Source organism: Lytechinus pictus, chromosome 7 (genome assembly GCF_037042905.1).
Source record: "Lytechinus pictus isolate F3 Inbred chromosome 7, Lp3.0, whole genome shotgun sequence".
Taxonomy (NCBI): domain Eukaryota; kingdom Metazoa; phylum Echinodermata; class Echinoidea; order Temnopleuroida; family Toxopneustidae; genus Lytechinus; species Lytechinus pictus.
Window position 1 is genome coordinate 653,105 of NC_087251.1, and position 57,818 is coordinate 710,922.

The following is a 57,818-nucleotide window of genomic DNA, read 5'->3' on the forward strand; positions in this document are numbered from 1 at the left end:
GATTTTGTGCCTACACCAAGGTTAAATGGGTCAAATAATACATTGGGATAAGTTGCAAGGACGATGGGTGGTCAAGTATGTCCAAAAGTCCACGGTGGCTTTAAAAAATAGTATAAATTAGCCGCGCTGGTATTTACAAAATGGACAAAGTTCATGTAATATCCGTCAAGGGCATATGATTTTGATGACTAATCCATTGTTTTAAAGTCAGAAAATTAGTTACAATGACAGTCAGTTGACTAGTATGTCAAAAATCCTAGATGGCTTCCAAAAATCGGAATTTTAAAATCACCGCTTCTACTTTAAATTGACATACCGGTACTTCATTTAAAATCCACCAAGGAAATATAATTTCGGTGTCCACACTATGGTTTCATGGTTAAAATAATACGTTTGGACTGGTTGCATTGATATGCAGTTGTCCAATTTGCCTAAATATCCAAGAGGGTTTTCAAAAAAGGCATCTGAAACGACTCATATCACTCAATAGTGGTAAGAGTTCTACAATATCTACATGTATCCAGGGCTCCACACTAACCCATTTTTTCTACTGGTCCAACCTATTCATGTCGGACCAGTAGATACCCAGTTTTTCAAATTTTTACTGGTCCGAACCTAAAATCTACTGGTCCCAAAATATAATGAAAACATTAAAAAAGGCGCAATTTTATTTTTCTAGCGTTTTGTTACCCCCCCCCAAAAAAAAAAAAAATGAAGGAATGAAGGACAAAAAGAAAGCAAGACAGAAACGAAGAAAGAAAGGAAAGAAAGAATAAAAGAAAGGAAGGAAGGAAGAAAAAAAAAGAAAAGGTAAAGAAAGGATAGATGTGAAGGAAGGGAAAAAAAGAAAGAACTAAAGAAGGAAAGGAAGGAAGGAGTAAAGAAGGAACAAAAATAAGAAAGAAAGAAAAGAAAAAAGAAATGAAGCAAGCAATACAGAAAGTAGTAAAGGAAAGAAAGAAGCAATAAAAAAGAAAGGGTAAAAGGAGAGATGGAAAGAAGGACAAAAGAAAGAAAGAGAGGAAGGAAGGAATTAAGGAAGAAATAAAGGAAAGGTAAAATGATAGACAGAAGGAAAGAAATAAAGGAAGGAAGGGAAGGAAATAAGCAAGCAATATAAAACAAGAAAAGATGAAAGGGAGAAAAAAGAAGGACTGAGAGACAAAGAAAGGAAGGAATGAAAGAATAAAGGAGAGAAAGGAAGCAAGCAGTCAAAAAAAAAGGAAAGGTAAAAGGATAGATTTAACAAAGGGAAAAAGGAAAGAACAAGACAGATAGACAAAAGGAAGGAATGAATTTAAGAGAGAGAGAGGGCTGAAAGAAGGAAGAAATAAAAAAATAAAAAACAAGAAAGGGTAAATAAATGATGGATGGATGGAAGGAAGAAAGAAAGAAACAAAGAATGAAGGAAAGAAAAGGGTAAAAAGAAGGAAGGAAAGAAAGGAAGAAGAGAAGAGATGAATATAGGATGGATGGACTCAAGAATTAAAGAAAGGAAAATATCACACACACACACACACAAAAAAAGAGAGAGAGAAAAAAGAAATAGAGAAAAAAATGACAGAGTTACTCCAAATTTTAGGAAATATGGACATTATAAGAGCCTTTCATGAGTATGAATCGTGAATTTTGACAGTTCTGTGAGAGATTTCTGCCAGAGTTTAGCCAAGCTTCGTTCGCGCAGCCAGTAGAGAATTTACCACGTGGGTTGTGTGGCTGGCTACATGTACACTGTATGCTACTTTAGTAACACTTGCGTGCGATTCATTCTGTGTGTATTCTGTGTGTGAATGACAGAATTTAACGGGGGGAAATGGTTTGCAGTGAATTTGACCATTTCTAGAAAAGTTATTGGCTCAACAATGGTTTTTATTACTGGTCATGTCGGACCCTTAAATCTTGCTATTTTTGGAAAAATTACTGTCCCGACAATGATATTTTTTACTGGTCATGTCGGACCAGTAAATCTTCCTATTTCTGAAAATCTACTGGCCCGACAGCGATTTTTACCGGTCTGGGACCGTCGGACCGGCGCTAGTGTCGAGCCCTGATGTATCTGTAAGAAATAATGTTGGTGTCTAAATTGTGGTAGGAAAGGTCAAATAATACATTCGAACAAGTAACAATGATGGTTACTATTCCATTTTGTCAAAAAATCCATGATGGATTCTAAAATTTTATCAGAATGGGTGCTGTTACCAACTCATGAAACAATATGATAACTTATCCCTATGTATTTAAGTGTAGGCACCAATATTATTTCTCACGAGTGGATATTGTAGGAACTAATATGTCCATTTTTAAGTAACGGCAGTCACTTTAGAACCCATTTTTTAAAGCTAACTTGGATTTCAAGGCAAAATGGATAACTGCATATCATGGTTACCAGTCCCAAAGTATTCTTTGACCCTTGAAACCCTAGTGTAGAACAAAAATAATATCCCCAAGGTGTATTTGTAATGTTCTATATCCACTTTTGAGTAACAACAGTCATTTAAGACCCCAATTTTTAAAGCCATCTTCGATTTTTGGACATACCTGACACATGACTGTCCTTTCAACTTAACCAAAATGTATTACTTAACCCTTTAAACTCTAGTGTAGACAGCAAAATCATACCTCCAAGATGTATTTCTAATAAACTATTAGGGACAGTGATTTTCCGTTTCAAAAAATTGCCTTTTCCGTTTCAGAAAATCTCAAATTCCGTTTCAGCATGTCAGAAAACGGAAATTCCGTTTCCCCATAGACTTTGTACACACGGAAAAAACTGACAATTCCGTTTACACATTAAATAGCAAAATCACAACACGCACACTCGCACTGGTCAAAATTAGTATCTGCTACTGTACCAACAACACAGTAAAATCCGTTCTAATCGGATCTATGCGGGTGCATAAAATATTTTTACACACCCATTTTGCATGTATACATCCTCACCTTTCATATTATTAGCATAAATAATAAATAGCATTTCACGGTGAAATGATATTTCATCGATAATTTTGGGGTTTTTTGGACATCGTTATCATCAACCAACGGCTTTTGCCAATCCCCCATCTTGGATTCTAAGACCACGATATCGTGCTGTTACATCTTCAAACGTAGAGGGCAGCAACACACGACCGTGTACATGTAGTTGAACGATATGTGTGCATGTGAAGCCCAACCCGGGCGGCCGGGTACGGTGCGGGGTACAATCGAGTGTGCTGATGTCGAGTGCAGTCACGATGGTGAATTGTCATGATAGTAGCGAAGTGAGATCGTGTTTTCTGGGGTTTTTTTGGCCATTTAATATTCTCATTTTCTTGTGATTTTTGAGTAATTTCTGTTGCTATTCTGTGTATTTTGAGGGAAAATACGTTTTTTGTGATTTTCCGTTTGAAATGCCACTTTCCGTTTCAAAAGGCCCTTTCCGTGAATTCCGTCCGTTTTCCGCGATCGCGGAAAATCACTGTCCCTAAACTATGTATACTTTTAAGTAACAACAGTCAATTTACACCCCATTTTTTGAAAAGTCATCTTAGATTTTTTAACATACACACATTCGACTGGTCTTGTAACTTACCCTAGTGTATTACCTGACCCTTTATACCAAGGTTTAGATATCAAATTCGTATTCCCCAGACAGATATTGAACAAACCATGTCCTTTTATAAGTAACATCAGACATTTTTTACTCCGTTTTTTGACGCCATCTTGTAATTTTTTAACATACACACATTTGACTGGTCTTGTAACTTACCCTAGTGTATTACCTGACCCTTTATACCAAGGTTTAGATATCAAATTTGTATTCCCCAGACAGATATTAAACAAACTATGTCCTTTGATAAGTAACATCAGACATTTTTTACTCCATTTTTGGACGCCATCTTGTAATTGTGAACATACTAGACCACTGACTGTCATTGTAACTTGACCTACAGTATCGCTCGAAATAAAGTTGACAGATAACGCACGTGAAACGCGCTAACCGATGTGGGTCTGACTATCGCAATATTCACGCGCGTGAACGTCAGGCCAGTCTGTGGCAGATATCGCCGTGTTCTTGCCGGTGATTCGGCGCACGGCCACGGCCGCGAACTACTGTCTCGAGCTGCGATAATTATCGCGATAGGACTCCAATCAGCGAACCTTTTCTATATCATTCGCAAAGATTATGGGCATAGATTATTTCTTTGAATTACATTTTCGATAACTGATTGGCTTGGAAAACAACTCACATGTAGCGATCAGTGGAATCGCTCTGCTTTAGAATAAGAATCTAGAATCTACTCGGCCGCGCATCACATGCCTGGCCAGGCCAGCAAACAATCTTGGTTCCTGGCCTCAGTTCTCCGCCGTACGCGCGCGCGTGCGAAATGAAATGGGTTGATAGACGCTGACTACGAGTTTGTGTGCCAGCGCAGCTGTCCCAAGCAAAGTACTTAAATTGTTAACGTTGAAATAAATTACTCACAATCGTCCCTCAGACCATGGACCTATTACATGCTCAGACCCAACCAATAATTATCCATTTTGTTTCTTCCTTCTCCAGCTCTAGCTAGGGTCCGAGTATCTGCCTGATGTTGACTCTTTGCTGGCTGAGCCAAATCTCAAGGCCCGTATTTAGAGTCACATAGCTTTTTGCATCATTATTATTACTACTACTACTATTATTTCTATTATCATTATTATCATAATCATCGATGTTATCATTAATTCGACCACTATACCGGGTTTTTTTTTCTAATGAGACCCGAGCCCTATAATGGATTGATTTAACTTGCGTGCAATTACACGAATGTAAGCTAAGAATTACCAAAATATGGACCTCTTAAGTGTTAAAAAATAGATTTAGTGATTTTGTTTCAAGCATGATAATTGTTTTGAGGGAATATCACATAATTTACCTCCCTATAATTCTCTCTTTTCTTCCTATTTCTCCACCCGTTATGATAATTTTGTGTTCATTCATTAATAGAGAGTATACTGAAAGAAAGAATAGAAAAACACAATTACAATTATTATTTGCAGCTCATCAGTACGATGCAGCATTAACTTAAGTTTACGTTTGAAACAATAATTGAGTGAATAATTCGTCGAATTAGGCAGTCTTTAAATCAGTTTTCTGAGTATCTTACGTGATGACAGTGATGGTTATTATGATCGTGATGACAGTGATGGGTATTATGATCGTGATGATGATATCGAAAAGAAAGGTAATGACGGTGATCATGATGGTGATGATTGTGATTGTAATCCTAACGATGATGGCAATGACAAGAATGGTGATGATGATAATTATAATGTTGAGATTATGATGATGGTAATAATGATCTTAATAATTGATCATTAGAATTATGAAATAATCCCGAGAATAGCAATAATAGTGATGATCATGGGCGGCGGATCAGAAGATAATATTTTGCGATGGGGGACAAATATTGATGCACCCTATGAACATAGGATATATCCCCTGCTTCGGCCCCCTCGGTGATGATTAATTAATGTTTTATGATGTTGACGGTGATAATGATAGTGATGAAGGTGCCGAGAATAATTATGATAATAATCCTAAAAGTTTGATGATTACAATAATTATATGTCAATGATGATTATGGCGATGGTGATGACATGGCAGTGGGGAGGGGGCATGTATGCATTTTTTTTTTTTTGAGATTCCATTTGAAAATTAAAGGTAAGTCCTATACTGAACAGTTTCACCGCGTGTTTCTCACCAAGGCGAACTTCTACTTCAAGCTATCGGTAATTACAGAGCTGCAACTCTCCAGTTGGTTCGGGATTCCACCCATGAACCTCAAACAGTGAACGAATGAACAATAACCAGGTAACATAATGGCATACGATGTCAATGGACAAAATTGTCTCCTTATGTCTATTTCTCGTAAGGTTTCCATTACAGTGAGGCAAACATTATTTTGATTACATGGTGACTTCTTAAAAGTTGCCTAAGACTAAGTGTGGGATTTTTAAGGGGAAGGAAACACGCTGCATGGATTTTCTCCAAGAAACGTGATTTTTGAAACTTGTAAGAATGATGGTTTTTGGTAGGACTACATTTTTCAAAATTTTAAAGAAAAATTGAATTTTAGGCTTGAAGAAAGGTTAAAAAGAAGAGGATTTGTTTTCACAATTAGGTAATTGGCTGATCTACTTTTCCACTCCTGTCCTTCCGAGCTAGCATGTACACCCTTTACATGATGTCCTGATCCTTACTCTTAACCTAACAATAGATATCGATTGACCTATATATCTTTATAAACCACATCCGGTATAACGTATGCTTCCACACATTTGCTAAGAATTTGATGTCCGACTTTGTACTCGACCCCCCCCCCCCCCCCCCCCATAAACATAAAATTCCGCGATTTACCCCCAAGTTTAATCCTGGCCAGGCATTACTTTTTAGTACCAGAAAGTACTAATTAGTTCAAATGCCCGTAAAAGAATAACAATAAAATAAGCAGAGAACGAAATAAACGAAAATCCCTACTCCACAACCTGAGCCTATATAGAAATAGAAAGGCTCTGCCAAAGATCAGGCAAAAGCAGAACTTGTTCTTGTACTTTGTAGTTGTACAAGTGACTAGACCCTTTCACTCCAGTCGAGACGACGGTGGATCTACCGGTACCGGTAGGCGGTACATTACAGTCAACGGGCTCAACGCGTGTGCAGCCGTCCGGACTTGGAAGTTGTGTTAAACAATTCCACGGCACGCACAAAATTTACAATTTGAAGCCAGCCCTAGGAGAAATATACCAAAATCGCAAACAAATGCATATTTCTAATACCGGAGTATAAATAAAACTTCAATGCATGACCGATTGCGGCCCTTTATGTGATAGTCGCTTCTCTCCAAGACAGTAGTTGGATCTAATTTTAACAGATAGACAGACACGAGTCTTAATATGGTATCTGCAAAATGCAAATAAAAAATCAATGCAGTCGAGCCATAATTTGAAAATTACGAGGAAATTAATTACGAGCAATTAAGTCAAATATATTAGCGTTCAGAAAATTTTGAATACCTTCAGAGCCCGGGGGGGGGGGTGTTCTCACGAAATAAGGCATACGGGGATGTGCCGCTGGAATGGGTCGCTTTTTTTTGTTGAAGAAATCCCTAAACGTGGGGTTTGGTTTTATGCTGGAAATTCCCTAAACATGGCCCTAATTTTTAGATACTGGCCTTAAACATGGGTCCATATTCTCCATTTTTTTTTTTTTTTTGGGGGGGAGGGGTTCAAATTTTAATAAATCCCTAATAATGGGTACCTTTTAGCCGTGGGTATTGGTTTTGAACCTTCAGCCGCACACCCCCGTCCCCCGATGTAGAGGCAGAGGAAACGTTGAAACGAATAGAAAGGAAGAGAGTAGTTGGAGCCGAGGTTGGGCACAACGAATGGTGAAAATAAAATAAAATAGAATATAATAAAAGCCATTTTGTCAGGATTAAAACATGTTCTACGCAACCTTATAATAATAATAAATGTGGACAGTGCATGGGGCCTCAGATCAGCTTGCATAATAGGTTATACCCCCTGGTTATTTTTCCCGTATTTTATATCCCGCCCGGGGAAGGGGGTCTGATCAGGCCAATATAAATTGTTATTACCCAACTGTTGGACCAGCTAGATTTGCACCACGGGGGGGGGGGGGGGGGGGGGGCTTTAATTAACCAATTTGTCTATACTATAATTTTTTATTATTTATGTTTAATTAATAAATCATCACATACCAATCCTTTACATCAAAGTGTTCACAATAAATTTAATGATAAATCATAATTACGAAAGATTGAAGTGATCAGGAAAATAAAGAGGGGAAAAAAGAGATAGAAGGCAGAGTACATACATATCATTTCATTTAAACAAAATTATACTATTACTGTAGTCACTTGCATCGCATGTAGGCCTTTTTTTTTTATTATAACGTGATTTTTTAAATAAAATTTTGAATAAATAAACTTGAACTTGCTTTTGATACAGTGACCTAAATGTTTTTATAATTGGTTATTTGGCCAACCTCTCCTTCCGCCCCCCCCCCCCCCCCCCCCGTTCTGTTTATGTTTCTTTCATTTTTTTAAAAAATATTCTTTAACAGATCCTTACCTTCCTCTTGCTCTTTCTCCCCTCCATCTCCGACTTCTTCTCTGAGTAATCACTTTCTTCATTTCCGCTGACAATGGGGAAGGGGTGCAGCTCCTTTGTCTCCTTACAAGAGGAGTTGCACCCTGATAGGGCAAAATGTTTTCCTTTTAAGGGAGACCACCCTGATGTGCAAGTTTAATGAAGTGCATACTTTCAAAGTAATGACATTTCAGAAACTTTTTAAATTTTGCTGAGATTTGATATAAACGAGACGACACTCAAAACTTCTTTTTCTGAAATCTTGTACCATTATTTGAGAACTCAGATGGCGTATTATCAATAAATCATGTCATCGACCTTGGCACTCTTCATCAATACAGCAAATCAGATGATCGATTGATACACGCTTGTAAAAAGTAAAACACATACATTAATTATTTAATTGATTTATCCTTTTTTTCTCATAACTGTCTTGAAGATAAAATAGGCGTAATGTTTTTTTATCATGAAGACCATTCAGGGTTAATTCACATTCAAACCGCTACGTTTGAGATCTGAGTATAACTTCAATTGAAACGGATTCTTCCTATTGTTGGCTGCTTTGTGATTTTCACACCTTCGTCCATTGTTCTCAAAACGTGCTAGACGGCGTAATTGACGAATATTGATCCCAGTCAGGTTCAACAGGTCGTAGTAGCTATATAGGGTCATTAACTTCAACCATACACCAACGCTTCTATAACACAGTATACGTGCAGGCACATTATGGCCCACTCTAGACCGTTGCATGAAATCCCCCGAAATCACTCATTATGCAGTGACTATATTTCTTAGTTCTAAAGGATCAAGGTATATGAAATATATTTTAATTCCTTTATTAGCACCTCAAAACAATTTTGAAACATGTCCTGATCATTCGTTCATTAATCTGAGATGTTTGTGACTTCTCTTTTATTTTATTTCCTTTTCGCCGTTGACGGAATATGATTGCTTCTTCTATATTTCTTAGAGAATTTATAACGAAAGGTATATACAATATATTTTAACTCTTAAGCACCTCTCGGCTAAAATAAAAGAGAAGTCACAAACATCTCAGATTAAGGAACGAATGATCAGGACATGTTTCAAAATTGATTTGAGGTGCAAGGAGTTAAAATATATCTTATATATCTTTTGTTATATAAACTCTCTAAGAAATATAAAGAAACATTCCGACAACGGCAAAAGGAAATAAAATAGAAGTCACAAACATCTCAGATTAAGGAACGAATGATCAGGACATGTTTCAAAATTGATTTGTGGTGCAAGGAGTTAAAATATATTTTATATACCTTTCTTTATGAGCCCTCTATTGGGGTGTTGCAAGAAACTTGCGATCAATTGCAAGTCTATTCTTGGTCCCTAAATCAATCATAAGTCTTGTAATTAATTGCAAATGAGTGATTGATTGTTAATCTGCTCCTTGAAACAAGAAGTTTAATCTGATTTGCTACAGCTAACGTTGTAAAAATCAGTTGTGAAATTGCAACAGAATATTTGCAATTGAATTGCAAATATTTTCTTGCAACACCCCCTAAGAAATATATATATAAATATGAAACATTATTCCGAAAACGGCAAAAGGAAATTAAATAGAAGTCACAAACATCTCAGATTAATGAACGAATGATCAGGACATGTTTCAAAATTGTTTTGAGATGCTAAGGAGTTAAAATATATATTATATACCTTTCGATGTGAACTCTCTAAGAAAGATAAATGAAGCACTATTCCGAGAACGGCAAATAAGAAACAAAATAAAAGAGAATTCACAAACATCTCAGATTAATGAACGAATGACCAGGATATGTTTCAAAATTGTTTTGAGGTGCTAAGGAGTAAAAATGTATTTTATATACCTTTTGTTATAAACTCTCTAAGAAATATAAAGAAACATTCCGACAACGGCAAAAGGAAATAAAATAGAAGTCACAAACATCTCAGATTTAATGAACGAATGATCAGGACATGTTTCAAAATTGTTTTGAGATGCTATAAGGAGTTAACATATATTTTATATACCTTTTGTTATGAACTCTCTAAGAAATATAAAAGAAGCATTATTCTGACAATGGCGAAAAGGAAATGAAATAAAAGAGAAGTCACCATGATGTTCCCCCTCTTTTTGTGTTCAAATATCACGCATTGAGCTAATAATGCCCGAGCACAATTATAAAAAAAATCCTGTTCGTGTTACCATGATATGACCGAGATTTTTTTTGCTCTTGCCCCCCCCCCCCCCCCCCGGCCACCGACCCTGGCTGTACGCTGATACGCCCCTGATGGGTAGATCTAGACTATCAGAAATAAAACTATTAGAATTTAACCAATTGTTTTTTTTTTTCAATACAAGTGGCCTAACGTTTGAGCGAAATTGACATTTTTCCCCCAAAAAATAAATCATAGAGGTTTCCGTTCTTCGCGTGCATAGGAAAGGAAAATGCTTTATTTTGTAGCTTACATCTTGCCTTTCACACTTTGAGCTCTTCTTCGAAATTTCAGAGCATCTATGTCATTTGCGGGTAGTATTTACTTCTCCCTTGCTGCATAGCATACTTGTCTTCTACTCCGGGCTTCTACTCTGTTTTTAGTGCTGCTGAATATTTTTCTATCAAATCATGTGATTATACTAAAGTAGGCATTTGTTATCATTTTTCATAATACAATTAAGCATCCGCGCTTAGTATACTACACCATCAAAGGGATCTTGAAGACTTGACAGAAACAGGGGCGGGATCCAGCTTCCGCAAATAAGGGGGGGGGGTTTAACCAGTTCCCTGAACTGCAGGTAAAAGCTGATTTTGGTGGTTTCTTTAAACAGTTGAAGATGTAGCCGTGATAGTTACTTTAATTGCTTTACTCTTACATGTAACAAGTTCATGGTTGATACTCACAACACAGGGGTACAACACCCGCGTATTATCTTGTATCCACTGGCGGATCCAGACGGCCCTTGCCCCCCCCCCCCCCCCCCACTTTCGAGAAGCACCATGAATATTTGTAAATGTAAAAATGCTGTGAAAACAAAAGTGTGGCCTCTTTTGAAAGTGAAGACATTTATTTTATTTTCTAAAAATTTATTTCTGCTTGTCAACAACTTTCTTAGACGAAATGTCATAATTTTGGGTTGAAAAACTTTTTTTTTTTGCTCATGGACGAAATGTCTTTATTTAAGTTGAAACTTTTTTTTTCCTGTCATTTTTTTCCTCGGGGGAAATGTGCCCCCCCCCCCTGAAAAATCCTGGATCCTACCTCAAATGATGTTCATGCAGGCTCCACTTCACTACCGCTACACTACGCTCCACCTACCCGACTACTATAGATGGAACGTCGTGTAGCGGTAGTGAAGTGGAGTGGAGCCTGCACGAACATCACTTGAGGTAGGATCCGCCCCTGCTTGTATCCGTGGGTTGGTCTCGCTTGCACAAACTACACGCATTTAAAGAGAGTGAAACAAGATAAGAAAATTGAGAATTCTTAAAAAGTGACACTAGTTAAAACGAGTATATTAATGAATCATGGGGAAAACAACTGAACTCCAAATCAGAACGGATCGAGCTTCATGATGGCACGAGACGAGTGTTCTGGCATCTCCGAGGTCTGGCCAAACCAAGTCACCTCCTCGGAGACGGCTTGAGTTTGTTGACTTGTCAACTAGCGCACCGTTAATCAACCCAAATCGACACCCTTGGATTTCCTGGATTTCGATCTCCGTGAGGGTAGTAAATTTCAAGATATTTACACGAGGTTTTAGTAAAACATCGGCGCGCCGATTCATCTTATTATGACAATCTTCCTGTTTATTGCGCTATTATCGCGTTCATTATCGCGATAATAATGCGACGTACGTCTACGAGGTACTTTTTTTTTTGTTTTTGTTTGATATCCTTCCGCGCTGGCAATAACGCGCGTGAACGTTAATGAAAAAATAAACGCAGTACGGGCCGGTGCGGCGTTACGTCCGTTAATGGTGTCAACTTTATTTTGAGCGATACTGTAGATTATAATTTGACCCTTATAACCATAGTTTAGACACCGAAATCATATATCACAGGCGGATATAAAATGAGCTATGCCACTTTTAAGTATCAGCAGCCATTTTAGAATCAATTTTTGGAAGCCATATTTGATTTTTGGTCATACCAGGCCACCGACTGTCCTTGTAACTTGCCCAAATATATTAATTGATCCTTGAAACCAGTGGTTTAGACACGGAAATCACATCTCCCAGGCCGATATGAAATGAGCTATGTCCGCTTTAAGTATTAGCAGCCATTTCAGAATCAATTTTTGGAATCCATCGGAGATTTTTGCACATACCAGACCACTGACTTTCCTTGTAACTTGTCTCAATGTAATATTTGACCACTTTAACCATGGTATACTATAGATACAAAAATCATATTTCTGGATATTGAGTAATTTATGTCGGTTTTTTTAAGTAGCAACAGCCATTCTAAACTCCCTTTTTGGAAGCCATCTTGGATTTTTGGACACACCAGACCACTGGCTGTCCTTGTAACTTGTTCCATTGTACTACTTCACCCATAAAACCATTGAATAAAAACCAAAATTAAAGCCACTTAGATGAATTGTGGATTTTCAGTCTACGGCATCCATTTTGGGCGCCATCTTGGATTTTGCAGGTACACTGGAGGGCATAAATTCACTCTAGCCTGTATCAACAATTTTTGTACCCCCTAGACCATGAAATATGGACCGAAATAGGATCTAGGGTGGATAAAGTTTCAGTTGTATCCATATTTAGTGATGGCGGCCATCTTGGACGCCATCTTGAAAATAACCACTTTCCCGGATGCGGATTTTGGTAGATTTTTAATATGTTGTTCCTGAGGTAAAATAGTACAAAACACCGTTGAAAAATCATTTGTTGCAATTTGTTCCGGGTAAGGGTATTTTTGGTCGTATATTGACCCGTCTATAATGTCCTGAAACTCGTGAAGCATTTACATGTACAGGCAAAGACATAATTTGCATTTTTAGCATTTTTTTTTAAAACTACTCATGAAATTCCAATGTATCAAGACTGCATTTTAAGTGATTCTTTTGTGTTTTTCTGTCATTCACTTCATGTTACCAGCCTCCTGCTTATCTTTCTTGGTAGTAACATTTTCAATTATTTGATAAAATTCATGGCATTTTAGAGATGATTATTATATCATGCTCAATTTATACACACTCATTTCTTATTTTGTTATTGTTTCTTTTATTGCTTGCAGCTGAATAAGGTATAGTCTGTCTCTCCTTATTTTTTGTTGTTTTTCTTCCTGTTCATTAATGATTTTTCTTGGAGTGGTGTTGATATTTTCACTGTTGTTAAAAGTTTTTTATATATATGTTTGGATTTAGGTGTTTTGTTTAGCTTATATTAATTTTTTACCTTTTCACATCCCATTCCCCTGTTTTACATGTTCATGTATGTGTATTTTTAAATCCTTAAACCTATTTATTGCCAGTTTATACTGTTCTAGTATCATGGTCCATTTTCATTTTATTATTACATTGTATAATGCTAGTGAGTGATGACATTATATTAATAATGATAATTGGATATAGCACCTTTTCCAGAGGATACTAAGTGCTGCTTGAGGCATAAAGGCAAGTTAAGATTTTTGACAATCTACAAAGATGAGTAACTTACATTGTACATCATGCACTTGAATTAACCATATTGCAGGGCTCCACACTAACCCATTTTTTCTACTGGTCCAACCTATTCATGTCGGACCAGTAGATACCCAGTTTTTTCAAATTTTTACTGGTCCGAACCTAAAATCTACTGGTCCCCAAAAAATAAAGAAAACATTAAAAAAAGGCGCAAGTTTATTTTTCTAGCCTTTCGTTCCCCCCCCCCCCCCCAACTAAAATGAAGGAATGAAGGACAAAAAGAAAGCAAGACATAAACGAAGAAAGAAAGAAGAAAGAAAGAAAGAAAAGAAAAAGAAAGGAAGGAAGAAAAAAAGAAATGGTAAAGAAAGGATAGATGTGAAGGAAGGAAATAAAGAAAGAACTAAAGAATGAAAGGAAGGAAGGAATAAAGAAGGAACAAAAATAAAGAAAAAAAGAAATGAAGGAAAGAAATGAAGCAATACAGAAAGAAAGAACAAATCTAGTAAGTAGTAAAGGGAAGAAAGAAGAAGCAATAAAAAAGAAAGGACAAAAGGAGAGATGGAAAGGACAAAAGAAAGAAAGAGAGGAAGGAAGGATTGAAAGAAGGAAGAAAGGAATTAAGGAAGGAATAAAGGAAAGGTAAAATGATAGATAGAAGGAAATAAATAAAGGAAGGGAAGGAAAGAAAGAAGCAAGCAATATAAAAAAAGAAAAGGTTAAAGAATAGATGAAAGGAAGAAAAAAAGAAAGACTGAGAGACAAAAAAGGAAGGAATGAAAGAATAAAGGAGAGAAAGGAAGCAAGCAGTCAAAAAAAGGAAAGGTAAAAGGATAAATTTAACAAACGGAAAAAGGAAAGAACAAGACAGATAGAAGAAAGGAAGGAATGAATGTAAGAAAGAGAGAAAGGGCTGGAAGAAGGAAGAAATAAAAAAAAGGGTAAATAAATGATGGATGGAAGGAAGAAAGAAACAAAGAAAGTAACAAAGAATGAAGGAAAGAAAAGGGTAAAAAGAAGGAAGGAAAGAGAGAAGAGATGAATATAGGATGGATGGACTCAAGAATTAAAGAAAGAAAAAATATCAAAAAGAAAGAAAGGAAGGAAGGAAGGAAGAAAGAAAGAACGAAAGAGAAAGGAAGGGAGGGGGGAGGAAGGAAGGAAGGAAAGAAAGAGAAAAAAGAAATAGAGAAAAAAATTAAAAAAAGAAAGACAGTAACAAAAAAATGAAAGAGAGGGAAGAAACAAAGAAAGATTGAAAAGAAAGAAGGAAAGAAAGCTAGGAAGAAAACAGAGGAAGAGAGCTAAAACTATCATCAAAATAATTTATCAGTTTCTTTTTGGCTCAATTAAAATAGCTACGAAAGAAAGTCAGAAACCAAGTGTATCAACACACACATAAATGCATATGTGGGGCTATTATGTATTCAGACGCTATCACCCGAAACCCGATCTGTTTGAACCAAAACAGAAGTGAAAATTTCTCCTTTTACTGCTTACAAATGACAGAGTTACTCCAATTTTTAGGAAATATGGACATTATAAGAGCCTTTCATGAGTATGAACCGTGAATTTTGACAGTTCTGTGAGAGATTTCTGCCAGAGTTTAGCCAAGCTTCGTTCGCGCAGCCAGTAGAAAATTTACCACGTGGGTTGTGTAGCTGGCTACATGTACACTGTATGCTACTCTAGTGTGTGTATTCTGTGTGTGAATGACAGAATTTAACGGGGGGAAATGGTTTGCAGTGAAATTTGACCATTTCTGGAAAAGTTATTGGCCCAACAATGGATTTTATTACTGGTCATGTCGGACCCTTAAATCTTGCTATTTTTGGAAAAATCACTGGCCCGACAATGATATTTCTTACTGGTCATGTCGGACCAGTAAATCTTCCTATTTCTGAAAATCTACTGGTCCGACAGCGATTTTTACCGGTCTGGGACCGTCGGACCGCCGCTAGTGTCGAGCCCTGCATATTGTAAGGGCAATGAAAAATATGAGAATATGTATTATGCTGAAGGTGATTGAATATGAAATGGTAGTAGGTTCATTGTACATACATGTACGCTTGTAATAATTCATGTGTGTATAATCAGACTTCTAAATAAAACAATATAATTAATAACAAAGCCAACTCAGTGATATAAACAAAAATTGAGAAGTGTTGTCATGAATTTGATGTCATCTCTCGTAAAGTTCTTTTTGTCTTGCCCACCGGAGGTGAAGGCAAGATTAAGGGATCCAAATGCTGTCCATCATCCGTCTGTCACAAACTTTATGACAGACAACTTTGCAACTGTAGGTGGAGCATGGGAAGGTGAAAGGGAGTAGCATTTCATGGAAAAGCTCTTCTCAAATTTTATTTGGTATTAATGTAAACATCTATACCAGATATTTCAAAATAAGGTTTGGATACAATTCTCTTACGTGACAAAGAAGATTGTGATATTTCTAGTTATTTTCACAATATTGCCATTGCCTTGTTTATTCTAATTGCATGCCTTTAATTATTCTGGCTTAACTTCTTGAAATACAAACAAAATCTGTCTGTGAGTCGATATATGAGCATGTTTTCATTTGTTTATGCCTTGATATGTGTATATTAGCCTTTTCTCCTCAAGGTTATGGTGTTTATGTTCATTGTACATGTACATGCTTTTAAAATGTCCTCAAGTTTAATGAATTTTCATTTTCACATTAGTATTACTACATATTCCAAACCTTTTCCCTTATCAACTCCTTAAGCATACATGTATTTTTATCATTTTCAAGTAGAATTCCCTAGCATTTTTAGCAAGTACATTATTGACTGGTCAAAAGATGAAAGTGGATACTAAAGTGTGGAAATAATTAATTGTAAACTTAAGTCATAACATTTTCCAAAACTTGTTGAATATTCAAATTTCTAGGGACAGTGATTTTCCGCGATCGCGGAAAACGGACGGAATTCACGGAAAGGGTGTTTTGAAACGGAAAGTGTCATTTCAAACGGAAAATCACGGAAAACGTATTTTCCCGCAAAATACACAGAATAGCAACAGAAATTACTCCAAAATCACAACAAAATGAGAATATTAAATGGCCACAAAACCCCAGAAAACACGATCTCACTTCGCTACTTTCATGACAATTCACACATCGTGACTGCACTCGACATCAGCACACTTGATTGTACCCCGCACTGTACCCGTACCCTGCCGGCGCCGGGTCGGTTGGGCTTCACATGCACACACATATCGTTCACTGCACGGTCGTGTGTTGCTGCCCTCTACGTTTGAAGATGTAACAGCACGATATCGTGGTCTTAAAATCCAAGATGGCGGATTGGCAAAAGCCGTTGACTGATGATAACGATGTCCAAAAAACCCCAAAATTATCGATGAAATATCATTTCACCGTGAAATAATGGTAATAATGTGAAAGGTGAGGATGTATGCATGCTAAATGGGGTTGGAAAAATATTTTTTGCACCCGCATAGATCCGATTAGAACGGATTCTATTGTGTTGTTGGTACAGTAGCAGATACAAATTTTGACCAGTGCGAGTGTACGGTATTCAATGTGTAAACGGAATTGTCACTTTTCCGTGTGTACAAAGTCTATGGGGAAACGGAATTTCCGTTTTCTGACATGCTGAAACGGAATTTGAGATTTTCTGAAACGGAAAAGGCAATTTTTTGAAACGGAAAATCACTGTCCCTAAATTTCACATATGAATTGCCTGTCGAGTATTTTTTATTTGGTATTGATCTACCAGGAAAGCGAAGATTATTCCTTGTAATTTCTGGAAATTAATTTTAAAAGTACCTCATCAGATTCAAAATAGATCTGATTGCATAAACTGTAAGTTTAGAAAGGAGACCCAAATCATAAATCCATATATACTCTATAAGTCCATAAATCCATATACATGGACATATAACTCGATGATTCTATAACATGTTAATTGGATATTCAGTTGGCTGGCATTCGATACATTTGTATGCCTGTAAGAATGACAAATTTTCTTGGCTTCACCAGAATTTAATCATGCAGACAACATGTATACATATAGTAATAGTAGTTTAACATCAGAAATTGATCTTCCAGAGTCAAGGTGGGAGGGAATTTTCTTAATTTTCTTGGTATTTTCCAACTTATTTAAATATAATTCCATTGACAATATATGGGCATTTCATGGATATGAATTTCTTTTCGCCACACGGTCAAATGGTTAAAGTAACAAAACAGTACCGATAATATGCTTTAAGCAGGCACTTGAATGGCATTTTAACATTTTGATTCAGCCCTAATTTGAATATATATATATATAGGCCTCTACAAAAGAAAAAATTGTCACTTGCCCTGTCGGGCAAGTGATGAAAAAATTTGCTTGCCCGATAGAAAAAACTGCCCTATTTGTTTTATAATTTTTTTTTCATTATGATGGCACTACCCTTATTTTGAAAGGTCATACAAAATAACAACAATTGAGAATCATGTACAGTATAAAAGAACACACATTTAAAAGTTTATTTTCGGCAACGTAGGACTGAGTCATCACGTTTATTTTGAATTTTTTTTTCACTATTTATAAATGGGGCTTAATTTAAGGTTAAAAAAAAAACCTTCACCAAAAGTTGCTAAAATTTCATATTTTGCATCTTTAAATCCACGAAATGGTTATCTGTTTGCCATATTTCCTTAGAATTGTTTTGATTTAGTTGGAAACTATAAAGAAAGCCAGTGAAAATTATTCAGCTCTTTATTGACTCTGAAAAAGATCGTTTTATGATGTTTGAAAAAAAAAATGAAAAGTGGAGTGGCTAAAATTTCACATTTTGCATCTTTAAATCCATGAAATGGTCATTTATTTTCCATATTTCCTTGAATTTCTTTTTTAGATTAGTTGGAAAACTATCAAGAAAATTAAGAATATTCACCTCTCTCTTGACTTTTCTTCATCATTTTATGATGTTACACTCGGTCAATATTTTTTTTATTGTAGTCCAGCATGTAGACTTTCATGGGTTTTTTTTTCATGGTGTTGCAGCATTGATCATTGATCGTATCGTTTGATCGTTTTACACTTGGTCAACACCATGAGAGTCTACATGTGGGAACACAATAATAAAAAACATTTACCGAGTGTAACATCATAAATCAGAGTAAAGAAAGAGCTGAATATTCTTAATTTTTCAGTAGTTTCCAACTAAATCAAAACAATTTCAAAGTAATATGGAAAATAGATGGCCATTTCATGGATTCTTGCAAAATGTGAAATTTTAGCCACTTCTGGTGGTTTTTTTTTTTTTTGGTGTGCATCGGCAAACTGCACAAGATAGAAGCGCATGCGCAGTCATTGCACACATAGAACGTAAGATGTGATGGCACGGTTTTTCGAACGAGGTACCTAGCGATAAATTATTGGTAATTGGCGGTGATTTTACATCAGTTTCCACCTTTTTTTTTACTGGTTTGACATAATCTGAGAGATAGTTGTGATTATCCAAAAGATATATTGAGGGTCTATACTGATATATTATTTCCAAAACAACCACTTGCCCGATCGGGCAATTGACTTTGAGAAATGCTTGCCCGCACGTCATTTTCACTTGCCCCGGGCAAGCGGTTTTGTCGCACCCTGTATATATATATATTATCATATGGTATACGATTATATACAAAAGAAAACAGCTTCTTTTACCAATACATGTATGTCATCTTTTCTATTTCCATTTGAATACTGTACAAGCTGTTATTTTCGCGTACAGAATTTTTCGCGAATCGCGGGGGTCCCGATATTTTCGCGGGTTGTTAAATTCGCGATCGGAAGATGTGCAAGAACTTCCACAACATACTTCCACAACATTTCAAAGAAGCAAAGCTAATACAAATTATGTACTAATCGATACTCTTTTGAATATGCTGATGTGTGTTTTGTACAAAAAATATGTCCCTGTAAAAACAGTTGCAAACTGTGGAAAAGGTGACTTAAATTTCATTTTTTTACCTTTAGATCTGAAAATTCATCATGCCACAGTTTGATCTGTAATCCATAGGGTTAAGCAATCTTTGGAATTTGTGTTTTGTTCGATTCATTTTTTCAAAAAGTTGATAAAAGTGCAAAAATGTGGAATTTTGTGAACAGAATCTTCACCTCTAAAAGCTCTGGTCATGTGACTTATGAATATTAATGAGCTGCCAATACGTGTGTATAGTCAATCAGATGACAATAAAATCAAATTATTTCATGGAAAATACATTTTAATAATACAGTGAGTGAATAAATATTGATAAAATAATGTTAGAAAATAGTTTAGGCTCTGATTTTGTTTCAGAAATTTAAAAAAGTGAAATTCTAGCTAACTTTTTGAATCACTAACTGTACTTTCTTAGCCTTATTTTTTGTACATATAGAGGTGCATATCTGCACAATTCACTATATACACAGGATGTCTTCAGTAGCAAAGCTTTACTGTTAGGGACATTGGCACTGACTAAGAAGTGTGTCAATATTCTCACGTGTTGTTAAATTTGCGGCCGATCGGCAATTCGCGAAATCCGCGAAAATAAAACCCCCCGCGAAAATAACAGCTTATACAGTATTCACTTCTGAAATATTTAATTTGTAAGTAAATTGTCTATTAATCTTGAATGATATTTAAAAAATGGAGCTTGCAAATTGGTGCTATATGAACAGGTGTATGTTTGGTTTTTGTGTGCATGGCTGTTTGTTTTGCTGTGATTTTAAACATGGCTATAAACTGAAGTTATTCAAAAATTTAAATTGTCAGTTCCAGTTTTTGTCTCACCTGCATAGCAGAGTGAGACTATAGGCGCCGCTTTTCTGGCAGCGGCGGCGTCAAAATCTTAACCAAGGTTAAGTTTTTGAAATGTCATCATAACTTAGAAAGTATATGGACCTACATGTAGTTCATGAAACTTGGACATAGGGGTAATCAAGAATTACTGAACATCCTGCCTAAGGTTCAGGCCACATAACCAAGGTCAAAGGTCACTTGGGGTCAACAAACTTTGACCATGTTGGGGGTATTTGTAGAATTGTAATCATAACTTTGAAATTTAATGGATCTAGTTCATGAAACTTACATGTAGACATAAGAGTAATTAAGTATCCCTGAACATCCTGAGTAAGTTTCAGGTCACATGACCAAGCAAACTCCCATCATTTGTTGTTTTAGAGATAAACATACACACAATGAAAAGTGTGCTAAATTGTGCCATGTAACGTCAGCTACCGTGAAAATGCCCATGTATGGACAAGTACTGGTATTCTTATATACCAAAAAACAAACATTAATCAAGTAATGTCTAACTATGCTAACTACAGAGAGGACAGAATTGGCACCCCATTTTCGGTTAAGTCACAAACAAAAATCAAATAGGCAATAACTTTTTAGAATTTCAATAATCAATCTTGATTGGTAAAACAATGCCTAACATTGATTACTAATAGAAGAGATGTGTGGGCTCACAATAAGGGGAACAAAATGAGACAGCAATTTTTGCCCTAAAAAAAAAAAATTTGGAAGTAAATCATGTATTTCATGAATTTTCTTTCCTTTTACAGGTTACTTTGATAGTGCCCAGTAGCTTGCCATTGTAGATTTGAGATAACTAATCTTATTTCATTTTATGATGCGCAGGAAGCCGCTTTTGGAAAGTATACCCTAATTGTAAATCAACCCTTATATTAATGGATAAGACAAGGATACAGTATAGAATATATTCATTTTAAACTTTTGTTTTGGGGTCACTTTTGTTTTAATTTTAGGAAAGAACTTTTGTGTTAGCTTTTAGATGGAATCATTATGCAATATGGGTAAATCAAGACCACATCTTGTAATTCGATGGTTAAACATTAGAAATTATCTTTCTCTTTCAAGAAACCATGCATTAATTGACTGGTGTGACAAACATTTTACTGTGTGTGTGTTGTACTGTTGTTCAACATGAGAAACAAAGACATTGAAGGGTGTTCTATCAGGCATAGCCTTTTGACAAGGCCCCATGACTTGGTAATATTCTTTGCCAAGTAGTGGCTGAAACGAGACAAGGGGTTGAAGAAGAGAGCTGGCAAAATCTGGGTAAACGTGAGATTGAAAGTCAAAAGGTCACAAGTTTCAGTCACGAGTGAAGTCAATAGGCCTTTTGAACCTGGATTTCACTGCTTGCTCTGAATAATTCATGAGCATGCCAATGCGCCAATCCACACTTTCAATGCTTAATTACATGTACATCATGGGACCGATGCATTCCCTTCTATGGTACGTGTTTCATTCATTTGGCCTCCGCCTCACAGGCCGGAAACAACGGTTAACATGATAAATCCAAGTCAGGCTCCTTAAGGCCCAGTGGATGACTTGTTCACCCAGAAATAAGTCTTTTCTTACAAGTCTCGGTCAAGGACACATTATGAATCAACCAGGATGATGTTAGAGATTTAAAACTTCAACTATCAATTGGATTTGGTATTTAATTTGTAATTTGTAAATAATTCTGGATTGTTTTATAGGATCTAATGGTTGGTGATGAAGCAAGTCAGCTTCGGTCTATGCTTGAAGTCAACTATCCAATGGAAAATGGTATTGTTAGGAATTGGGACGATATGAAGCATGTATGGGACTATACCTTTGGTGAACAAAGTTTGGCCATTAATCCAAAAGAAAGCAAACTTCTACTCACCGAACCACCCATGAATCCAGCCAAGAATAGAGAAAAGATGGTTGAGGTAAGCATTTTCTATCAACTTATGAACTTACTGGCTAACATTTAAAGATTGAGTGAATTTTTTAACATATATGGTTACCTGCACCTAACAGGAGAGAAAAATGAGAAATCCTGTGCTGAAATCATCTTTTCATACATGTAGTTGGATATCATTCATGTAAGGTATAAGATTTAATATGTGAAATTTCTATGTCAATAGTAGAATATTATTTTGATATATTTGATCTAAACCAGTGAAGTTTTTTTTTCTGTGGTACATGGGGTCTTTATTGGGGAAGTACAATTGGGACCAGGTTTGCAAAAATGACCGTTATGACTCAACACTGGTTTAATTAGTTTTTATTGTCTTGCCTGCTTAGCGGAGCGAGACATACATGTAGGTATCAACAATTGTGTTGTACACCCAATAACTTTCTATAGCTTCGAGGTGGGATCACCAAATTCATACCAGAGGTCCATCTCCTGAAGGTACAGGTCAAAGGTCAATGAACTTTCCATGACTGGCACTGTGCTGTGTTGTACACATAATAACTTTCTATATCTTCGAGGTGGGATCACCAAATTCATACCAGAGGTCCATCTCCTGAAGGCACAGGTCAAGTTCGAATATGAGTCGAATTTGAATAAGGTCAAAGGTCAATGAACTTTCCATGACTGGCACTGTGCTGTATTGTACACATAATAACTTTCTATATCTTCGAGGTGGGATCACCAAATTCATACCAGAGGTCCATCTCCTGAAGGCACAGGTCAAGTTCGAATATGAGTCGAATTTAAATAAGGTCAAAGGTCAATGAACTTTCCATGACTGGCACTGCTGTGTTGTACACATAATAACTTTCTATATCTTCGAGGTGGGATCACCAAATTCATACCAGAGGTCCATCTCCTAAAGGCACAGGTCAAGTTTGAATATGAGTCGAATTTGAATAAGGTCAAAGGTCAATGAACTTTCCATGACTGGCACTGTGCTGTGTTGTACACACAATAACTTTCTATAGCTTTCGAGGTGAGATCGCTAAATTCATAACAGAGATCCATCTCTTGAAGGTACAGGTCAAGTTCGAATATGAGTCGAATTTGAATAAGGTCAAAGGTCAATGAACTTTCCATGACTGACTGTGCTGTGTTGTACACACAATAACTTTCTATAGCTTCGAGGTGAGATCGCCAAATTCATAACGGAGTTCCATCTCTTGAAGGTGCAGGTCAAGTTCAAATGTGAGCCGAATTTGAATAAGGTCAAAGGTCAATGAACTTTCCATGACTGGCACTGCTGTGCTGTACACACAATAACGTTCTATATCTTCGAGGTAGGATTTCCAAATTCATACAAGAGGTCCATCTCTTGAAGGTGCAGGTCAAGTTCAAATGTGAGTTGAATTTGATTAAGGTCAAAGGTCAATGAACTTTCCATGACTGGCACTGTGCTGTGTTGTACACACAATAACTTTCTATAGCTTTGAGGTGGGATCGCCAAACTTGTAACAGAGGTCCATCTAAGTCATATAGCATAGTTTTGACATGCAGTCTCTTCATGACTGCAATATGCAGGGAGACAACGCTTGGCGTTTGCCTTGTTATGTATAGAGATGCAGTAGAGATAGCAATTACGGAAAATTCTTTTTGATGAAATAATAACGTTTTTATAGAACTATGAGATTTTGAGATAATGTTTCATGATGTTTACATGTAATATCTTTGTGCAAAAAAAGTATGCAGTGTAGCATAGGAAAGCTCAAATAGAGAAGTGTGATATAAAAAGGAAGGATCTGTGCAACAAGGAAGTCAGATAAAATGATGAGTTGTATAGCACTATGGAGCATTATTTTTCTTTCATTATTGGTAGTAAGCTAAGCTGCATTCCTATGATAGCTTCAATATGAATAAGGAAGTAATAACACGGAGTATGTATTTTTAGTCATGACAAAGGTATATCACATTTTCTTTACCTCCTGAAGTTTTTGTGCAGTTGTGGATCTAACTTTGAGTGACTACATTGCTCACAGTTGTGGTTATTATTATCAGTATTGTTGTTAATGGATAAGATCATTCAGATTGTATAATAAATGAATTGAATGAATTAACTGATCCATGACAAATGGATGTTGTTTTAGTTTAAAGAGATTTTCGTCTCGCCTGCATAGCAGAGTGAGACTATAGGCGCCACTTTTCCGACAGCAGCGGCATAAACATCAAATCTTAACCAAAGGTTAAGTTTTTGAAATGACATCATAACTTAGAAAGTATATAGACCTAGTTCATGAAACTTGGACATAAGGTTAATCAAGTATTACTGAACATCTTTCTTTGAGATTCAGGTCACGTGACCAAGGTCAAATGTCATTGTTGAATTGCTATCATAACTTATAGATATACATGTAGTTTATGAAATATGGACGTAGGGGTAATCAAGTATCACTTGCAAGTCTTAAGTCACATGATCAAGGTCAAATGTCATTTAGGGTTAATGAACATAGCATTATATCATTATATAATTTTTTTTTGTGAATACTTATTTTATAGTAGTTTTCAAAGTCAGCACTGCTGAGCTGTTAAATTGTATAATACAGGCGAGACTGCCAGAGGCACTCCACTTGTAAAATTATAATGACAATGATGATATGCATTATTTATAATAGCGCCTGATACATGTACATAGTTTCTAAGTGCTGCATACTATTACACTGGATTTAGCACGGCTTCTCTGATCTGGCACTCAATCAATTCAAGGAATATCTTTCTAACGGATTCCCATTTACTGCACCGGAATGGAGAGTGGCAAATTTAGATAACTCCTTGCCAAAGGGGTGCTGTAGTGGGATTCTAAACCCCGGATCTTGTGGTCCAAATTCCTAAGATTTATCCACTGTGCCCTAACACCTCTACATGTATGTTTTCTTATGTCTCCCTAGGTTATGTTTGAGAAATATGGATTTGCTGGGATCTACATAGCTATTCAAGCTGTTCTAACACTCTATGCGCAAGGTGTGTAGAAAATGAATACTTCAGCCTATTATACTGAACTCTGGTCTGTAGATTGTAAGCCAAAATTTGTGGGATTTCAAAAATGTTTGCAATGTGTATCATGGTATGTTGTTTTGAAAATCAACTAGGCTTTATACTTTTTGTTTTCTGGTCAATGAAATAATTTGTAGTTCTCATTTTCATTCTGTTTTTAGGTTTTGAGTAACAAATGTGCTTAATTAAAAAAGTGAGATCGATGCACATAGTGTAAATGAAGTGCAGCTCGTGATGCATACAAACATACATGTAAATGCGGAAAACCTTTGCTAAGAATGCAAGGATTAGTAGTTACTCCTATTTTCATCCCTCAAACTTATTTTTTCAATATGAATGATACAGCCAATATTAAAAATAAAAATACTTCAAAAAAAAAAAAAACGTTTGTATATTTGAAAGACAGTTAAAAGTTAAAATAATTATACAGTAAATCAGGCTCTAGCTCATACCCATTTTGAGAAATTCTTAGCTTCTGACTTTTCATCAAATGCAAGATGCAATAGAAATCTGCATGTAATATCAAAGAATGATAGTAGCTTTACATCTATTTGTAGATGTTTACAGGGCCAGAATTTTATGTATGTGTTTTTATATTGTAAAAGCCATTTGTGAATCTTCCTGAATAAAAAAAACTGTCAGTAAGATATGAATTCATCATCCTCCTTTCCCCTATGTATAGGACTATTAACTGGTGTAGTAGTTGATTCAGGAGATGGTGTAACACATATCTGTCCTGTTTATGAAGGATTTTCACTTCCTCATCTAACTAGAAGATTAGACATTGCTGGCAGGGATATCACCAGGTATCTTATCAAAGTAAGTATCTACCCCAATTGAAATTAGCTTCTGCTTCACTTTCTCAAAATATTTCAAAAGCCGTTTAACCCTCACTGCAGTGGAGCCCCCGCCTCTAGACAATTCACCACACATGCCATACCTCTGTATAAGATGAATATATGCTGCCTAGAGCAGATGAGTGAAACTCCTTGCTGGAATCCTGAAAGCATCTTTCACAGGTTTCATGCATTCCCCATTGCTTTGTTTATGGTGAAATGTGAGGATTAGTAGTGATAGGATGCTAGTGAGATTCCTGCATGAAAGATGTGGCTCTAACTTTTGGTTATTAGAGTCTTAGCTTTACTAGTTTAGACAAAGCCACCATCACCTCTAACAGACATAAGGATGACTTTCTTGCCATTTGACTAAGTGTGTGGATGAAATATTCTTGCAACACCTCTAAGAAGTGCTGAATGTCTGTTCTACATTTTGTATTTGAAATGTTTTCTTTCTCTACTTGTATTTTTATCCTTGTTTTTGATTCAGTTTTTTTTTTTTTTCAGTTGCTTCTACTGCGAGGCTATGCTTTCAACCATTCTGCAGACTTTGAGACTGTCAGGAATATGAAAGAGAAATTATGCTATGTTGGGTGAGTTCTACAATCAGTTTACAAGATAAAAAAGATTTTCAGCTTAGTAATGAATTACAATATTGCACAATATGAAATCATAAGATAAAGAATGAAGGAGAATTGGGCTAACAATTGTGGAGAAGAGGGGAAAAATTATTAAGAAAAATGTTAAGGAAAAGGGTTCATAGGAATCAGTTTGTCAATCCATTGCAAATGTTGTGCTTCAAATTACTTCCTCAATTATTAACCAATTCTCATGAAATTTGGCACACCCATTGGTCTTGGGGTCATTATGTGCAAGACGTATTTGTCGCATGTACCGGTATTGAAAATTGTGTTGCCATTGTAACAGTGTATTATGGCAAATAGGTGACAATATTGCTGTTCGAACTACCTTCTTCGTTTTTTAACCAACTGTCGTGAATTTTGGCTCTCACTTTGGTCTTGAGGTAAAGATTGCAAGACATATTTTTTGCTTGTGTCGGAATTCATGTTGCCATAGTAACAACATATTATATGGCAGGGCTCGAAATTGGTGGCGGTCCGGGGGCCATTGACCGTCTAAAGCTCCATCGGGCACCCTAAAAGTCAAGTAATAGTGCCCGGGCTCACCACCAGAAAAAATAAATGTAGAAAACCGAAAATGAGTAGGTCTAAAACGAATGAAATTTCTCTCATGCAGAGCGTTTAAACTTATATTTTGTTGCTTACGTTTAGAAATTTTGAAGTCCGTTTAGACGAATTCTGCACTGATTATTCCATTTTTTTAAACAATTCTCCCCGACCTCATTGTAGATTCGATCCACATCGCGCATCAAAGACAGTCACGCTTAGTCTAGTCCCACGCATGCAATCAATCTCACTCCCGTGATCGAAAGTGCATGCACACACTGAGCAAGACTGGTACCTAGTTTTGTAAGTTTTGTGTGTATGACGCACACACTCTTATGCCGCGGTAAATGGTATCATTCAACAGACTGGGGATCCCACCACTTTATTGTGCGGCACTACCGTACGCTCTCAATATGACCGCATATTCAATATCCTTTATTATTTCGCGGCATATGTACGTTGATCAACCCAATGACGGTTTGGCTAGCCCACGGCACTAGCGCACGACTTTCATGGGCTGATCGACGGCCGGCGTATCCGGTCATTGATCGGCCAATTGAACTTGAATAAAGTTAAGTCGTTTCATTATAGTATCAGATTCAACATGTGGTGAGCTTGTTGTGTGTAATTTGGTGATTGAGGACACATTTTGTGATGTTGGGGAATGGACAACGACATGATCACTTGTTTATGTTTTGCCTCATCCAAGCCTCTTGTGGTTTCGTTCCCACTCTTTCTGTAATGTATACTTCTGGGGCCCATTTCATAAAAAGTTGCTATAAATTCTTTCGCAGCCAGAGGCTGAATTGTGGAATCTTTTACAAATCAAAAATATAAGCATTACATAAACATTATAAATAATTACACAATGCAAAATTAAAATACTAATATGATATCCAAAAACAAACTATGAGTATGAGTACAGGATATCATGCATTAAAAGAAAACAAATTAAGCACAGAGACTCAGAGTTTACCTTAGAGAGAGTGACAGAGAGAAAGGGACAGGGACAGAGAGAGACAGTTACACAGAGGTGTGGATCATGAGTAATTTTCTTTATCTCCTTTGAAACAAAGGCTTGAGTTTGTCCTTTTTAATCCACAGAAAGGTTCCACCAGTAATGTAGTGTTTCGCAGCAAACTTACACATACAGAGTTGATACACTTTACAATTTGTCATGATACAATATTTTCAATATGCATGTGATGACCACCTAAACTGCCATTTGACCACCTAAAGTTCAGTCCAGGGTGCCCGGCTGATTTCCAAAAATTAAAGTTAATCGAGAGGCCTGTATGGTGAAAATTGGGTAAAAATCTTGCGGTTCAAACTATATCATTAGTTTTTAACCAATTCTCATGAAATTTACCACACATAGATCTTGAGCTAAAGATGTGCAAGACACATTTTACATACATGTCACAAATTGTGTTGCCATGGTAACCACATATTATGGACAAAAACCCAGGAACACCAGCGGCGTAACAGGAGTCGGTGGCCAGGGGGGGCAAGAGCCAAAAATTTCCCGGTCATATCATGGTATGAACAGGCGTAATGGTGTAATGAGGCGACTATTTTAAGAAGGCCGGATATTGCGTATCGAGCAAAATTTATCTTTTAAAAAAATTGCGAGCGAGCAAAATTTTTGACCTTTTTGATACAAAAATCAAATTTTGTGATAGATTTTGACATGATATCCAGAGAATAACATATTTCACTCTTCTCTCTTTAGATTCCCTTTTTGTCTCACCTGCATAGCAGAGTGAGACTATAGGCGCCGCTTTTCCGACGGCGGCGGCGTCAACACCAAATCTTAACCTGAGGTTAAGTTTTTGAAATGACAGCATAACTTAGAAAGTATATGGACCTAGTTCATGAAACTTGGCCATAAGGTTAATCAAGTATTACTGAACATCCTGCCTGAGTTTCATGTCACATGACCAAGGTCAAAGGTCATTTAGGGTCAATGAACTTAGACCATGTTGGGGGAATCAACATCAAAATCTTAACCTAAGGTTAAGTTTTTGAAATGTCATCATAACTTAGAAAATATATGGACCTAGTTCATGAAACTTATACATAAGGTTAATCAAGTATCACTGAACATCCTGCATGAGTTTCACATCACATGACCAAGGTCAAAGGTCATTTAGGGTCAATGAACTTTGGCCGAATTGGGGGTATCTGTTGAATTACCATCATAACTTTGAAAGTTTATGGATCTGATTCATGAAACTTGGACATAATAGTAATCAAGTATTACTAAACATCCTGTGCAAGTTTCAGGTCATATGATCAAGGTCAAAGGTCATTTAGGGTCAATGAACTTTGGCCAAATTGGGGTATTTGTTGAATTACAGCCATAAATTTGAAAGTGTGTTGGTCTAGTTCATAAAACTTGGACATAATAGTAATCAAGTATCACTGAACATCCTGTGCGAGTTTCAGGTCACATGATCAAGGTCAAAGGTCATGTAAGGTCAAAGAACTTTGGCCACGTTGGGGGTATTTGTTGAATTGCCATCATATCTCTATAAGTGTATTGGTCTAGTTCATAAAACGTGGAAATAAGAGTAACCAAGTATCACTGAACATCTTGTGCGAGTTATAGTAGTTTTCAAAATCAGCACTGCTGCTATATTGAATCGCGTGATGCAGGTGAGACGGCCAGAGGCATTCCACTTGTTTGTGGTCTGTACGCCACTGTGAACAGGATTCTTTGCGGCAGTAGCGTGAGAGTAAAAAAAAAAAACGAGGGGCGCAGTATAGCACATGTGCTAAAAAGCTGCTTTATATAAGTCCCGAGAGAGCGAAGTGAGCGAGAAAAAAATCAACTATTAATGAGAATCTAACTTTGAGCTATTATTGACATTATATTCAGTAAATAAAACCGTATCCTACACTTTTCCTTTGCTTTTCTTTCCTCCTTTTTTGTTGTTCTTGTTTGTAGAACTTTTTGGAGCCATGGCCCAACTCTGCCATACGCAGTGCTGTGCAGTTGGGGTCCGGGGCGGAGCCCCCAGAACTTTTTTATATCAAAGCCATTAAACCTCGCATATTGCCGCTATTATTTTTAATCAAATCGCGGGCATATACAGAATATAGCTTTTACACAACACATTCATTCAACCCAGTTGCGTAATGAACCAAATATTTTGAGGGGGCAAAACATAGCAATGTGTGAAAAATTAGTAAAAAGTTGCCAGCGTGCAAAGCGAGCTGGAAAAAAGAAATTGCCTATTGAAATTAAATTATAATTATGTGATAGATTTTTTCATTATATTCAGCAAATAACACATTTCATTGTTTCTATTCATTTCATTATATGTTGTCTCCTATAGTTTCTTTTATTTCCTCTTGGGTGTGGAACCAAGACCACCCCCCCCCCCCCCCCCCCCGCGCCTGTATGCAAGTGATTGAACGGGGTGCGTTATAGAGCCATTTGAAGGTTATAAATAATGAAGAGCCCCTACTGCGTGGGGTCTGGGGCAAAGCCCCTTGCTTATTTGCGTGAAATTTAGCAAGCTTATAGCACAATGTTATTTGCAGTCCATCTTTCTTCCCGCTCTTTAATTTCAATCATCGGTAGCCCGGTCGTGTTATTATTTTTTTTGTCCCTTTGCTTTGTTTTCCAATTTAGCTTTTGATTAATTACATTCTACCTTCGTTTCCCGCTATTGTTTGCCGTTTTGCCATCTTTTAATTTATTTCCCACCGTGCTATTGCATTACATAGGCCTATTTCGGAATGATTTGTTCTTTCTCAAATGTTCTTCTTTCGTACATTTTCCCGCTTTCCTTCCTTTTTCATTAAAAAAAACGTTTTTCCTTCGTTTTCTTTTCCCTTTTCCCCTTCCCTTTCCTTTTCCTCCTTTCCTTTTCCCCTTTCCTCCCCCTTTCCCTTTCTTTCTCCCTCCTTTTTTTCTTTTTCCCGTTTTTCTTTTATTTTCCTGGTGAAATCCGCCAGGGGGGGCAGCTTGCCCCCCCCCCCCCCCCCCCCGCCTGTTACGCCACTGAGGAACACTCATTGTATAAATGCTTTTTCAAGAGCACAAATTGAGTTGGGTATGAGAAGAGGTGATTTTGATTAAAAATCAAAATTCATTTGATATAATCTGAATTTTAAAATATGATTGTTATTATTGTTTAGGTACAACGTGGAACAAGAACAAAAGCTTGCAAATGAGACTACAGTACTTGTGGAGAATTACACAGTAAGTAATGATTAAATATGCATCAATATATAGACCTTTAATGATAAGTGCAAATTGTAGCACAGAGAGCAATCAAATTTTGTTCATGATATTGTTCTTAAACATGGCCCACTGCAAAAGATTGCTCTTCCATTGGCCTCACACTAAAAATGTAACAACTGAAACTACCTTGCTGATAATCAGGGGTAGTCCTTTGTGTGCTTATCTATGTCCAGTATATGTGACCTTTAGAAGAATTTAGTCAATTTACTATCTTTTGGAAATTTCATTGCTTCATTCAGCTCTCCACCTCAAAAAAAAATCTGTTTACAAAATGCCCGTCAAATTAGCAGTGGATGGACATACAGACATAAGGATGACTTTTCTTTTACAGATATACTTCATGAAGAAAATCTGAAATACCTCTAAGAAGTTCTGAATGTCTGAATAAAAAATGCATTGTAAAAAGAAAAATGTCACAAATTGAACTATCCCTTACCTCTTACAAATTTTGCCCCTACATCAGCTTGTGAGCAAACAAAAGTTCTTCACTGCATTATCAACAACCTTTCACAAATCATAACTCTCATTCTTTTATGGATTTCATCAAACCTTTCAATATTTCAACTAATTTTTCTGCTTTTATTAAACCAATCATAAGGGTAAACTTCCTGTTTAACAATTAAAATTGTTTATTTTCAAAGATGAGATTCAACTTGTAGCTAATGCTAATCAGCAAATGAGATGATTGATAATATGAAGAAAAGGTCACCAGTCTTGTTACACCACCCTGGTTTAATGTAGTGACTAGTTTTATTATGGCTAACTTCCTAGACTAAAGTTGAAATACCCTATTGCTTTACCTTTCAGCTTCCTGATGGACGTCAGATAAAGGTCGGAGGTGAAAGGTTTGGTGCTCCTGAAGCTCTCTTTCAACCACATCTTATCAACCAGGAAGGAGTTGGAATTTCAGAATTACTCTTCAATACTATCAATGTAATAATAATAATCTATCAAATGGGGGTCAGTTTGCACAAAGTGGTCTTGGACATTAAATAGAAACAATTCATAGTTAAACACTTTCAAATTTAATGGGTTATTTCATAAGCAACTCTCATGATGAAATGGTCCTCAGGGGGTCTTTGACATGAGCTTACTAATAGGTCATTAATGCTGTATCATAGTTTAGAGAGGTCTCTTCAAATTTGAAATCAATGTCAAGGTTGATTGAAATATTAGGTAATAGCACACAAATGATGAGGAAGATTAGGTCTGGAACCAAAAATAAAGGCGTAGTTTTCACCTTTTAAAAATCTGACCAAGGGAAGTCAAATAACATAATTGCCAGGACAATAATCCTCATGAAAAAATTTCAACATGGATTAGTTTGTTTAATGAATTACCTGGGGTAGGACCCGTGCTGAAATGAAATGAAAAATGAAACCTTTTATGATGAATCGGAACCCTAAAAAAAAAGGAAAGGAACTGCTTACATGTATAAAATGCATACTAAGATTAGCTTTGAATGTACCTACAGACATAAGGATGACTTTCTTTTACAGAAGTACTTAATGAAGAGAATTTGAAATACCTCTAAGAAGTTCTGAATGTCTGAAAGTAATATCCATTGTAATTAGAAAAAAGTCACAACTTGGAGTACACCTCGTCTCTTCGCTGAATCCTGTATATTGATGTATTCAGTGGTTTCATAGGAATGGATAATCTCTAATATATATTATAAAGCCTGTATGTCTTGAAGTAGATAACAATACGATATCAGAATCAGTTAAAAGCAATGAAGCACCCACTACCATACATGTATTTACATTATTGAGGCCAAGCCAATTATGCTGTACCATGGGATTTCTTTGCCTGGTTAGTTTCAGACTAGGGATGGTGAGATAATGTTCTTTTCTATATCAGGCAAGAATAATATCTATTTATTATAAAATTTAATTCTATTGGTTGAGATCTGTTGCTTTTGTAATTCCCTCTAGGGGTATGAAGGGTAATTCTAAACATCACAAGTTTGTCTTAAAATAATTTTTTTTTATAGAAGTTAACTTCACCATGAAGGTGTTTTTTTTCAGCATTCTTGTACATTGTATATTCATACCACCACTCTCCTGTTTGGTAAAAAAAAAAAAACTTTTTGAATGATTTATTTCAGGCTGCTGATATTGATACCAGATCCGAGTTTTACAAGCACATAGTATTATCTGGTGGTTCTACCATGTATCCAGGCTTCCCATCCCGTTTAGAAAGAGAGATCAAACAACTCTACCTTGAGCGAGTACTGAAGGGTGATACTGCTAAATTATCTGTAAGAACTTCTTTTATTGTAGTTTTTTTCTCACATGTATAGCAGAGCAACACTATATACGCTGCTTTTCTGACGGCGGCAGCAGCAGCGAATCTTAACCAAGATTTATATAAAGTTTTTGAATTGTCATGACTTAGACCTATTTCATGAAGCTTGGACATACGGGTAATCAAGTATCACTTAATCATCTTGCACAAGTTGCATGTCACCTGACAAGGGTCAAAGGTCATTTAGGGTCAATGTACTTTGAAATCTTAAAGTAGGTTAAGTTTTTGAAATGTCATAACTTTAAAAGTATAGATCTATTTTATGAATCTTACATAAGAGTAATCAAGAACCAGTGAACATTACTGTGCAAGTTTCAGGTCACATGACAAAGTTTAATGGTCTTTGGCCATGAAGCAGTCAGTCTGCAAGCCCCTGAGTTAATGAGCAAATGAGCAAGATTTATCCAAGTCCTCTCGTGGCTGAATTCATGTCCCTGCAAAATCTTGTGAATTGTGAGACTTTGTTTCTCAAAGAATTTAACCACTTTTTCTTGAGTAAAATTGATTATTTTTATACCATATGAAAGAGTAAACGTTACTCTTTTATACTGATTATTTCTTTTGAATAAAATATTATGATAAATAAGTGAATTTTAGGCATGAAAAGATGCCTCAAACAGTTTTCTTCCTCTTTTTTCTCTTGCAAATTGTGTTTTAGGCACAAACATTATTGATATCATCAGAAAGCTCAAACTCTATACTTTCTTACTATGTCACTTTTGATATGTGGCACCTTTTAGATGGGTCAGCAGCCAGCTTTTTCCAACAAATGTTAGACAAGATTTCTTAAATTTCTGAGTAGCATAAAATCCAGAGTTCTGATTGGTTAAATAGTGTTTTCAAAACAACAGGTGTGGGTAATTTGATGAGATTACCACATGGTGAGTGTGACCTTGCAGAGGCCCAGTGTGGGAACATTGGAATTTGCGTGGGTGTGTGGTCTCTATGACCAATCAGAGCGCAGTATTCTTGTTTTTAAACTGCTAAATGTACTTGGCCTGTAAAAAGCTGGTTGCTGACCCATCTAAGATACCTCTTCTTATAAAAATTATATCATATTAAAGCTTAGATCTTCAGCTTTATCATAATCTAAAGATTATTTGGGCCCAACCAGAAATTAGGTGTAAAAACAACAAGTTTTGTTCGCATAAAAATAATTATTTTGTTTCATGTTTTAGATCAAAAGTTTCATCTATGTTACAAAATCTTTTTTTTAATCCAGAAACATGACCTGAAAGAATGATATTTCTTCTTTATAATGACACCAAAAACATGAAATTTGGTCAATATTTAGAGCAGCAATGGCCGAATAAAAAGAGGTGTTTTCATCCGCACCAAGCTCATTAACAATGCAAAAACCCTCTAGTCATGAATATCACTTGGATAAAAGAAGCAACCGGGGGGGGGGGGGGCCATTATGGCCCCCCCCTTAAGATCTCAGCCGCGGATTGCGCGATCACAACGAAAATTTGCATGATGGTAGAGAACGACGTAATCTACGCAGTTGCATTGGCAAATTTCACTGAATTCATATATTTTTATTTTATATGAATTCATTATGCTAATTTATTCATGAAATCGTATTTTTTGCTCTGATACACTAAATAAAGCTCCTAGAATGCTATTTTTTGGTGAAAATATTCTTTATAGCATTCCTAACAATTGTAAATGAAAAAAATTCTGGTACCAAGACCGATTTCTTATGTATTTTATTGTTTTTTAAATTTCTTATGTATTTCTTTGTTTTTTTACTTTTTGTTTTGTTATTGTTTTTTCGATGGAAATCGTTCCAGACTTAATTCTGATCATAAACAAGGCAAAATTAATTAAGTTTGATAAGTAAAAGTAGAAATAATGATACATTTATGAATTTTGGCTAATACACAATCTGCATTGGATTTGTACATGAAATCACGAGCAATTTAGGGTCTGACATGCACTTACATAATGTTGTGTAATGTCGTAACCGCGTACCCGGGAGTCACAAAATTGGTCTAAAACTTTGCGCGAGACTTAAAAGTAAAAAGTCAGTGAGCGGCAAGGTCAAAAAAATTTGCACAGCAGATATATCGCGAAAATTGTCGAGGGTGGGCCATTATGCCCCCCCCCCCCCCCGGGAGAATTAGGGTTAAGCCCTTGAAGTGTTTTTTTTTTTTTTTTGGGGGGGGGGGGTTGTTTTGTTTACATACTCTGTAGGATTTTGATCAAATGCAATGAAAACCTGTCTCTGCTGATTGGGCTACCCTTTTTAAATATATGTAATAAATAAAATTTCTGGTTTTTGGATTCATTTTATAGTTTGTGGGAATTTTGTATTTATTTCTGTATTTTTTCCCTTTTTTATTGTTTTTTATGGAAATTGGATGGAAAGGAAATTTTTCCAATCATAAACAACATGAAATTAATTGATTTCAATTAGTAATAGTAACTATGACATACCTACCAATATTCCTATTTTAGGGAAAAGAAAATTGCCATTTTAACTGAATGGCAATATTACTAAATTGTACTTTTGCGAGCCCTGGCCATGGAAAAAAATTTTCTTACTCTCTTCTTTTCTTTAATTTTTGTCTTGCCTGCATAGCAGAGCGAGATTATAGGCGCCACTTTTCTGACGGTGGCTGCGGCGTCGTCAACATTGAAATCTTAAAGGTGAATGAAACCTTTGGAATAAGTGGGCTTGTGTCGAAACAGAAAAATCATAGAAACAGATCATCAAAAGTTTGAGAAAAATCGAACAAACAATGTGAAAGTTATGAGCATTTGAATATTGCAATCACTATTGCTATCGAGATCCTCCCATTGGTTATGCGACAAGGATGTGTGATGTCACATGTGAACAACTTTCCCTTTGATGGAATACCCCCAAAATGTCTCTTTTTGCTTTTTCTTATGGTGATACAAACTCTTTATCCAAGATGTATTCTTTAAAAATCTGAATTACATGCCCTCCTATAGAAAGAACACATGATCTACTGATAGATGTGATAAAAGAGGCAATTGAAAGGGGAATCCAACCCAAATAAAAAGTTGTTTTTATAAGAAAAAGAAAAATCAGACAAGTTGATAGGTGAAAGTTTGAACAATATTGGACAAACAACAAGAAAGTTATGAATTTTTAAAAGTTGTAAATATTCGTAATCACTATACTCATGGAGACTTCAAATTGGCCGCATATGGGATGTCATAGTGATGTAAGGCAAGGACTACTCTTCCATGTACTCCAATACATATTATGGCTAAGATGTCATTTTTCCCAAAAGTTTTACTTCAAATTATATTTTTCTTTCATGAGGACATTAAACAATATACTACCTGGGTTATATTTAGATTACTGCCCCAGGGGAATGGATACTTAGGAGAAAACCACAAATCCCTGATAATAAAGTACATGGCCTATGGGAAAGTAGTCTAGTTCTAGACGATTTTAAACGAATCTATTTGCACCACGATATAATACGTTCTATTCCGTGCGTACGCCCAGCCGAGTGTGCGCGCAAAACCGAGAACCTGTACTCCGAGGAAAAATCGTCTAGACCAGTTGCTCTGCGGTGACGTCAGAGGTCAAAGGTCAACGGACGAGTGCTTCATAAATATGCATGAGTTACTTGTCAATCTCGCCGCGCCGAACAACAGTGCAACGTTGTTTACGTTTTGCACGTGTTATCAGCTGTGTGCATGCATTGTACACATGGGATTGATGTAATACTCAGTAGATCTACGTGATATCAATACATGTACACGTATCATACGAAAGTTTGAGATAGTTCATTATTTTTAAGGCTACAAATAGACATTTCATTGTTGGGAAATTACTGTAACATGCATAGGCCTATAGTTATTTCACTCAATGTGCATATCTTGGTTAAATCTGTGGGTATGATGTTACCATCATGATATATGAAAGAAGGTGCTATTGTACCAAATTTCAAACTTCAAAACAATACAGACTAGTTTTTCCACTTTATTCAGATGGAATAATTAATATACAAGTTTGAATGATATATTTTATATTCTTCTTCATCTACACATGTAATTACATAGAGGTAATTTGTCTTAGTATGGGTATTGAAAATTAAGACTCATAAATGTAAACTCTCATTCTTGTGAATGGATCACATCACGGTACATTTTACTGTGGGCACTTGTAAATATATCATTTTCAATGTCTTCTTCACATATTTCACTGTCAGAGAGTATGACAAAAAGGGTTGAGAAGTACATGTACTTTGTACAGATTAGTACAGAGCTGTGAAAGGGATAAGGAAAACAGAATAAAAATCATTAATGATTTTTAAAAGTAGATTAATCTCAGGCTCACAAAAATTTTGTATGCGGATTTTGATGCGTGCAGTACATCAGATTTTGGAAGAAAATCTTTGCAGTTGTCCTTGGAACTTTTAGTTTATTTATTTACTTTAAAAGAACATCTAGATAATGCGTACAATTATTTTTGTTGTTCAGCTACATTATAATCTAGCTACATGTAGCCAGGAAATGATATTGCCAATGATGTACATGAAGCCTCTTCGATAAATAAAGGCACCTTTTCTCATTACATTTGAAGTACAGTATTTATGAAATATATTTTTGCAGCCATTATGAAAGAGCATATTGTGTTCAGATCTACATGTAATTTGCCAGTTAATTAAATTGCTAGTAACTATTCCATTGCAGTGTAAGTTTTACATGTAGTTTGCATAGGCGGATCCAGCTTTTGGCGAAAGGGGGGGGGGGCACACTGCCGAGCGGCGCACATAATTATTTTTGCACTTCACCGGCGCCATAAAAGAAAATGTTGAAAAAGGGCTAAAGTCTGACCCTGTCAAATGCTCTTTTCAAAATGTAGGACTTTCAGTCATGCCATTTTACATGACCACACGCAGATAATATTTCCGGGGGGGGGGGGGGAACTCGAACATATTTTTGAAAAAAATAAAAATAAAAACGATAGAGTAAACGGACCGAGCTGCTCAATGGGGCGATTATTTTTTTTACAAGTGTAATAAAAGTATTTGGTGCACATCTCACATTTGCACATTTTTCATAGTTTTCATGAAATGTTAAGGGAAAAAATGTGTTTTCACAACAACTGATCGGGAATTTGCCCCCCCCCCCCTTCCCCCTTGCTGCGTACGAACATTCCCTGAAGTCCACTTAAACATATATCATTATAACAGAAAATATACATGAATATAAACATATAATCTTTCTAAGACATATATAGAGAGAGATTGAAAAACTTATTAAAGAAAGAAACAAACAAATTATGCATGTTATGTGCGATTTCAAAATCTCGTGTACTAACCCTTTTATTGCGATGAGGCAAATACTTGTGTATATTAATTGAGATACAAGTTTTTTTTTTACTATATATACAAAGGGGCGTCGATCCTTTTTTCAGATTGGGGGGGGGGGCAAAATCATGAATCAACTTTCCAAAGACGCTCGATCACACAAAACAAACTCACACACACTCATATGTATATATATATATATATATATATTTCAGCGCGAGCTGAAATTTTTTAGTATACTGACCTGAAAACAGGAAAAAGGTGCCTTTTAAAGACTGTTTGTAGTAACTCATGAGGAGAATACATATCTCACTACACAGATAATGCGAGTGCCGAGGGCGAGCTGAAATTTCTTTATATTCTGACCAGAAAGCTTGATATCTTATATGCATTTTGGTACCAATGATTAAGATGGGTATCTAAAAAAGACAATAGATGCGAGCGCGAAGCGCGAGCTTAAAATTTTAATATTTCGATCTGAAAAAAATGAGTTTAATGGACGTTTTTAAAAAAGAACAAGATTATATCCAACAAAACAATATGATCGACGCCTCTGTATATACAATGATACTACATCATGAATCATTCGGAATACATCACCAATCCAGGTTTATATATTATCATTCAATTTTCATGTACATGATGTATACATCATGTACAGAATTTAGTATATATTGTGATGCTTTTCACTAAATCTAATGCAATTTGTAATGATGAGTAATTTTATCTAATTAATTTGATGAAACTGGATATGATGGTTATGACCTGAATTCAGAAAGAGATCCTTCAAGACAGAGCTTTGGAAATAGTTCTCCTGTTTTACAGGTATCGTTATCTTTGTATTTAACTTCTTCCTGAGTGATCAGATGAATAATATTTAACTTAATGGAAGATGAAAATAAATCAAATTTTGTGGCGTAAACATTTAAACGTTAAAACAAAGATATTGACAAACTGTATTAATACATTGAAAATGATATTTAGTGGTTTAAGGTCTAACGAATATACGTCTGGTTGCGTAATTATACACTCCCTGTAATAGCAACGGGTTTTAGCAAAGTTTTGGACTAAAATATCGAATCATCTTCATAAAACACTTTAGTAGCTGTCTTACACTAAAGGCCATACAGGTGGCACAACGTGGAATGTGTAAAGAAGAAAAGTGACTGACCTTTTTTATTAAAGCATTGGAAAATAAGATCAAAATTAAAGGATTTGCTCTACGCTTTTGTATGATTCTGGGATATTTTTCAATAACAAAAGTTTAGATTTTATGACATCTGTGTGAAACTCCCCCGCCCCAGTCCACTCTGTAAGGGCATGTGATAAGCTTTGTTATGACCATTCAACAATAAAATGTATAACCAGGTGCCGCTGACCATTCTTGACCGGCGCCGATCTAGATTTGGTTGGCAATAGGCCCTTCTTCATTATTCTACCGGCGCCTAATTATTGGAACCAGGGGACGCTGATTATTCTTGACCGGCCCGATTTAAATTTAGGTGGCGCCGGTTAAGACAAAGGCAGTGCCGATTTGTCTTGACCGGCGCCGATTTAGAACAAGTAGTGCTGATTATTTTTACCGACGTCCAGACGTCACGTAAGATTCAGGCAGCGGCAAATGATCGACTGGCGCCGATTTAGAACCAGGAGGCGCCGATTATTCTTGTCCGGCGCCGATTTAGATTTAGGTGGAGCTGATTATTCTTGATCGGCGCCGGTTAAGACTCAGGCAGTGCCGATTTATAATCGGATGGCGCTGATTATTCTTGACCAGCCCCGATTTAGAATGGCGCTGATTATCCTTGATCGGCGCCGGTTAAGAACTCAGGCAGCGCCGATTTTTCTTTACCAGCGCCGATTTATAACCAGATGGCGCCGATTATTCTTGCCCGGCGCCGATTTAGATTTAGGTGGAGCTGATTATTCTTGTCCGGCCCTGATTTAGATTTAGGTGGCGCTGATTATCATTGATTGGCGCCGGTTAAGAACACAGGTAGCGTCGATTTTTCTTGGCGCCGATTTATAACCAAATGGCGGTGATTATTCTTGTCCGGCGCCGATTTAGATTTAGGTAGCGCTGATTATTCTTGATTGGTGCCAGTTATATGCTGGCAGCGCACAGCTGATAATTTTTTACCGGCGAAGTTGTTGGGAAAAGGGTAGTTAAAAGAAAAGATAAGGAAGATGATATGACATTATTGTGCTTTGCTGGGGGATAGTATTTCCTTTACTGTCGCTAATATTATATCAGTGTATATTTTTTTTAAGCGGCGCCTTTTCTTTTCTTTCCTTTATTTTTATTTTTTCAAGCAGCGCCTTTTCTTTCTTTTACTTTTCTTTTATTTTTTAGGGGGGGGGAGCGCTCCCCCTGCGCCATCCCCCTGGATCCGCCACTGGTTTGTGATTTTTTTTATTTAGAAGCTGTAGTATTAAGAAGTAAATATCTTAAAGTCACTATAGCGTATCTAAGGGGGGGGGGCAGTCTGCCCCCCTGACGAGCCACAACCCATGCAAAGGACGTATCCTGGCCCCCTGACGAGATTGAAAGGCCTTTTTTGCCCCCCCCCCCTGACGAGCTTGAAGACCTTTATTGCCCCCCCCCCCTGACGAGCTTGAGCTTGAAGACCCTTTTTTTTTTGCTTGTCAATTTTTTTTTCAGGTACGAAGTTCTTTATTTCACGGTGATTGAATACTTTTTTTTTTGCCCCCCCCCCCTGTGGAAAATTCTAGGTACGCCACTGTTTCAATTCAATTCAAATTTATTTATTTCACTTCCATCAAACAAAAACAAATTGTGTACCATATATAAACATAAATTTTTGTATCCGTTGTAAACAAAATTAATGATACATCTGTTGTGAAAAAAACACTTAGACAATTTGGGCAACACATTGTAGGTTTTAAATATGTATACTATTTTTCAATAGAAATTAAATTAAGATGGAAATGGAGGGACCCACTAAAAAGCAATGCTTGTACATTGTGGGCCCCTCAAGAAATAGATAACACAACAAATAACAAAATAACAAAGTATAAATACAGATAATCAAATGAGAAAAAATGAATAAATGAGAGGGAAACACTCACAAAATAAATACAAAGTTATCAAAAATATATAGTTTGATAAAGGACAAAACAACCCGTCCTCAATACCTACCCTTCCCCATCCCCCCCCCCCCCCCAGAAAAAGAGAAGAAAAAAGGGGAGAATGCCCTGAGAAGATGGATGGGTGCTGCTGTACGTAGATAGAACACATGCCTCAAGCAAACTGGATTCAATGATGTGTATAAAAGGAGAAAAAATATATAAAATAACCTGGAAAGAATATAATGCACAAAAAATATGATTGATGCCGTAAACAAATAACCGGTAGGAAGGCGGATAAGCGGACAGGAGATGAGAAAATAAAGGAGAGGATATACACAATAATGAGCACATCTGAGAAGGACTTGTGTCAGATTTTTTTTTTAAATAAAAAAAGGATAATAATTATTTTATGTTTTAATTGTAGTTTAAAGTAATAATGATGACTTGACAGAGATGATGAATTAAACTTAATTTGGGAGTATATTATAAGGTTTTAATAGAGATAATTTGAATTTAGTCTTAAAAGAGTTCAAAGATTTTGCATTTGTTATATCATTATGAAGTGAGTTCCATAACTTCGGTCCATCATATATAAATGTGTTCTGAGCCCGCAACGTTCTTAAAAGTGGTAAATGAAATTCACCCAATCGCCTTGTTGGATAGTTGTGAATGGATTGATTTTTTTGGAAACATTGAATTAAATACATTTGGGAGGTTGTTGTTGTTATAGTTATACATAAACTGACCGAGATTAAAGTGATTAAAGTGATATACTGTACGTACAAATATGACCGACTTGTTTCGAGTTTTGTTTTACCGCATTCAGGTCATGGTTCTTTATGATTTTTTTTGTTCCAGAGAGAGTTTACTCAGTCCACTTCAACATATGCAAAATGGAGACAATTACTGGATTCTTGTTCTACTGCAAATGCCAATTATTGTTTGGTCAGCCATACTATGAAAAAACTGTACATTTCAGATCAAACTTGCCAGTTAAAGGACAAGTCCACCTCAACAAAAAGCTGACTTGAATAGATAAAGAAAAATCAAACAAACATAACTCTGAAAATTTCATCAAAATCGGATGTAAAATAAGAAAGTTATAACATTTTTAAGTTTCGCTTAATTTTTCAAAACAGTTATATGCACATCTTAGTCAGTATGCAAATGAGGGGACCGATGACATCATTCACTCACTATTTCTTTTGTATTTTATTTTATGAAATATGAAATATTTTGATTTTCTCGTCATTGTCTGTGAAACAAAGTTGTCTGTGAAACAAAGTTTCATTCCTCCCTGAACACATGTAATTCCATTATTCTCACATTTTGTGGTTCGAGCAAAGGGGTACTAATTGTCGAATTCGTACAAATTGAAATATTGTATTATTCAAACAATAAAAAACACAAGAAATAGTGAGTGAGTGACATCATCGACTCTCTCATTTGCAAATCACCGAGTTGAGTATAGAACTGTTTTGTGAAAAATAAGCAAAACTTTAAAATGTCATAACTTTCCTATTTTACGTCCGATTTTGATGAAATTTTCAGCATTATTCATGTTTGATTTTTCTCTATTTATTAAAATCAATTTTTTCTTTGCCATATTACTGCCATGTGAACAAAGGAAGCAACTCTGTCTCTGTGGAACAAGTTTATGAGGAAATTAGTAAAATTGTCATTGTCATTTTACATGTGGAAATATAGAATTTCTTGTTTTTTTTAAGAAACTTGGGGCCATGTGACTTCAATTAAACTGGCATCATGAAGAGCTTACATAATTAACCCAAATCAAGGGGGATGGTCAATTTTGAAGGATAAAAAGTTGCTACCCTCCCAGTAGGAACACTCAAGAAGACATCGTGGCCTCGGAGGAAACTTTTTAATTCGAGAGAACTTTGTTCTGTTGGATCTTCAAAGTCGTTGTTCCCAACTGTTTGGACATAGGCCTATGTATGCAGGATGGAATCTCTGATAGAATGACGTTCATTTTCCGTCGCCATCACACCATATAAAAAAAACGAAGATAAGTGATCAAGACCTGTATGCACACTATAGCTGATTTGGTAAACAAGCAAGAAACTGAATTTGGAAACCGCGCGCAGTATACAATACACAATACAACCAGGGAGTCTCCCTGATACAACAGCACGATACAGTACACAAATCTATGGCTTATGTTGTGCTGCTTTGTGCGATCCGATTGATTCTGTAATCCATATACGATAGTCTACGCTTATAAACCCTATTGTAGGTATCAGGGGAAACATACACGATACGATTCATTTCTGATGTTTTTGTGTGTTTAATTTGATTTCTTTTATCAATTATTTATAACAAAAAGTCCTTTCTTAGGTAATTGATATTCATTTTATCGGTAGATCACACCATATTTCTCAACCGAGTAATCTTCCCTGCTGTTAACAAAGACTAGCGGCTAAACGGGAGGCGTGTCCACTTTTAACGACTTTCCCTCAAAAATCTGAGGGAGTGACGTCACCGCAGAGCAACTGGTCTAGACGATTTTTCCTCGGAGTACAGGTTCTCGGTTTTGCGCGCACACTCGGCTGGGCGTACGCACGGAATAGAACGTATTATATCGTGGTGCAAATAGATTCGTTTAAAATCGTCTAGAACTAGACTAATGGGAAAGTTGTCCTTGCCCCTTGTCATAATTTACTTACACAGTTGCCAATTTGAAATGTACATACTATTAGTGATCTCAATTTTAAAGCAGCTATAACTTTCTTATTGCTTGTCCGATGTCTTTCAAACTTTCACCATTCTGTTTCATTTATTTTTCTCCTTCCCAACACAACAGTTTATGGCCAAGGCTGGATTCCCCTTTAAGTGAAATATATACTAAAGTAATGGGGAGAGTTGTTCACAAGTGACATCACACATCTTTGTCGCATTGCCAGTGTGAGGATCTCCATAGCATTACTGATCGCAATATTCAAATGCTCATAACCTTCACATTATTTGTCCGATTTTTCTCAAACTTTCGTTGATCTGTTTTCTGTTTTCACAAAAGCTATCTTGTTCTAAAGGTTTCATTCTCCTTTAACCAAGGTTAAGTTTTTGAAATGTCATCATAACTTAAAAAGTATATTGACCTAGTTCATGAAACTTGGACATAAAGGGTAATCAAGTATTACTGAACATCCTGCCTGAGTTTCAGATCACATGGCCAAGGTCAAAGGTCACTTTGGGTCAACAATCTTTGACCATTTTGGGGGTATTTGTGGAATTGTCATAACTTTGAAATTTTATGGATCTAGTTCATGAAACTTAGACATGATAGCAATTATAAGTATCCCTGAACATCCTGCCCGAGTTTCAGGTCACATGACCGAGGTCAAAGGTTATTTAGGGTCAATGAACTTTGACCATTTTGGGGGTATTTGTGGAATTGTCATCATAATTAGTTTATGGATCTAGTTCATGAAACTTGGACATAGAGTAACCATGTATCCCTGAATATCCTGTGCACGTTTCAGGTCACATGACCAATATCAAAGGTCATTAAGGTCAATGAACTTTGGTCATTTTAGGGGTATTTGTTGAATTGGCATCACAACTTAAAAAGTTTATGGATCTACACATGTAGTTCATGAAACATAGATATAAGGGTAATCAAGTATGTTTTGCACACATCTTAGGTCACATGATCATGGTCACGTTGAGTCAATGGACATAGTATTTTATTGTCATATGAGTGTTTTCTTTTGTGAATAATTTTTCAATAGCTGTTTTCAAAGACAGCTTTGCTGCTATATCGAATTGCATTATGCAGGCGAGACTGCCAGTGGCGTTCCACTTGTTACTTATTTATATATAATTATTCATTTTCAAATCGTATTTTTGTCTCGCCTGCATAGCAGAGCGAGACTATAGGCGCCGCTTTTCCGACGGCGGCGGCGGCGTCAACATCAAATCTTAACCTAAGGTTAAGTTTTTGAAATGACATCATAACTTAGAAAGTATATGGACCTAGTTCATGAAACCTGGACATAAGGTTAATCAAGTATTATTATAGAATGGATGGGGAAATCCCTGCAATCTGATTGGTTGAGAGCTATGCAAGAATTTTTACTGGCTGCATGAACGATATCCCGATAATCAAAACGATATCCACTGTAAACAAGCTATCGTCCGAAAAGGTCATTGTGATGTCATTGCGCATGTACTGTTACGCTTGTTTACGTCAAATTTTTGAATTTTCGATCAAGGCAGAATGAATCAAATAAAGGATGCAAAATTATCTGTAAGTACAAATACGGTACCGTAATTGTCATTAGGATTAAAACTGCCTACATACTCGTTAGTTGAGAAGTCCAGACATACGATCTAACGTGCCCTGGGCTGGCTGTGCACAGCCAAACCTCAACTGCAGGCCCAGGCAGCGGCGTAGGCACTGGCCCCCGGCGCGGCCCGGGCATACCGGTACCTAGTCAATGCAAAGCTGTATCTGGCATTTTGGGTATAATAATGCCTTTGTGCCAACATATTTTCAAGTTAGGCATACATATTTTTTGTTGTCCAGGGTTATCAATTGGTCTGCATTACATTTTGGAATTTTCATACATCTGGTAATAAATCATGCGTCCGGTAAAAAAAATCATGCGTCCGGTAAATATTTTCATGCGTCCGGTAAATTGAATTTACCGGACGCATGAAATTACCATGTATCCGGTAAATCATTAATTTTTGTGGTTTATTCAATAATTTTTTTTCCATTCTATAAAACAGATGATGCATGGGTTTATTTCGTGGGTCAGTGGAACTGTGTGCACTCGGTAACTTTGGCATTATGGTCTAAACCCACTCGGCTGCGCCTCGTGGGTTAAACCATGCCAAAGTTACCTTGTGCACACAGTTCCTACTGACCCACTCTAACCCATGCATCATTTGTATACTGAACATCCTGCCTGAGTTTCAGGTCACATGACCAAGGTCAAAGGTCATTTAGGGTCAATGAACTTAGACCATGTTGGCAAAATTATTTTCAAAATCTTAACCAAAGGTTAAGTTTTTGAAATGACATCATAACTTAGAAAGTATATGGACCTAGTTCATGAAACTTGGGCATAAGGTTAATCAAGTATTAGTGAACATCCTGCTCGAGTTTCAGGTCACGTGACCAAGGTCAAAGGTCATTTAGGGTCAATGAACTTTGGTCAAGTTGGGGGTATTTGTTGAATTACTATCATAACTTTGATTATTTATGGATCTAGTCCATGAAACTTGGACATAAGGTTAATCAAGTATTAGTGAACATCCTGCCTGAGTTTCAGGTCACATGACCAAGGTCAAAGGTCATTTAGGGTCAATGAACTTTGGCCAAGTTGGGGGTATTTGTTAAATTACCATCATAACTTTGAAAATTTATGGATTTAGTTCATGAAACTTGGACATTAGGTTAATCAAGTACCACTGAATATCCTGTGCGAGTTTCAGGTCACATGACCATGGTCAAAGGTCATTGAACTTTGGCCGTGTTGGGGGTATTTGTTGAATTACCATCCTAACTGTGAAAGTTTATGGATCTAGTTCATAAAACTTGGGATATAAGAGTAATCAAGCATCACTGAACATCCCCTGTGAGTTTCAGGTCACAAAACCAAGTCAAAGGTCAGTTAAGGTCAATAAACTTAGGCCATGTTGGGGTAATTGTTGAAGTGCCATCATAACTTTGAAAGTTTATGGATAGAGTGAATGAAATGTGGACATGGGTGTAGTTGACAGTCTTAAGTCTCCGTTCAAATGTCATTTATGGTCAATGAACGTGGTATTATGTCATTATATGAATGATGTTTTTGTGAATGATTATTTTATAGTAGTTTTCAAAGTTAGCACTGCTGCTATATTAGATTGCGTAATGCAGGCGAGACTGCCAGAGGCGTTCCACTTGTTTTCTTTACATTGTACAGATTTTGTATGTTTTATGGCCAAATAAATGATAATAATGATAACTCCAGTGTTCTTATTTCTGGAATTTCCTTGTAATTTGTTCCCATTTCTGTCAGGATTGGCAGCTATGTAATTATACAATTATGAATTTTGGGTCTAACATGCAGTTGTATAATTTTGGTAATGAGTAACAGCACAAATTCAGTCTTCAAATGGTGCATCACGACGTTGTAGATTTATCATGTAAATAGTTGAAAGACATACTGGCCCGAATTCACATTGGTATTTTGAACCCATGGTTCATGCAGATTTCCTGTATGAATTAAGCCTAATTTACCACATATAATACAAATGTCCTATGCTGACACATTTTGTCACAGTGTGCCAAATTGACGTCTGTGGCCATAGTTAAGTACGCTATTTTATTCACGATTCCACTGCTTTGAATGAAATGAGTCCCTGTTCAAAAAAGGGAACTCATGAATAAAATAGCATACTCAACCATGGCAACAGGTGTCATTTTGGTGCACTGTGACGAAAGAGCATCAGCATTGGACAATTTTTATTATACGTGGTATTTAAGCGTCATTTATAGTGGGTTCAACCGATGGTTTTCAAAACCACCTTTGTGAATTTTTAGGTTTAAGGCATGGTCTTGTGACTATTGCTGCTAATTCTCTTTGCCCTGATTATTGTTGTAGTTAGTACAGTACTACTCGTCATGTGATAACAAATGATTAGATTCACTGTGATAGACAACTTATTTAGATCAATTCAATTAAATGGGGTTTTTCAATGTTTCCTTTTTCAATGTGATATAGTCCTGTACTTCGTCCAAAAAACAAGTTATTTTCATTGTTTGTAACTTCCCTTTGTTTTGTTTTGAATAAAGGTGATATTTAAAAAAAAACAGCTTAAACTGATTATTTTCCTGCATTTGTTACTCTACATAATTTTCTATATTGGTACTTTTTACTTGTTTTGTTTTATAATCCATGATATTGACCTGCCATTTGTTCGAAATCGACCTGGTCTCTTTATGTATGTATTATATCATTGTCTTTAAACTTGAATAAAGTCATGATTCCACAAACCTCAAGATATTTCTAAAATTTTGAAGACTTGGTTTTTATCAGTTTTGGGAGATAACTATGTTTATTCTTGTCATAAATTTTATTTTATATTTCATGAGATTGACATTAACACTACTATTGGGAGAATGATTAATGTTTCCTCAAGAAAACATCAAGAGATTAGCCCTGCACAATTTTGTTATCCATGCTCGTAACATTTTTTTGACGTTGTGATTTGTTTTTACCTCAGAAATTCAAGCTAAGGATTGAGGACCCACCCCGACGTAAACACATGGTGTTCCTTGGTGGAGCTGTTCTAGCAGACATCATGAAAGACAAAGATTCTTTCTGGATCTCAAGGGAAGAGTACAATGAAAAAGGCCTCAAATGTTTGGAGAAGCTAGGAGTGGGTCCAAAATAGAACCCCTTCTTTTATAGCGCACCATCTGACTGCATACAAAAGAACATTATCTCTACATATTGAAAGTCACTTGCTGCAGTACAGTGACAAGTCTATATTTTTCTTCTGATTAGTGCTCATTCCTTTTACAAAAGACTTTCCTTTTTGGTGCAAGTTTAGTAAAAAGCGTACAAGACTACTCAAATGTCTTTGAAGACAGGTGGTCTGTATCTCTTTTTGTACATACTCTTTTCTATGTTTTGTTCCCCCATCCATGGAGAAATATCTTTTTTTTTCAATATAGTCGCAATATTAAATGATTGATCAGGTACATGCAAGTTATAAAATAGGCATAAATTGTGATTGACCCATGTAGTGTATGATTGTGACAGAGTATTTCTTATCAATCTGTTTGTCTAGAGAGCTCATTTTATCTCAACATCAGGGCGAATTTCCATAATACAACAACTGGGTTTTATGATGATTATGACATGTTGTGTATCAGAGCATTCAGCCAGCATACAATTAATTCACTTCTCCTCAATGAATCTTTGAAAACAATTAATATGAGTCCCACCTCACAAAGAGTTACAATAGTTCCAATGAAACTCAATTTGTGATTGATCTCAATTTGTGTAATTAAGATATTAATTTTAGATCAATTGCAATTTGATTTTAATCTATCCCAATCGCTTGTAAGATGGAGCCGTGATATACCACTCAAGTGCCACAGGTAATGTCATTTATACATATTGCCATAGAGGAACTGTATCCTACAATAGGTCCATATTTGGTTTTCAGAATTCTGTATATCTGTAATACAAAGCTCAGTATAAGGTTGATTTTTAAGCTTAACTGCATTGATCATTATATGCAATCAATTTTACAAATTAACCTAATAATAGTAATAGTTACATTTATATAGCGCTTAATACACACATTGCAGTTATTATTACATTGATAATTTGATCCTGGCATGTCCACACATAATGTATGCACTTTCTCCACGCCCTGAGAATCATTCCAACAAGAGTTCTAAGACTCAAATTCTATGCATACCCATTTAAACACATGAGTGGCAGTGTGGATCAACACCTTGCCTAAAGATGCTTAGGCCGCAGTGGGATTTGAACACATGACCCTCTGATTACAAAGCATGAGTCCAAACCACTTCACCACAGTGCTAGACTGCTAGCACAGATTAATGGTTATTCTTTGTGTTATAGTCTCCTACCAAGGCCCAGTCACATTTTACCCCAAAATTTGTTTAAATCCATGACAAAGTGTAGTACCATTAAATCAGTTGTTGCACCATGGACATGTTATGCCCTCTTTTTATCAAAGATTGAAAAAATATTTTCTAGAATAATGGACATTCTTGTCATTCTAAGATTTATTGTACAGATTTTATACAGTCATATATATATATATGATAATTTGAAGAAAGCTTATTTCATGTTGTCATAGTAACAATACCTTATACATATGTATTGTTGATAAAAAAAAATGTAGGACTTTTTTTCTACCAAAGATCCATTAGAGAATTGAGTAAATGTTTTCCATTTGGTTGTTTTCCAAATATCATCCATTGTATACATGGCCAGAGTATTTAATTTGGGTTTCCATGATATATCAATTAGATACCAAGACTTAATGAATTCACAGAATCTGACGTTTATAGATGAAGATGAGTAGGTTTCATTCTTAGGATATCTTCTACTTAAATGTACTCAAGCACTACAAATACTAAGCTATCAAATATTAAGTCATTAGATATAATTATGATTATATAACTTTACACATTTTATTCTTTGCTTTCTTATTCATTATTTAAGCGGCATTGAGATCTTCCATTTTGGTGTTAGAAATGATGTCATTAATGTAACAATATGAGGTATGTGTGGTTTGTATGTAGCCATTATTCTGTTCATAACTTGCCATATTAGTAGTCTCCCATATTTTCCTTTTCACCAACTTTCTTTATTCACTTTAATAATAATCATAACATTTATATAGCACCGTCTATCTAGAAAAATTTTATTCCAAGGCACACAAGAAAAAAGAGAGAATAACAGAGTTTGAATGGGTATCTTTGTTAATTAAAAGATCATGAATGATTATTATTTCTCTCTAAAAAAAAATCAGAAATCTCCAAATACTTTAGAACTTACTAAATTTACACATGTATATGAATAATGTATAGTAGTGCAGGCAAATGATGTAAATCTTTATAGTGTAAATTGATTTGATATATATTTTGCACATAGATTTTTGTATATGTAATTTTTTTTTATTGCAAAAGGAGAAATGCTCTGATTTCTCCCCATCCACTTCTGCATTTATTGTTAGAAGAAGAGACTGCAATTCACATTTGATTATTTGTATCTGTTTGGTTAGTATATTATAATACATGATGTTCCTAGTTTCATTTCTGTTTGGAAAGATTTTCATGAATTTACTCTTGACTTGAATATTAAATGCAACAAGAGAACATAAGAATAATACATTACCTTCAATAATCTATTAAATTGTGATAATAACTATTGGCTATTTCAACCTATTATGATAACCATACTCCAGTCAATTTCAAATGCATGGCTTCATCTTTCTGTTCAAAGGAATTGATAATTATGCTTTTCAATAATGATAGCTAAAATGTTCTATTTAAAATGATAAAGATGTGAATGTCCTGTTTTATAAAGCTGTTCTCATGACTGTAACCCTAGATGAGATATAAGTAACACAAGTTTTCCTTGGTTTAACATTATGGGAGTGTTAAATCAAGTTTAAATGAGAATATTGAATTTTTTATGCAGGCAATTGTAAAAAAAAAAAAAAGATTGGATTTTCAAGTTTATTTGAAGGGAATGGAAATGATTGAGAATTTGGTACTCATAGAAGGGTTGTTCATTAAGTTAGGCATAACTGACAAACAGCTTTATAAAAGACTACCCAGATATGATCTTTATGTAATATTGTGGGAGCCTTTGTGCCTTCACCTCACCACCCTGACAATGTATAGAGACTTGCTAGGGTTCTAGTCTAAACTTTGTAGTTAACATGTCTGTCACATTACATACTTGTTTGTGTCCACAATTATATGTGTAGTATATTATTATTGGTATTTGCAGATTGTCTATTGATAATAAAATGAAAGCATATTAATTGGTTATGTGTTGGGTTTTTTTTTCATGGATTGTAATATTTTTTTTCAATTGTTTTGAGATCTTATTGATTTCACAATTTTATTTTAATTATCTGTTTGAGTGAATAATTAGGGTCACATGATCTAAAAATCCATTCACAGGAGTAAGATGTTCTTAGACTTTTTTTTTCAAATAAAGCTAAATATGTAAAGGGTACTCTGGACTGAAATATGGAGATGGTTTGAAAAAAAAGGGAATGGAATAAGTGAATAAGTAAAATGCTGAAAATGTCATTTTATGTAGTAGATTATGAATTTTATTTAATGTACATGTATATAGTTTTGAGTATTAATGAAACAGCAGTGCATGTTGGCTTGAATGTATGTAATTAGTAAAGCACTGATGATGTCACATCTTCCTTTCTCTTCAAAAACATCTCCCCTGTTCAGATAAGCTAAAGCAATGATCATCGTACAGAATGAATGAGGAGTTTATTTTTTTCTCTCCTGCATAGCAGAAGTGAAACTAAGGCATCAACACCCTAGGATCAGTTTGTTTTTATATGTCATAACTTTGAAAGTACAATGACCTTTATCATGAAACATGGACATAAGGGATGATCAAGTATAACTGATCCTTTGCCATGAATTTCAGGACTCGTAATCAAGATCAAAGGTTAAACATTGTTAAACCATATATGTGGTATCATTGTAAAAAATATTAACCAAAGCTCTCCAATTGTTTTTAAAAAATATAGGCCTATATATATATCTTTTTCTTCTAAAATATTAAAAGTGAGTAACGTCCTGTTTGTTACCCATCTATATTGATTTTTTTCTCTGTTATGGTAAAAACATGTGAAATGCCATATCTTTGATTTCATCTGATTGAAATGCAATTTTGGTGTTGACCCTACCTTTTTGAAATACAGATGCACTTGAATCATCCCATTACTTTAAGACCACCTGAAAATTTGTATAATACAGCACATGTATTTAATTGTAACATACTGTAATAGTTGCATTTAAAACTGGCCAATATATTATTTGTTGGTGTTAGGGAATTTAGTTTAAAGAATTGTCCAATAGCTTTACTACCGTAATCCTTTTGTTAAAAAAGTTTGAAAAAATACTTTGGAAAACAAAAAGGACCAGTTAAGCTATTGGACAATTTCTTTCAACTAATTTCCCTTTAACCATTCAAATCAAACACAGAATCCACACCAACAAATTAATGTTAATGACAGTTTTTTTTATACAGTTTATTACAAGTATTACATGCACTATACTCGGGGGGGGGGGGGGGGGGGGGGCACTCAGTAAATAATGCATAGTGGGTACGTGCCGCGGAGGGGACCCCCATTTTTACACTCAAATCTCCGTTCCAAGGCATAGCATTTTTGTCTTATTGAGAAAAAGAACAAAGAAAGCCGCTCCAAAGCATAGCATTTTCTTATCGAGAAGAAAGAAATCCGCTCCATTGAGCCGCAATTTTGGTGAAAAGCGGGCGCAAAACGCTGTTCGACCATCGCCTCTGCGCTAGCGCACCCGGCGCCCGTGCCGCCGGGCTAGCTGCATGCACGTATGCTCGTTCCATAGGCAGGCGACCCGTTCCAAGGACCCCTGTTTTCACAAACATTTGTAGTTCCGAAGCCCGTTCCGAGGACCCCCTTTTTACAATTAGCCCGCTCCAAGGCCCCCGTTTTTTGTCTCTTCCGCCGCACATACCTACTACTTTTTTTGGTCGAGTACCCCCCCCCCCCCCCCGGACTACTATACAGAAAAGATATATGTGGTCTTGAACTTTTGCAAAAGATGGTATGTATTCACGTACGTGAATCCCTCCAACTCAGTGTAAAAAGTGGGCGGAGCTTAATCGGATTTTCGGGCCTAGCAACCCTGTTAGCAACGCCTGTTAGCATCGTTTGGCTCAATCTCCATAATGTCTGCGATATTAAAATCCTACGAACTGATGGAATTATTCAAATTTAGTAAGGCTATGAATGTTTATCATTTACACTGACTATCGGTGTACAAACTCATACCGAATTTAAAGGCAATTGCCGGTTATATTACGAATTATCAGTCATTTTGATGAGTGATACAAAGTGCCAAAATTTATGAAAATATAGCGTAAATTTTATATAGCATTTCAAAATCCTTATTTTCAATATCCCCATAATTTTTTGTTGTTTTAAAAAATATCTTATTACATTAACCAGAATTTTCCCGACCTGATAACGTTAATAGATTACTGTTTCTCGGCTTTATGAGGAAATGCCAGACCTTCAAAATCAGGTTAATTTTTGTTATATTTCTAACAGAAAATTGTTAGATTCTAACTACTATACCAACTGTACGCCCGAAGGAGGGTTATCATCTCGTATTGTTGTGTAAATGATACATAACAATTCATTTCAGGAGTGTAGTAATCCATGTTAGATAATCTTTTTCACGATGAGTTTTGTAATGAAGATAAAAAATCAAGTTCATTCTTGGCACGCGAGCCGCAGAATGATAAATGTTAGCGTGCGCAGACGGGGCTGATCCCTAGTGTGTCGGACGGGATTATCTAGTCCCATACTGGTCATGCTGGTTTCGGGTGGTATATTCCACGTACCTTTTCCCCTTGCGATGACCACTGTCCAGTTTTATAGTGCTTAATGTTGATACTTAATCTGTGAAATGAATAGTTTACCGATATCTAAAAATGCTCTAATATACCTGACACATGAATGATTTCATTTTCGAGAATCATTATTTCTTTCGACCTGCATGAATCACAAAAAGTCAATCTTATGGGTAAAGAATGTGTACATTGACTGTATATACTCTAGTTAAAAATGAAAGAATTGTCAAGGCTTGGGAAATATCGTGTTAAGTTTGCCCAATGTCATGAGTATCTCACTGTATGTTAAACAGATCACAGAATGACTGTAAACTTTGTAAATTCCACGGCTGCCTCCACGAACTGGGACATGAAGACGACATGGCGGCTCCTGATTTGTTAAAATAAAAATGATGGCAATATTTACAACAATTTTGAATCATACAACTGCGATAAACCAGGCTCTCGTGATTCGGTGGATAGTCCCTATAACCATTGCAAGAAAGCAAAACATAATTTCGTAATGACCTGGGCTGATTGGCACTTTGCGAGAAATGTCTCGTTTTTGTCTCACCTGCATAGCAGAGTGAGACTATAGGCGCCGCTTTTCCGACGGCGGCGGCGGCGGCGTCAACACCAAATCTTAACCTGAGGTTAAGTTTTTGAAATGACAGCATAACTTAGAAAGTATATGGACCTAGTTCATGAAACTTGGCCATAAGGTTAATCAAGTATTACTGAACATCCTGCCTGAGTTTCATGTCACATGACCAAGGTCAAAGGTCATTTAGGGTCAATGAACTTAGACCATGTTGGGGGAATCAACATCAAAATCTTAACCTAAGGTTAAGTTTTTGAAATGTCATCATAACTTAGAAAATATATGGACCTAGTTCATGAAACTTATACATAAGGTTAATCAAGTATCACTGAACATCCTGCATGAGTTTCACATCACATGACCAAGGTCAAAGGTCATTTAGGGTCAATGAACTTTGGCCGAATTGGGGGTATCTGTTGAATTACCATCATAACTTTGAAAGTTTATGGATCTGATTCATGAAACTTAGACATAATAGTAATCAAGTATTACTGAACATCCTGTGCAAGTTTCAGGTCACATGATCAAGGTCAAAGGTCATTTAGGGTCAATGAACTTTGGCCAAATTGGGGTATTTGTTGAATTACAGCCATAAATTTGAAAGTGTGTTGGTCTAGTTCATAAAACTTGGACATAATAGTAATCAAGTATCACTGAACATCCTGTGCGAGTTTCAGGTCACATGATCAAGGTCAAAGGTCATGTAAGGTCAAAGAACTTTGGCCACGTTGGGGGTATTTGTTGAATTGCCATCATATCTCTATAAGTGTATTGGTCTAGTTCATAAAACGTGGAAATAAGAGTAACCAAGTATCACTGAACATCTTGTGCGAGTTATAGTAGTTTTCAAAATCAGCACTGCTGCTATATTGAATCGCGTGATGCAGGTGAGACGGCCAGAGGCATTCCACTTGTTAGACTTTCGGCCATGCAATCTAAAGCACTTTTTAAAAAATCTTTCTAACAGTAGTTTATTAATTTTAAAATTAAAAAAAATGTAGTTTCTGTGTTGAAAACGGAGGGAAGATTGGAGAAGCCTTTCGGCTCTCAATCCAGTTCCTCTTCCTCCTCCTCCTTTTGTATATACCATCCCTTTATCTTTCTTATTTCTAATAGTAATTCCTGTTTTTATCGTGTAAATATTAAGATTTTACCTTTTATCATAATGGGGATCCTACAATAAGCTTTCCAGCTGTCCGAGATTACTGATTTTAATGCTACTGTATTTTATTTTGGTGACTGTATTCAATACAGTCAATAAATTGATTTTATTAGCCAATCTGGCTAAACACAATCAATTCATCAACCAATCAGTCAATTTTCTGCTGGTCCCATTGGCCCCCATTCTCTGCTACTGAGACTGACTAGGTGGTAGAGGGAGGGGGGGGGAATAATCATCATCTCACCGTGCTCACTGCCGCCCCAGACAAGTGCCTGTTTGATATATTTTAATTGCAAGGGCTTCTCTTTTCCTCCTATATCTCCCTGTTCTCTCTTTCTTTGTTTTTGCGTTCGTGCCATTATATATCTCAAAGATCAGCTCTCCCTATTTCCACTGTCTTGTATTATTCCTTCCCTCCTGTTATGGTC

General features: G+C 36.0%; 1 protein-coding gene and 2 non-coding genes across 3 annotated transcripts; all 3 read left to right on the top strand.

Moving 5' to 3' along the window:
- The first annotated feature begins 21,432 nt into the window (after positions 1 to 21,432).
- Positions 21,433 to 53,039, top strand: LOC129265189 (actin-related protein 2-A). The gene is made up of 8 exons (XM_054903203.2): positions 21,433 to 22,496; positions 25,411 to 25,483; positions 26,199 to 26,335; positions 26,860 to 26,945; positions 31,689 to 31,752; positions 32,602 to 32,727; positions 33,902 to 34,054; positions 49,725 to 53,039. Exons 1-8 carry the CDS (start codon positions 22,287 to 22,289, stop codon positions 49,893 to 49,895), a joined length of 1,020 nt encoding a protein of 339 aa, XP_054759178.1. The 5' UTR covers positions 21,433 to 22,286; the 3' UTR covers positions 49,896 to 53,039.
- Positions 32,102 to 32,174, top strand: LOC129266070 (small nucleolar RNA SNORD61). The gene has a single exon (XR_008585037.1). It is a non-coding gene; the product is annotated as a small nucleolar RNA SNORD61 (small nucleolar RNA).
- On the top strand, positions 33,271 to 33,342 carry LOC129266071 (small nucleolar RNA SNORD61). Its single transcript, XR_008585038.1, has one exon. It is a non-coding gene; the product is annotated as a small nucleolar RNA SNORD61 (small nucleolar RNA).
- Positions 53,040 to 57,818: the final 4,779 nt, after the last annotated feature.

Bases quoted from the DNA above. Each gene is read 5' to 3' on its own strand.
- LOC129265189 (XM_054903203.2), top strand. From the start codon at position 22,287: ATGGTTGGTGATGAAGCAAGTCAGCTTCGGTCTATGCTTGAAGTCAAC. The intron at 25,484-26,198 runs GTGTGTAGAAAA...CCCTATGTATAG, and splicing joins TCTAACACTCTATGCGCAAG to GACTATTAACTGGTGTAGTA. The intron at 34,055-49,724 runs GTAAGAACTTCT...TTTTTACCTCAG, and splicing joins GTGATACTGCTAAATTATCT to AAATTCAAGCTAAGGATTGA.